The 69,784-nt window shown below is 39.5% G+C and overlaps 2 protein-coding genes across 2 annotated transcripts; one reads left to right on the top strand and one right to left on the bottom strand.

Moving 5' to 3' along the window:
- The first annotated feature begins 14,284 nt into the window (after positions 1–14,284).
- Positions 14,285–22,584, top strand: LOC135473914 (protein rolling stone-like). The gene is made up of 4 exons (XM_064753846.1): positions 14,285–14,612; positions 20,408–20,621; positions 21,711–21,839; positions 22,156–22,584. The coding sequence occupies exons 1-4, from the start codon at positions 14,514–14,516 to the stop codon at positions 22,560–22,562; spliced, it is 849 nt and encodes a 282-aa protein (XP_064609916.1). The 5' UTR covers positions 14,285–14,513; the 3' UTR covers positions 22,563–22,584.
- Positions 22,585–44,694: 22,110 nt separating this feature from the next.
- On the bottom strand, positions 44,695–63,703 carry LOC135473424 (photoreceptor-specific nuclear receptor-like). The gene is given in 9 exon segments (XM_064753273.1): positions 44,695–44,827; positions 46,241–46,346; positions 46,834–47,077; positions 47,551–47,759; positions 51,720–51,866; positions 51,869–51,919; positions 53,143–53,246; positions 53,712–54,018; positions 63,670–63,703. Coding segments are annotated over 9 exon segments (1,335 nt in total).
- Positions 63,704–69,784: the final 6,081 nt, after the last annotated feature.

Genomic DNA, 69,784 nt, shown 5'->3' with positions numbered 1-69,784 from the left:
TTACAAATATACAAATTTCACGAAATGATTAAATAAGATTAAACTGCCTTGAGCTTTGAAACAAAGTATAAATTAATCTGTTATTTTGGGGAGCAAACCATCCACACTGGTACTCAAGCTTATTTTGTTTTATGGTAAGATCAACCTTCAGCACCGACATGTTTGTGGTTTTCTGTTGTTTTGTGGGGTTTTTTATGAAGACTTACCGGAATTCTAGAGTAAGAAGACAGCCATACCCAGTCGTCAGTTCCTGAATCGTCTCTACTGCTTGTCTGTCTTTTGATCCGACGCCGCACACTTTCAAATTCATCGTCAGAATTTGATAATACTGTCCTATTGACTACGTCAGTATTAAGCACCGTGTCTCCGTACGCCGCCGCGTAGCTGTTGTTGTCCATTTTAAAGTCCACATACTCATGACGCACAAGCTTTCTCTCGATTTCAGCGCGAAGCCTTTGAATTTCCTCGTAACTCCAAAAAAACCCTGCCGCAAAAGCGACCAAAAGTAAAACGATTAGAGAGTATAACAGCTTGATGTGTAGCACATCTTTCGCCTTGTTCACACTTGCCGCCATTTTGACATTGCGCGATCTTGTAGTCAAACAGTATGATTAAACTTTTGGCCAATCGTTTTCATCTACGGGACAGTTGCCCGTTAAACTAACGACATCATCCCCCAGGCCACCCCGGCGAGATCTGATGGATGCATTCGTCAAGGGTCCTGGCCTTCTGGCAAAGACGGCAGCTAAAGCGACAGTGGATGCTCCTTGGTCAGAAGATGCTCGCTTCTCGGGAACTTCTCTGGTTACTTCTCCACCGGTATGCCCGGGCCTCCCGTCGCTCCGCTCTTCGCCGTTACTCAATAGCCCCCTCTCGTGCCCACACCAAATTGCATGAGCACAAGCCTCAATCAATACTTCATTCTTGTTCAGTTCGTGAGAAGCCGAGGGTTTTTGGTTAGGTGTATCAATTTTTTACACGCGGTCTACACGTTCTCATTGCAGAGGAAGTATCTGTGAAGCAAAGAATCTGCTGGGTCCCGTGATTGATAAGGACGTATAAACAGAGACTAAGTACTTTTTAACAGTATTAATAATTGAATTTTATCTTTTCATAGAGCAAATTAGCCCGTGAGCCGCAGCTAGCGTTAGCCCATAATGCCTTCTCGAATCCATCTGATCGGTAAATGGCATTTATCCGTCCGCATGTGGTGATCGTAGGCTTTCAGAAAAACGCCTATAGCAGAATTTTAATACACAGATGGACTATATATATATATATATATATATATATATATATATATATATATATATATGAAACCACAAAGACCAACTCACAGAAACAACTATGGCAGATTCCCTAAATGTCTCTGAGTTAACAAACCATCGTTCTGCAATAGGATATAAACAAAGTACTCATATGCATACCAGAGTTCACTTTACCTCAAAATTAACCCAAGATGGAGATTACCACAAATTATACCATTTAGTAACAAAAGAGACGCGAAATAAATCCATTTGAGGAAGTACTGGTATACAACATTCCGCATTTTATAAAGCACTCTGTACTATAGGTTGACAAAATAACTTGTTCACAGTCTTTTAATCTATTTTACTAAATTCTTTACGCTTAATAAAAGAAACGGGTTTGGTTGGGAATGTATAAACTCCCCCGGTAGTTTAAAATGCTGTACTCTACATACTAAAAGTCAACAGATTTAGGCGCATGAGAATTTACAAACTAAACCATTGACAGACGCCACAGAGAAGACCCATGCGGTAGTTTATTTACAAACTAAACCATTTACAGACGCCACAGAGTAGACCCATGCGGTAGTTTATTTACAAACTAAACTATTTACAGACGACACAGAGCAGACCCATGTGGTAATTTATTTACAAACTAAACCATTTACAGGGGCCACAGAGTAGACCCACGCGGTAGTTTATTTACAAACTAAACCATTTACAGATGCCACAGAGTAGAGCCATGCGGTAGTTTATATACAAACTAAACCATTTACAAGGGCCACAGAGTAGACCCATGTGGTAGTTTATTTACAAACTAAACCATTTACAGCGGCCACAGAGTAGACCCATGTGGTAGTTTATTTACAAACTAAACCATTTACAGCGGCCACAGAGTAGACCCATGTGGTAGTTTATTTACAAACTAAACCATTTACAGCGGCCACAGAGTAGACCCACGCGGTAGTTTATTTACAAACTAAACCATTTACAGCGGCCACAGAGTAGACCCATGTGGTAGTTTATTTACAAACTAAACCACTTACAGGAGCCACAGAGTAGAGCCATGCGGTATTTTGTAATTAGGTAATCTGTATCCAACTGGTCAAAACATTTAGCCACGTGTAAGCTTAAAAACTATGCACTATGTACGCGGTTTCCAACGGTTTTAACCAACGTGTTAAGACAGCAGATAACAAATGTTAAAACAGACACGGAGAATGGCAATTACATCATCTGTTCTGAAACCATGAGCTCTGTACACAGAGACCAAGATCTTAAAATCTTAAAGGGCTTATATCAGCTACTCAGACTAGATGCCGCTCTAGACACTGAGGTGTCGTTAAGAAACACTCTATACATTGAGATCAGTAAAAACGCTGTATACAGTGAGGTCAGAATAGAAACCGCTCTATACTATGATTTTATTTATTTATTTATTTGATTGGTGTTTTATGCCATACTCAAGAATATTTCACTTATACGACGGCGGCCAGCATTATGGCGGGAGGAAAACGGGCAGAGCCTGGGGTAAACCCACAACCATCCGCAGGTTGGCAGACCTATACTATGAGGTCAGATTATATACCACTGTGTTCACTGAGGTAAGAATAAAACTTTCCACAGATTGCACTGAGGTGATGATAGAACATTCTGCAGACTGTAAACCACTCTGTTCTGTGATGAGAGGATAGAACATGCTGGAGATTGTATACCACTCTGTACAGTGAGATGAGGATAGAATATTCCGGAGATTGTATACCACTCTGTACAGTGAGATGAGAACGGAACATTCCGGAGATTATAAACCATTATATACACTGAGGTGAGAATAAAACATTCCGGAGGTTGTATACCACTCTGTACACTAAGATAAGAACAGAACATTCCGGAGATTAAAATCCACTCTGTACACTGAGTTGAGAACAGAACATTCCAGAGATTCTATACCATCTGTACACTGAGACGGGAATAGAACATATCGGAGATTAAAATCCACTCTTTACACCGAGATGAGAATAAAACATTCCGGAGAATATGAACCACACTGTACACTGAGATGAGAATAAAACATTCCGGAAATTATAAACAACTCCGTCCACTTCTGGGAGGATAGATCATTCCGAAGATTGTAATCCACTCTTTATACTGAGATGAGAATAAAACATTCCGGAGATTGTAAACCACAATGTGCACTAAGGTGAGAACAGAACATTCCGAAGATTGTAAACCACACTGTACACTGAGGTGAGAATAAAGCATTCCGGAGATTGTAAACCACACTGTATACTAAGGTGAGAACAGAACATTCCGGAGATTGTAAACCACACTGTACTCTGAGGTGAGAATAAAACATTCCGGAGATTGTAAACCACACTGTATACTAAGGTGAGAACAGAACATTCAGGAGATTGTAAACCACTCTGTACTCTGAGGTGAGAATAAAACATTCCGGAGATTGTAAACCACACTGTACACTAAGGTGAGAACAGAACATTCAGGAGATTGTAAACCACTCTGTACACTGAGGTGAGAATAAAACATTCCGGAGACTGTAAACCACACTGTATACTAAGGTGAGAACAGAACATTCAGGAGATTGTAAACCACTCTGTACACTGAGGTGAGAATAAAACATTCCGGAGACTGTAAACCACACTGTATACTAAGGTGAGAACAGAACATTCCGGAGATTGTAAACCACTCTGTACACTGAGGTGAGAATAAAATATTCCGGAGAATACAAACTATATACACCCTAAGGTCAAATTTATCCACGCTGGATATTACAAATCTATCAATAAGCTATATGCACTGAGTGAGGTTACAGTGAGGTCAAATTGAGCCGTTCTGTAGATCACAAATCTATCAATAAGGTCAGGTTAATTCGTACCGGAGACAAGCAACTGCATACACAAACACAGGACAAACCTTTTCCGAGGTTTGAAAACGGTTTTAGCGGTACACAGATATAAAATATCGTACACATACTTGTACCGTGAGTGGAGGAAATGTTAGTTTGATGTAAACAACCGGTAAGTAGCTGACGTGTAAAGTTAGACTAGCCTGAAAAGTGTATGCAGTATGCAATGCCAGGGTGGTGTAGGTCAGGTGATATCCAAAGAACATCATGTAAGACGACTTGAATGGCTCTAAGAGCATTGTCAACCACTGATCACCACCAAGGCAAGATGATCCCTCAGGTTCCATGAAAGTCCTTCCACGAAATTTGGACAGAATCATGCAAAGATGATACTTTAAAGACACAAGGAATTTTCTAGGCGAGAGGGTGAAATCAATATGTAAATCGTGCACCGGGATAGTATGTATGTTGCCGATAATGAAAAATGTATTTTAGTTTCGCTTTGATTGCATTTGAGCATGTATCCAACATCCAATATCTAGCTCAACACGCTGAATATACAGCCATATAAAGACATAATTTTTAGCAATGGGGCACATTTTGGACACGCCTTGGACAGGAAATTTGCAGACCCCTTCCCCTTCTGACGTGGCCGTTTGGACAAACAAGCGTTCATTCAAGATCACTCGTCTGCCACCCATATGATGGGCAAATCTGTTCGTTATACGAGGGAAAGTTAGTAACTTTTCAAAGATCGGTGGTTTACCCTAGGCACTTCGATTCCTTCACCCATAAAACTGACCGCCAGTGTAAAAGGGTAACATTCTTGAACATTGTATTAAATAAGGATCAGGTGAAAAAAAAAGACTAATTTACCAGATTTACAGAAAGCAATAAAGTCTTTTGGTCAATACCACTTTCTGATTGCGCATGTATACCATGGAAGTGCAGAAAAAAAGTTCACTGCGTGCTATGACGATGATATGCGATGCAGATATGCATTATGCTTTATTGAATTTATATTTGTAATGAAAGGTTTTGTTGCCATATTTATTAATAAAGAGTAATTGTAAAATGTGTTGTCAGTAAACGATAGATCCAGATAGAGGACCTTTCGCTGCCATGTTACCTCGCTACTTAGCCTTGTTTTACCAAGACAGAGAGGTAGCAAGACAGTGATGTAGCAAGCGAGGAGGTAGCGAGATAGCGAGATGACTCACCTCGCTACCTGTTCAGATCTTTTTGCAAAGAAAAGAATCACTAATATTTTTAATCATTTAAGAGTCCACGTTGAAAATTTATAACATAGGATGAATGTAAAATACACTGCTATATATTATGAAAGCCGACCTTTGCCTCATAATGCATTACAAAGGTCGAGGTAGCGAGGCTGCGAGGTAACAAAACAGCGAGGTTGCTGGTTAGTGAGGTAGCAAGACTTATTTTGCTACATCTTCTTTGCTTCCTCGCTACCTCGTTTTACATTAGAAAGGTCGAGCTAGCGAAACATCCTCCCGTCGACTTCCATAGTAAATTCCATTCTATGAATAAAACCTTTGGTGGATTGGCTGATAATTTTATTTCAATGTGTTTGTTGAACGTTCTATTTTGTTTCAGCTGAAATGTTAGTTGAAATTGGTACTTATGACTGACTTATGACTGACTGACTGACGCTCGGAACATACACAAGCTCCTTTTTCCACAGTAAGGTTATGTCAGAATTTGTCATATCCTCGTTCCACTGTCTCTCGAGTTTCCGGCTGGACAATAATCGCTGCTATCCCGTTCCACATGAATTCCCCATTTCCCAGATGGAATGACTTCGCGCTCAATTCCAAATAACCACCAGCTCATTTCATTTCAGCCAACCGCAATATGTTCTTCTCAAATTTAATTATCTTTGAAAATCTGTTTTCTTCTAAGGGAATCCGCGGCAAAACCGTGTCCAAATGAAAAAAATGCGACTACAATTTTAGCCGTTACTAAACCACTTATTGGGTGAGAAAATGAATGGGCCTGAGGCCGTGTTTGCCCGTAAACTATCAACGAGACAGCGTTTTCAGTCGACTGCTCGAGGAGCTGTCGATAGGGAAGAGCTATGCCAGAGGGAGGCTGAAGGCCATTTGCTTCAACTTGAACAACTATTACGGAAGATGGCACCAGCCACTTTATAACCCTTCAATTTGGTGATGATGGAGGCTAGCTCCGCCTGACCCACCAAAGCCGTCATTCACCGTGCTCTTCTGCCCGGAGACGATTTGCAAACAGATTGATTAGTCGATAAAGAGGCGATTTTCTTTCAAAAAGAAAAGGGGCGGAAAAAAACAACAAACGGATGTGTGTGTAATAAAGCCACTGGCGGTCTGAAGAAAAGAAGAATTAAAATTAACAAAGACTCTGCAATAAAAAGCGTTCCTTGTGATAAATTTAGCGAAAATACTTACTTTATTACATTCTTAGGGTTTGCAAAAAATCTATTTAGCAAATGTTAAAACGAGTAAATCCTGAAAGGAAAAGAAAACAGATCTCAATATAGTAGGTTAAATCTATGTGAAACATCTGACGAAAACTAAACCGAAGCTGAGACATTATATTAGACAGATGCTAATAAAGTTCTTAACAATTTATCACGATCATGGACTACAAATCCTGGATCACAGTCTATAAACCATACGCCAGGTCATGCAGGCGAGATCAGAGCCTATTGATAACAGCCGTCTAGTGGATTCCCTCTTTCTAGTCCACGGTTAATCCCGTAAAGGGATGACTACTTTGAGCTTTGGGGAAACCTATTTGACATTATAACGGAATTTTGTTGGCACGAATCATCCGATCATTTTGTTCGTGATGATTTCGTGACTAACTTCTGCCTCCATTTTTGATGACCACCTTGTTTTTGTTTTGAACACGGTTTTTGGTCTTGGGAGTTTTCCAGCGTTTGAAAATGAACATTTACCAACGAACAAAATAAGATTAACACACGCATTGTAGACATAACATCGAACTCAACATGACAAATCTTGGCACGTGGTTCCTTTGTTTCAAATTGCATTGAGTGATCCTTATAATATGCTCACCTTCCACACAAAGGAAATGTGCAAAAAGGTTCGACACGTGCATTTCATGCATACAACTGCAACATAGTGGATAAAAAAGCAATAGTAAAAAGGGAACGTATATATGTTTGTATTGTTATACCATATACTTTACAATCTTCCAGTCATATGGTCGCGAGGAGCCATTAGGTGTGTGTAGATATGTTTTGTCTTCTTGTGATAAAGGAAGTCCATGCAGTCAAAGTGATATTGCAACTGAAGAATCAAGATACTAGGGCCCAAGATCACGGAGCAATCTTACAGTTAAGTCAAATTTCAACCATTAAATTTGGTATGTTATTTTGTGTTATATTGGCTCACACTTTTTGTGCAATAATTGATTCTGAATCTACGTTGCCAAGCAATATTTTGAGATTGTTACATAAGAAATAACAATTGTATAAGGGTTTGAAATTTTGACTTAAGATCTCTTCGTGATCCCGGAGCCAGACATGACACCCCACCCAATCACATTGTACTGACACCGAGCCGACCAGTCCTGTTTCCTTGCTCTAGCTTCTCAGTGCTGATCACACAACATTGTGAGAGCGACATTCTCACATGTTTTACAAAAAGGAACCATAAATAACTCAGCTGTAACTTCGACTGGTTATGGTGGCCGAGGTGGTTAGCATGCCAGGTCAGCGCAGTGACTTTCACCAACGCAGTCGCTGTGAGTTCAAGTCCAGCTCACCCTTTCTTCCTCTCCGAACGTACGTGGGAAGCAACCTGCTGATGGTCCTGGGTTCCCCCTGACTCTAGCTCTGTACAAGTGAAATATTCTTGAGTAAGACGTAAAACACCAATCAAATAAATAAAAAAATAAATCAACCGTTTGCGAACTGTTTCATACTGCGATTCATTTTCTACTTACTTATATGTAGCACAAAGTGTATAAAACGACTTCCGTAACCTTCCTGTCTTGGTCAGGGTATTTGTAGTTTCAACCCATCCAGTGTTCTTAAGAAACTTGGCGTGTTGGATCTTATGTTTGAAAGGCCGAAAGTAAGAAAACTTGAGTGGCTGCATCCCTCATCCATACAGACACGATCGTTCGCCTGCACACTTTTTACCTACTACTCAACATACTTAATATACCCAAACTTCATCTTCAAGTACACAATTCTTTCACCCAACTCCTTTTGTTGCGTGTGCTGAATATGCATGTATTACCTACTCTTAATCTTTCCCTCTTACTCTTAGGAAAGAGCTGCAAAGAGCTTAGCAATTTTTCAGTCATATGACGACGAAGGAATCCATAGAGTGCATGGAATGTGCCTCCTTGTCGCAGAACGGATTTCCACCCCTCTGTTATCTGTGCTACTTCACTGAGACGCTTTGCTGAAAGCAAGTAAGCCGGCCCGCCCGAGCCATTATACTGATGCTGATCAACCAGTCGTTGCACCATCCCCTTCATGCTGAACGCCTAGCGAGGAAGTTACAACTTCCTCTTTTAAGGTCTTAGATGTGGCTGCAGGATTGACCCTGGATCTACCGCTCCCTAAGCGGCACAAGGAATGTATAATGACCTGCTATTTTTCTTTTCGATAACGACAAATAATGGTATTGATCGATATAAGTTATTTATTTATTGATATCGCTAATTCATTTATCCATATCGCTAATTAATTCATCGAAATCGATAATTCAGTTATCGATATCGTCATATTCCACTATTTATCGATATTAATCAATTATTTATTGATAGCGATAAAGCATTTATTGATATCGATAAAACATTTATTGTTATCGATATATGATAATTCTCAATTAATTGTAATTTGGCCCCTCATAAAATAACTACATTGGCCATGTATGTGAGTTATTTTGGGTCTATATGCAGAAGAAGGCCCTTTATATTCCACCTCGTTGCACAAACTTACTGACTAGTGGACAATATAAAACGTGTATTACCTTTGTATAAGAGAGTGGACATAAAAAGGATTATTGAGAGGAACATAGTACACACCTCATGCTGGTAAAGCGACGAATATTTTCTATCATCGCCATGCACGTGCATCCTGTGCAGTCTCATATGCATCACAATAAAAGGAAACAAGAACAACTAAGTGCTAATGTCTGATTGAGAACTGTTTCACACGCGAACTGTTTCACACGCGAACTGTTTCACACGCGAACTGTTACACACGCGAACTTTTTCACACGCGAACTTTTTCGTGAGTGAGTGAGTGAGTGCTTGGGGTTTAACGTCGTACTCAACAATTTTTCAGTCATATGACGACGAAGGAATCCTTAGGGTATATGTAATGTGCCTCCTTGTCACAGGACGGATTTCCACCGCTCTTTTATCTAGTGCTGCTTCACTGAGACGACTTACCGAAGGCAAGTAAGCCGCCCCGCCTGAGCCATTATACTGATACGGGTCAACCAGTCATTGCACTATCCCCTCCATGCTGAACTTTTTCGTACGTGACTTAGTGACATCAAAGAGTCGACGGTGATCGTGGAGCCGTTTATCTGTAACCACGATAACGTTCGATGAAGATGAGTTCTCTCCTGGCCTCAATTATGGCCTGCAAGTTTGTACATCACAAGGGAAAACGATAGCCAGTAGCTTGCCAAGGTCCATGGCAAGTAAAAAATATTAAGCATAGAGTTACATTACAATCAAATGGATAAATCAAATAAATAAATAAATAGAAAGTATAAAGAGTCTTCTGAGATTTTATAAAAAAAATATTGATTGTATATAAGATATATAAACAGTCCCAGATGAAACCGCAACAGGCTTGTATTCATGGAATTATAAACATATATGTTCGGTCCTTTCGGACTTTATCTGTCAGCAGACATAATTTAATGTTTATAAAATATATGGCAGGAAAAATATATTAACGAATGCACAAAAATTCAACTTTTTATTTATTAATAAATAATAGGCCAATAAATTGTTTAAGTCGGTGTTTTTCTAACATGGAGTGTTGCTCGAAAAAACTTTAAAAACTGTTACTGACAGCAAGATTGAAAAGAATAACTGACAAGCTTTGTATATTTGATTCTTACGTATAAGAAGCATAACAACATAAAATTTCGATTTTTTTATCAACAAAATAGGGTTGATCAAAATTATTGAGTGAAGGCTGGCATCATGTCGTTAAGGCTGGCATCATGTCCTGAAGGCTGGCATCATGTCGTGAAGGCTGGCATCATGTCGTGAAGGCTGGCATCATGTCGCCATGCCGTCATAATTCGCATATGTAAGTGCTCAACAAAATGCTCAATGCTATGTGCAAAGTTTTCAAACTAAGTAAAATTAAGACATTTTTCAACATTATGGACCGAAAGAAAAACAAACAATTCTTTGTAAGAGATCTTAGGTGTAAAGGTCTAATATAATCTTTATGATGAATTAGTGGAATATATATGTTACATTTAACACAACAATCATAACAGAAAACATTCTAGCATCACTCAGACAACGCATTTTCTGTTATATTTAACCGATTATTTTGTGAGAGAACAAATAAGAGAATATGCAATCACTATAAACATTGCGGACTCGCCGCGTTGGTCTATTTTGGGGTATCTAATGGTTTCTTACTCCTCGTACGTTTACAATGAACTGCCGCTGGGCATGGCCTGATACCTGCACTTGTGAAACTTTATGAAGACTTCAAGGAAGCTAGGAAGCTTATACTTATGAACTTACCCGTCATTATCACTGCTACACAATTATTTACGTATATTTCTCAGTGAGCACTGTGGAGCTCTGTTTGGTGCACACCATCGAGAGGTTTGAACAAGGAAACAGGAGTGGTTGACCCAGTGTCAGTATAATGTGACTGGTTGCGGTGTCATGTCTGGTGTCTTCCACATGATAAAATTGTTCAGTACGACTTGAAACCCCAAGCATACATACATACAAAGATACACCGTATCACGTCACATCCGGAGAGAGCTACAGACATGGACAGAATAATTTGATTATTCTGGTTGAACAAAATTATCTGTACGGACATATGACCTGTCAAAACGTAGCCCCAAGTCTGGCAGCTTGCTTTATAGAACTTTAAAGGAGAAGAAAACTTAAAAACATGACACTATAGGCTGAAAAAAAGCACATTTTTTTTCTATCTGGTGGTGCCTGCTGCATAATTTTGCAATTTTTCCTCGCCACACACGTAAAGCCTGAAAACGGCAAAGCTGGCAAAAATTGCTGAGTCCATCGCGTCCTCCATTTTTAACACCCTGTAATTTATGCTGGGTGCGTGTTGCCTCTCAGCCAGTGAGAGTCGTTAAAACTGCCAGCTTGCTGGTGTAAACTCTGAACCTACGTCCAGCATTCCGGTTCCCCGATCGCCAAGCGGAAAACGAACTGTACTGTTCGCTACCTTCTGGAAAGAAGAGTTCTACCGGAAATGTACGAACTGCACTTCGACTGTTTCCGACGGCAATTCTCCTCCTAACACAGAAGACTTCAGGACTAGCTTTTAGGCAAAATGGAGTCACCCACAGCGGATGTTGGCGCTGACTTTATTTATAATTTATCAACTTGAGGTACACATTAGAATTTTTATGGCATGCACCTGCGAGGAAATACATACCCTTTTCAATGGTATTTTATTTATATTTACTTCTCCTTTGAGAATGTCAAACATTACCTGCTGGTTATTATGAAATTCCGAAACCTTGGTCTTCCATATTATGCAAGTTCGGGCTATCAACCCTAAGCATTTTTTCTTGAACTCAAGGAAGCAGGAAGTAATAGGATAAATGTTATCTTAAAATATTCGGTGAGTTTTTCTGTGTAAGTTGAAACCATTTGTTGTTGTGATTAAGTGTGACTGTGTCAACTCGTCTGGAAACCCAGCGCAGTCGTTTACTCCGCACATGTTTGAATTCCGCACGCCACAATAAATGTCTGTTGTCAGCACGACCCCCATAATCCTAACCCTAGGAACTCCAGCCCGTGACAGATAACTGTGACTCGACAAGAACGATTCACTCCCCCCACCACCACCACCAAGTCCTATATCCGCCCCACATGTTTATGACAACGGGATTATGCGTACGTTTATAGGTGTGTATATGTTATTCTAAACAATCAGGGATGGAATGTTAACAATATAAGTATAGGAGGCCCTTATTAACACATTAGCCTGGTATAACCTCTGTACACGGTGGATATGTGTGTCATTGTGCTGTACCTGACATCCCGGGGACAAATTTTAGTTTATTTCAAATATTTATAATCCCATTCAAAATTCAGTTACCACCACACATGGAATAATCTCAGTTTTCAATGTGAAACTATGTTTAACGTTAACTATGTAAAATAGTCCACGAGCATCAAAGCTGTGCACGTCCAGGATCCTATTAGAGTATTTAAGTACATTTACTAATTAATCCGTCATTTCCATCAATTTGTATTAACGAATTTCGAAATCCTTCCGCCCTTATTGTTTGTTGTTAAAGGTGTGTCATGGAAACTCTGCTTTTCTTTCTCCATGAAAATGGTCGCCATCTTCAAGTTATGAACGAAACTTCGTTGAGCATGGTTTTTAAAACAACAATTCAATAAATAGAAAAATAAAGAAAGCAAAAAAAGAAACATTATTAAGTAAATACCGTTTCCAACGGCACACTGAGTATATATCCATCTGTACACCTAGTACTGGTCCACCTGTACACCTAATACAGGTCGAAGTGTAAACCTAATACAGCTTCACCTGTACACCTTGTACAAATTAATCTGTGCGGCTGGTACAGGTCCACCTTTGCACATACAAAAAAACCCATCTGTACAGCTAGTACAGGTCCACCTGTACACCTAATACAGGTCCATCTGTACATCTAGAACAGGTCAGTCTGTAACCTAGTATAGGTGTCTCACTGCACATCTAGCATAGGTCCACCTGTAGACTTGGCATAGGTCCATCTGTACACTTAGTATAGGCCCATCTGTACACATAGGTTAAAAAAGGAAACAAGCATTTACTTTTCGTAAAGATGCGTTTCCCTATAGTATACATTACATTAAATATACATAGGACGAAAATACCTGTGGCATAACGGAAAGCTGAATACGGCGTTTAGTTCGAGAGTAATTAGGACAATATGTAATTAGGAGATAAATATGTAATTGTAGAGTCAAAGAGCTGCAGATATTTAACATTTAGCAATTAGCGATATATAAGACAGCGAGATATGGTATTATGACATATATTTATATTTATATATTTATTTGATTGGTGTTTTACGCAGTGCTCAAGACTATTTCACTGATACGACAGTGGCCAGCATTATGGCGGGAGGAAACCAGGCAGAGCCCGGGGAAACCCATGACCATCCGCAGATTGCTGGCAGACTTTCTCACGTACGGCCAGAGAGGAAGCCATTGTATTATGATTTATTTATTTTTTTATTTGATTGGTGTTTTACGCCGTACTCAAGAATATTTCACTTATACGACGGCAGCCAGCATTATGGTGGTCGGAAACCGGGCACAGCCCGGGGGGGGGGGAAACCCTCGACCATCCGCAGGTTCCTTCCAGACCTTCCCACGTACGGCCGGAGAGGAAGCCATTGCATTATGATTTTTTTTTTTTTTTTTTGATTGGTGTTTTACGCCGTACTCAAGAATATTTCACTTATACGACGGCGGCCAGCATTATGGTGGGTGGAAACCGGGCAGAGCCCGGGGGAAACCCACGACCATCCGCAGGTTGCTGCCAGACCTTCTCACGTACGGCCGGAGAGGAAGCCAGCATGAGCTGGACTTGAACTCACAGCGACCGCATTGGTGAGAGACTCCTGGGTCATTACGCTGCGCTAGCGCTTTAACCGACTGAGCCACGGAGGCCCCCCATTGCATTATGATGTTCATAACATAATATTATGTTGCCTTATCATAATGCACTTCAATATTGCTAAATGTAACAGAGCAGCTTTTAGAGTGTAATAAATACTGCGGCTACATTGCGGAAGTAATAGCACATTAACGGAAGATGAGATGAGGAAGTGAGATGTTCATTTCTACATCAGTGGGATTGGTTGGCTAGTGCTAATGCGGGCTGCTAGGTTCTGATGTATAACAGGACTTTTCAGAAGTCAAAACTTTCAGTATTCATAAGCAAACCGCCGGGTCCTCAAGACTCAGTTTCAAACTGATGAAAAGACACCACTGCACGGGACTTCTGTCAGGCCTTTGAAACTTTGCGTCAAATTGTGGGCTGAGTGGCTGAGTGGCTGACCTAGATGACGAAGATCTGACTGACTAGCACTAACACCGTGATCCGAACCCTCAAAAACACTGATCGATCGTACACGGCCTGCCGTATATCAGACATGGCCGACTCTCTGCGATACATTCGGAACTGTGATGAACTGAACCGTAGAAACTTTGGACTCAAGTACAGTCAACCTGATCTATTCTACAAGTCACAGGTAGGCCTTACGGTGATATTTTAACTTTTGACTTTAAAACAGAAATAGGGTTTTGATAATTTAAATTTAAAATTTGTGGTGTTTTTAAGCCTTATATTTAAGTATTTATATTTTAAATTTTTGGTATTTGCTCTCAAGATAAATTCAGGCATCTACCAACTCTCAGGTTTATAGTTGGAGAAAATCTGACCCATTTATACAGGGTAATCATATACCTACATGCATATGGGATCTTAAGTGGGTTTTCCCCGGGCTCTGTCTGGTTTCTTTCAAACATAATGCTGGCGGCCATGAAGTATTCTTGGATACGCCGTAAAACACCAACGAAATAAATAAATAAATATCACTGTACTGCTTGATGTTGATAAAAGCATACAACATAACACTGATAGATAGATCGGAAGATTTTCTTGTGACATTAAAATTCTAGCCATTCTGAACCAGGATGTGTCAAAATGGCAGCCGTATAGACTGACCGCTTCTGTGAACGTCCAGATCTGCGTGACGTGACCTCCAGTGACATCGCGATCATACCAGCGGTGCATGTGTCAACGTTATCTTACTATTGATATCGTGAAGTGGTGTTAATACTGGGTTAGAATGTAGAACAAGTCCTTTCATAAATATTGGACAAGATTGACAGGGTGTCGTTAGTATGTTTGATCCTAAGAATAATTGAACGGCGACGATTTTCCACTGAAATCTACAACCGAACTAAAAAAAAAACCAAAGCAGCTGTGCCTTGCTGACAACGAAGCTGCTATTTGGAAGGCAGAGTAGGCTCCCTTGAAACTGTTGAATGGCGTTGGAAGCTTATGGAAATCCATTTAATATCAATTTTACCGCTACCTTTCTCCAATGCATTTTTGGCTCTACAATGAAACCTCAGCTCCTGCAATATGATGGTCTCTTAATCTCACGTTAATATATGAAGCCTGTAGAACGATATTGTGTAATCTTGTGTATGGCATAGTGGTATTAGACAGACGTCGCGGGTAGCACAGGCTTATTGGCTGTCTACCCTGACAGCACCCGGTACCGTACATGAATTACATTTAAAATACTGCCAGACAAGCACACAGGTAGGACACAGTTGGTCGTTTACCGTGCTCTTCGCGGGAAACTGGCGGTTACTGGCACTCACTGACAGCCTGTAGAGAAGACAGGAAACTACATATGTTCATTTTGTTGACACATGCACATGTGATTTGGCCAAGAGCCAATATTGTATTACCTGTTGTTTTATAATGTTCTCAAGAAAATGTTTGGCGATACTTAATCGTCAATTGTGTAAACCAGATTTCATATGGAAAATCTCGATTCTGTCGTTCTCCTAAATCACATTACAGGTTCTGTCAGTTTTCGAAAAATCGTGCAAAATTTTCAACAGAATAACTATCGATTACCTTTCTTGACCTCTGTGTAGCCTAGCAGGTAATAAAATCGGGTGTATATAAGCATAGTTACATACGAAACATTTGAATGTAAGCTCACGTTGGCTCAGGGTTATATGTGTGCCTATATATATTTAATTTATTGTACATGTGTTCTAAAAATGACAGCGCAAGAATGTCCAACATGTGCGTCACCGATATTTTGAAGTAGGGTCTACCTTATAAATCAGTTGTGTTTTGCACTAAAAGCATGCTATTCACCGCTTGCTTCCTCTCCGCTTCCTGATAAGGTCTACCAGCATCCTGTAGATTGTCATGGGTGTCCACGGGTCTCTGCCCGGTTTACTCCCGCCACAATACCGCCACAGTATTAACTGAAACATTCGACGTAAAACACCAAAACACCAATCGAATAAATTATCAAATGAAAGCATGATATTGTCATAACTATAGGCTACCATATAACTGCGTTTCGTATTCGTTCGTTTTCATTAACACCCCTGCCCGTGTAACGTGAAATCAGGACGTTCGCGGTAGTTAAGTCTGCCAAATCAGGCTGTTTTGACGAAATTTTTCACGGGGCGTACAGATATGCACACCATACTGGCGACAAATGATCTTCCACGAACGTTAAACTGTGCAAACGGCCATCAAGGCCCCGCGAACGGTGAGAGAGAGGAAGTCTGCAATCCGCTTGCCCAAGATCGGGTTTGAACCCATAACTCGCACTTAACTCATAACTACTCGGTCGCGGCTAGCTCCTGTTTAATTTTAAGCAATTACAAATGAACATTGCAGTTCCGTTAAAGTGGTGTCAAATGAAATTCAGAAATATACGGAAAAATTATTCATTTCAGAATAGTAACTCCCATGCAGTCTCCTAAAATAGGAATTACCCTATGTCGCCTTCGTTGAGAGGGTGACACTTTCATTTTACATTGTCGTCTAGTTACGGTGAAGTGTCTGGCCACGGCCATATGTTCATACTTTCAAATGTGAATCAAATTGTTGAGCACGACGTTAAACCCCAAGCACTCAGTCAGATGTGAATCTCATTATCGTGCAATTGCTGGCAGTTTATCTAATTAATAGGACCGCATCGGTGGCTTAATGGCTAGACCGTCGGACTCGAAATTGAGAGACCCAGGATCAAAACCGTGTAGGGTCATACCAAAGACTTAAAAAATGGTACTTGTTTCCGCCTCGCTAGGCTCTTAGAGGTTAGAGCAAGAAAACAGGACTGGTTGGCCCGGTGTCAGTATAATGTGATTGGGTGTGTGTCATGTCTGGTGTCTTTGGCATGATTCTTCAGAGGTGGCAGCACTTTGGCGACATGGACTCGCCCTGCCGCAAGAAGACACAGTAGGCCTATACCTAATAACTCCTCATAGTCATATGACTGAAATATTGTTAACTGCATTCATTCATTCATTCTAATCAGTAGAGCGGAGTATTTGTTCCTATCGCATGCTTTTCTTTTATCATCATGCATCATGCTATAGCTAAGGTTCTTTTTCCTGAATCTATGCGCAGGAGTCCTACGAATCAATTTACATGTACTTCAGTGAGTTTAGGTCTTAAGCTCGAAAATTCTTTTCTCTAAAAATGTTAGGGTGATGTAGATGTCCACGAAAACAAACACAAGCCTCGACAAGGTTCCGGAAGTTAGTATCAGTGGTATGACATATATGGTTAACTACTAAGTCCATTACCTAGAAGTATGCAACTTCCCTATAGCTAGTCTCTATGTCACCTTACACTTTTCTTCGAAAATTATTTATGAATTATTTATCTCTTTATTGCGCAGCAAACGTTTAAAAAAACATCTGATGCATGGTTGGGAAAATGTTCCAGACGCCGTTGTGTTAAAATTATGACAACGGAGAGTTTTGTAAAAGGACTACAATGCCTTTGATAGCAATTGCTTTAGAGGTGCTTGGAAATATGAAATGGGCTCTTAACTGCATTGCAACAATGATTAGCCAAATCATAGTTTTTAAATACGGAGTTTCGGTTTCAAGGTGTGGCCAATTCTTGTAGAAGCCGATTACATTAGATTTCTCATAATTCAGTTCACAACTTCCAGCCAAGAAGTTGACATATTTCTCTACCAGGTGGGGCGGGCTTCTACAGATGACGTAATATATTTGCTGTGCCGTGAACACTAGCTGTAGGGAAGTCGTATACTTCAAGGTATCGGACTTCTTGTGACACACAACGCCCACAGTAATAATCTCATATACTTAATTGCTAATTAAAGTTTAACTCCTAATGGTTATTTTGCGGTTTTTATCGCAGAAGATTGTCAGATAATGGTGAAAGTGAAGTTTTTTTTAAAAAAATCTCTCTAAAGTGCATAAACAAGAGTACATTAGTTCCTTCCTTATTTTTAAATTAAGAGAGAGGGTACGAGGAATTTTTGTTCAAACAGCATATCTGTCACTTCAAGGGCAGACATTCATTAGCTGTTTGTATTGTGCCTGATAAAAAAAACATAACTAGACATTCTATTCTACTCAGTTCGACGGAGTGACATCATACCTAAAACGAGATGGGTGTTACGACGTGGTGCAGTCGGGCATCAATTGCAGCACGTGGGCATACCCACGGGATCCGTTTGTACCTCGTTCATCCCGGTCGCTGACAGACCCAACTCGTCTCGGCTCGTTGACTTGATGTGCTGATGTGCATCGTATTTTAGACATCATTTGGCCAAAGTTAAAGGTTCTGCGCCGTCCACAATCCGCTGTACGATTTTTTTAGGACGTTTTGAGAACTACTTTGGTGTGACAATAGCATAAGGCAAAGTTTTCTTCCAGGAAAGTGTGATTTTGAAATAAAAAAAAATTTTATGCTACTGCCATTAAAAGTTTGCAAGAGGGAGGGAATGTTGCAAAACAGTAACACCAGACTCAAGAACTATGAGATGCTGAGAATTCACGCTCAAATCCTAAAATTCTTTATATCATTAATCTAACCCTCAAATCCGACAATCACGTACGCTTCATCAATTACAAACAAGAACAGTCAAAACTGGGCAAAACAGCACTATTTCTGACACAACCGATGATGCCTCTACACAAACCGATTATATTTTATTATTTCCTGCGTGATCCCTATGTTTCATAGAATCGATTACAGAAAGATTACCTGTTTGTATCTAGTTACATAGTGTGTGACAAATACGCACGTGTTAGTGGTTTAGTGCATATGCCTTATAGTTCCATTCTAAATCACATATGTACTTACTATAACTACGTTGAGATTACGGGAACTGTCGTATGTCTAGATAAGCTCGTGATCTCGACAGGCCTCAGTTCATGAAGTTCTCACACTTCAGACGTCTGAAGGTTATACAAATATATCAGTAACCTCTGATCGAGAGCGAGTTATAACACTATAGCCCAGATAAAACAAAAAGCGATTTGTCAGACTGAACGTGGGATACGAGGTCGCTACTGGTACACTCCTGGGATAACTTTTGACCTATATCAGCAGTCCTGTGTAGCTGATACGTAACTACATGTACATTGATGTGGCTGTCATATATACGAAATGTTATCATATCGTACCCATTCAATGAAATGCTTTCATAACGCCAGAGTCCTTCTGGTATATACACTCACATTTTCGCTAATCATTGTTTCAGGCTAAAATGTGTGGGAATAAATGTGCTCATGAGTTCACATGAACTCGATTATCAAACTATACAAAATGTATGTATGTTTAACGTGAACACTATGTTATTTCACTAGATCTGTTGGCTGAAACTAGTTAGTGTATATCTGACACATTTAGCAAATAACGCAAACGGTTTTCGTGCTACGAAGTCCAGAAAAACAAGAATGACAAATTGTAAAACTTAGCATCGAATGTCGCTGGTGATTCTATCGTGGTTCAGATGGTTATATACATCGGTACAAGGAAGAGTCATACTTTGTCTCAAAATTGCTGGTATTCTTGATCCCACGTCTTAAGTGTTTTCATACAGTTCATCTGATCATTTTTATTATAATAAAAGGTAATCATTTCTATCTGAATATAACGTTAGAAAAGTGCAGAGGTAGTTCAGCAAAATATACTTCTTTTATATGGATCTCCTAAGAACAGTGGACTCTGATCCTTTAATTGTACGGAAGCCAACAAGTCAATCAAAAGTTACCTTCATCTTTGTTTTGGACTGTTGGTGTCTTGCTGGTGTATTTGAAGTTTTTTTTTTTTTTTTGACAGTTTTGCTACCAGACTGTCCGCTGTGCTCTAAGTAACGCGAGACATTCCACCGTCAAACTAGTCGGAAATATTTTCTTACATTGTTGTCGCAAATTCACCACATCACTTTTCTCCAAACATATTCCCAAATAAAACAATAATACCATTTACAACTGTTTTTTTCTGTTCCAGTGGCCAATACCTCCTGTCGTGTATCTGTTGTTCAGGTGGGCGACAGCCTCGTACCTTGCTGGAGTGAAAATCTACACAGCCACGTTCTGGCACTATGGCCTTCATTTCATCTTTCTCACAAACTGGACCTACTTGGTGCTGAGTGTCAGCTTTGTTTTCAGGGCAGTTACCTCGACAGTTTTCTACGTGCGGAGTAAAAAACTGGATCATACAGGTAGCCTATATCTGTGTCCACATAGAAAATGTGTTGAATTTTATGACGGGGGCCTGATTGCCAGCAAGCTGGCGCAGTGTAATGACCCGGAGACCGCTTCGGTCGACCACCCGTTAGAGCGTCCGCCTCGAAGTCTGGAGACCTGGGATCAAACCCGGGTCGGTTCATATCAAAGACTTTAAAAATGGTACTTGTTGCTGGCTCGTTTGACGCTCAACACTGAGGGGCAAGAGCAGGGAAACAGGACTGGTTGATCCGGTGCGACGTGAAAACGTGAAATCCCAAGCACACATACATAGGCCCTACGTATATAATGACCCAAGGGCTTCTCGCTCTGAGTTCAAGTCCAGTTCATGCTGGTTTCCTCGCCGGCCGCACGTGGGAAGGTCAGCAGAAAACTGCAGATGGTCGTCGGCTTCCAGTCCGGTTTCCTCTCACCATAATGCTTAACGCTGACCTACAAGTGAATATCCTTGAGTACGGCGTAAAACGCCGATCAAATAAATAAAGTTATGACGGGTATTGCGTCATCAATGTGTATGCCACTGCTGTCTCGAATACTGGATTATTTAGACAGTAAATATCGAAATAGGCTACAAGCAGTGACCAGTCTTTGATCCTTCGGTCGACAAATTGTTGTCTTGTTCAGGGTAATCAGAGAGTAAGGTTGGTACGTTATTCATGAAAACGTTCACGTTACTATGCAAGAAATAATCTTTTTACTGAACCCGCTTCGTGGGTGGAGAACGGTGTAGAATTTAGGGGATTCCCCACAGTTCGTCAGGTACACTTGCCAGGCCGTTATTTTTTTTTTTCAACTTGTATTGTACATCTGTTTAACAGACAACACTGTTGACTAGTGGCATGCATGTTAATCTCATTTTTCAGGCACTTGATTTAAAACATTGTACAGATCAGACCCAGGCCCCGGCAAAACCAATGGGTTACGGTTAACCATTGTTAAAATATTAAGAACCCCTGTATTTTTTCACGATTGGAAGTTTCTGTTGAAATAAGCTTTACAGTATATCCTGGTTTTCGTCCTGAAATATACGGGATTCAAACGGCTTACGTTTGTCTCTGTTTCAGGGGAGATAACTCAAGCGTCACATCACATTTTCTCCTGGCGCACTTCCTATGCTCAGTGGATTCTGTATAACGTATCGACGACGGCATCTTTACTCGTTACGATAGCTTTTTGGATCGCCATATACCACGGTAAGTACAAACCTGTGTCTTTAGAGCCTTCTGCATTTTATTATATTCTTAAGTTTCAACTGTAAACGGCACCTGCTATATGTTAAAACTTCTACAGTATGGCGTTTAAAAAAACATTCAAGCAAGTGAATGAATATGCCACAAAAGGATGTCAAACTTCTGATCTGGCAAACCTCGTATTGTAAATGAGATAAGAAAGCTATATGAAAATGTCATCAATATAATGAGAATGTATTTTTACCTAGATATTTGCTTGCCAAACATCTCTTCATTTTAAACACAAGTCTTCGATTTGCTTATTTTACTTCCATTTCAGGAGAACCCATACAGTTTGTAAATTTTAACGTTCACGCGATAAACTCCGTGATCGTGCTCTTGGACCTCGCTATTACAGCTCACCCGGTACGGCTGTATCACGTGTACCAGCCTGTCCTGTACGTCCTTGTGTACGGCCTGTTTTATATCATATACTGGGCTGCCGGCGGGGTCGATCCTCACGGAAACCACTATATATACAAAGTTCTTGACTGGGGTAGAAATCCCGGATCGGCGGCTGGCTTGTCATTCGGTCTGGTTTGTCTCGCTGTCCCTCTCATCCACCTGTTTGTGTTTGGCCTGTACAAGTTGCGCTTGTACATCCACCAAAGAGTTTACCGGCCATCAACACATACTATACTACCCTCAAAATCATCTGAAGTTCAGCTAGAGGTTCATGATGTATAAATTATGAATATGGTGTTCGCCTGTGGACATTTCTTCATGTTGTTATCATTAATAAAGCATGTTTCTCACATTGCCAATGCTTTTTTTCCTGGATAATGTCGACTGTCTTAGCTGGTAAGCAAATATCACTGATTATGATTTGAAGAATTTAAATTAGCGAACTTACAGAATGAAATAGTCTAATTCCATATTCCTAGGGGATATAAATTTCTTACATTTATTTATTTCATTGCTGCTTAACGCTATGTACTGACCGTACACAAGCGTCACCGACCGCTTATTAGCATCTATGCCTCAGAAGCAGTAAGAGCACTGGATCTATGCTGTATTGGATACGAAAAGGACATTCGTATACATATAACAGACATCACCAGTTTTGTAAAACAATGTCGATATAATGATATTAAACTACAGTACCAAGAAAATGAAGCCATGTGAACTGACAACACCACAGATCATCTACCGTGTGACAGTTGGGCGTTCCCGAGTTCGAAGCGACGAGAGAAAAGCAAGCGGACCCAATGCTGATTCCTGTGCCTCAGTTCAGGAAACGCGCCTTTCTGGATTCCAATCATGTCCCCAACCAAAGAAAAATCTGAACGGGGCAAAATTAAACGCAATGTCGCAATGTCTAGTGTCTTGTTGGAAGGCGGTAGGACACAGACACCAATTCCTCGACGAAAGGATTACTGGCTGACGGCATAATTTCACCCGGCCGATTCAATTTGTGTTTCAACTTTCGGGCTACTGTTTTTTTCTGACCACCCAATTTGATACGATCATGTCACAATAGGTCACGCCTGCCCTCCATGCGGTTATCAATGGTATTTCGTCTTGATGGGCTTGGCTTTACAAATTGGGTTACATGTTCGGCTTCGCATGACTTCAATCGAAACCCTCCCCGAATTCAAGCTACCCGCTAATTTTATTCCTTGGCTGTCGCGTAAGGTGCCACCATTAAGCGGTCGAAGGCTACTATGTAATCAAATCATGAAGCGAGACATAAAATACCTTGTCAGAGAGAGTATCATCGTGACTTGATTGATGAGAGAAGGACGCCACCGATCACTCCCGAAAAACAGGGAGAGAGGGGATGGGGATCACACGGATTATTCCCCGTGTCTGGGGCCCACCTATAAAAAAGCCCTGTTTTTATCGGGAGGTTATAAGTTGGAGGAAGGTATGTGACTAGAGGTGCAGTTGAACTCATTGATTACAGTTAGCTTTATCCCTTTGTAATTAGAACGTCTCGGAAACGGTCTGACCAGAATCCCGTATTCCGACTGAACGCCCTAGCCAGCTTACTTTCTTCGTGTTTCCCCCAAAATGTCTCCTGCTTTTTTTCTCCTGGATTTTCAACAACTCGGGCAGAGTTTCCTTTCCCTCCTATAACAAAAAATGTTATAGGAAGTTTTAATATAGTAGCTACGGGGTTTTTACAACGACCGCTTTGATTGTACCGAGAAGATATACAGCTATAATGTGTTTTCTAACAGAATAATTTCAAGAGTTATGTCCCCTGCGAGCAAAGTTGGGAATGGCGCAATCAAGGGAGATGGCTTAAAGAGACAAGAGATCGATTTAACTGGTACTTAATCAATTCACTCAATAATTAGCAAAAGCTAAACAATGAATTTTATGTATTCGATTTTCTAATTCATCTCGACAAAACAATTGCCAAAGACAACACAATAAATTTAAACTTAGTTAATCAATTTCGTTGAACCTATTAACATGCACACAGTACATGGGGCATAGTATTTAAGCGGTGTAGCCTGCACCTCAAAGGACCTTGTCAGTCAGTGATCACATACACTAGCCTCATACATACTGATATCGTGTTCTCTAAAGATATCTTGTTGTTGTTACATTCGTAGTATCAGAACTGATCTTAGCTGACCAGACAAAAACAGTTCAGATTGTTAAATGGTTTCATGAAAACATCTAGGTAATGTGACCTACCCTGTAAACAAATCAACATAATCTATATATGGAGCAGCTGCATCAGTTTTACTACTGAAAGCAGGTGTCACAAGAGGACACCCGGCACCATGTACAGCCCATATTTGTATCCCAGTTATTATGATTTAAAAGCCTCTTACTTGGCCGTATCATATATTTTCCAAAATATTTTAACCGAAAACGTTGAAATGAAGACATGGCAATAATTTTTGTAAGCTCTAAATTCAAGTCTAATCCCATGATTGCCTTTTCTGAACATACAAAGATGTTTGTGTTGTTACCTTAATAATGTTCACAATCATTTACAGGTAAAGCCAACTTTTGTATTCACTTTCATTTTCTGTTTCAAAAAGCCATGTCATTAAATTGCAGAAATAAGAACAGAAATGGCGTAGTTTATTGTGTACATGCCTCTTTCAAGTTAAAGAGCGGCGCATACGATCGGTCAGCGAGAGCCAGATTTGGGGAATCAATTACATTTTAAATGGTACGAAATAAACAGTTGTAATCAGGCAATCTCTTCTGGCAGACGGAGGGGATTATCTTCCCACTTAATCGCTCTGTACCCAGGCAAACGGCTACACAGCAAATCATCCAGAATCCCAGGCAAAGGAACATTTCGCCAACTCATCAGAACTCGAAGCTCCTTGAAGGGCACATTTATATGAATTATGCAGAATGAGCTCTCGATTGCTGTCCTCTTAACAGAAGTCTCTAGCACGCAATGGCTTAATTGTTAACTTGTAACTACACGTCAATACCGCTTATCAGGCCGCGGATCAGCTCCACCACACCGGGGCTGGCAATCACGGCCTTTCCTGTTTTATTGTCCCAGAGTATGTGGTTTTAAGACGATCATCCCACTTAAAATGAAACACGCAAGACTCACAGTCCGTGTGTTTTGTGAGCACGCCAATGCTTGTAGTGTGTCTCGTGTATTGGCAGAGAATCCAAAATTGAAACGCCCTTTGCCCTTTGCTCATCACCAAAAAGAGAGCATTCGATGGATTTATGAGACGTGCTTTTTAGCTACTTAAGTCTTTCAAAGAACAAGATTGCTCTCAGTTATTTGCCCAGAAAAAGTAAACAATTAAACTCGCGGAAATTAAACTTTTTCCTGTTGGATGTGCGTCAACATATCTGCGCAAGTGGGGAATGTGTCTGTACATGCAATGTCTGTCTTTATTACGTCTGTAAATTGTCAAGGATCTTAGTCAGTTTAGGCTATAGATAGAAATCCTTAGTTATACTAAGAGAAAGCAGCATAAATTTGCATGATGGTTTAATGAACGGTTTATTTAACCTGAGAAAAAAGTCGAAAACTTTCAAAAGTTATAAGAGTATCAGATCCTTTTCGCCGATGGAAAAAATTTGAACCTTTAAAGCAATCGATCACTTCATGAATAAAGCAATGAATTTAAAGTATGTATAAAAATTAATGCAAATTTTCGTGACAGGACCAAGTAAGCGATCGGAGCAGGAGGGTCAGTCTGTCAGGTATTTTATGATGTAGGCATGCAATATTGACTAGAATACATACATGTATAAACCGTATTGTGTTGTATACTTTGAGGGGAATGCTGGTAGGTCCAAGATTTCATTTAACTTTCTGGTCAGACTGTTCCAGGTTATTACTTACTCGACGCCGTCTCTCCTTTGCGAGAAACAAGAAATCCACAATGACTTTGAAATTACCAGAGATCCTCTTGTAATGGAGACAAGACGTGATGGGCTGACGGCTGCGGTATGGACCCAGGGTCCCATGTATCAAAAACACATCCTTCTTATCGTCCTCACTATTGGTGAGAGTGGGGAATCGGAGGGCTGATCCTGCCAGAAACATTGGACTTTCTCCACCAAGGAGAAGTTCATTAGCCGTTTGATCCGGAGCTGATTGAAACTTCGGCAATAAATGATTTTTATGGGATGGTATTAAAGCCGCTGCCAGAACCTTCTGTTGTCATATTTTCCCCGCGCCCTTCGCCTTTGAAACCATCCTTAATCCCGCTGTCACAATTTAGCCACCATTTCATCAGGTTGGAGTTATCAATCGGCTACATATAAAAACGATTAATTCTTGGTCGATTGGGAAGGCGCCACACAGTGCCGTTTCGTGAAAAATCACAGCGCTCCTGTGTGGGACATAAAAAGAGAAGCAGGCTGTCAAACGCACAACAGCCATCTGAGGGCTTCATTCAACATGTTGACCACCGGATAATTATTCTCTCTTGGCGCTTCACGACCAGAAATAAGATTTTTACCGAGCTACAAGTGAATCCCCAAAATAGATCGATCGCCGAACGCTTGAAAAAGGAAGCGCTGCAAAACACTGAACTACCACAGAACTTGTAAACCTAGTTTACATACAAAGAGGTCAGCAAAGCAATTAAAGTGTAGGGTGCAAGTTGTCAGCTACTTTTTTTTTAATCTCGTCACTTGTGAAAACAAAGCCATTATGTGAAAGAATATCACTGATTTGATTGATACTAGGTGTCATATTTTAGAAATCACTGCATTTCGCCATGTACAATTGAGAACAAGCGCAAATTCATCGACATCTCGCAAATGAGAGAGAGAGAGAAAGAGAGAGAGAGAGAGAGAGATGCATGTCGCAAAGACGTAAAGAAGCCCTAGTGGATTTGAACAAGTTGCTGCATTGATACGATCAAGGCCTTACTAAAATTAGAGAGTACTATTTGAGTAATTAATTGTCGTGTGCGACATTCGTACGCCACTCGTAAACAAAGGGGCGTTCAAAGAGCATTTTGACTAGTCTCAATGCAAAACATCATTGCATTTATATTAACTTTAAGAAAAGCTTATAAGATATGAGTGCAAAGAACTCTCTTAGAATTACCTTCAGCGATTTACTTATTTCTGTTACCACAAAATCATGCTCCATGGTTTTAGCATCAAGCTGAGTGCCTGAATGCGGCATGTTAACAAATTAAAATGTACGAGGCATACACTATACTTTAACTCTATAGCTAATTCTGCTTCTAGCTCTGAGTGTATAAGTTTTGTCCTACCGAAATTATTGAACAATAATAGACAGCTTTTTCTGTTACTCGTACATTCGTATGTTGCTCTTGCAATTGGTTTCTCATGCAGTTCTTGAGAAATTCGATATAGAAGAAGGCCTGACAACATACTTTAAATTAACAAGTATATGTCTGCGTGAAATTTAAAACGTATTCGTTTAGTTTTCGTTAATGTACCATTCCTTTATTTTCCATCAGATGAAACTTTTAGAAAAGCAAATACACAATCACCTTCTTACAGTTTTTGGCCTTTTTTGCACCTCTTAAGTTTGCATCGTCCTCATTTACAGCAAACATCTTAACTTCTTCTCTATAAACATTAAAAGCTATATATGTATTTGTTAAAGAAAGTCTCCTCAGTTATTAATCAATTTCGAACTGGTTATATCCTTTGCAACTATATCATACATTTTGTTTGTCCTGATTCTCTATATGACAATGAATGTGTGACCTAATGTATCTTTTTTCTACTTTTTAAGACAAAGTTGTTTAAGCGCCTTTGAAGTAATTTTGACGTTTCTGTAAATGAATTGATAAATGGGTCATTTTTATGTTACTAATGTGTTTTTTTTGTGGTAAATCCGGACTGGCGTTTGGACAGGTAAGTTGTTGTTTTAGTAGAAATACGCCACCGGGAGAACGAATTAAACATAGGTTAAATAAAGCGGTCTGTAAAGCGATGCCGTGTGTTAAAGAGGATCATTTAGGGATGTAACTACGAGCCTATAAGGCGTTTCGCACTCAATTCTATTAACCCTACCTTTGCACAAGCCTGCCACTGTATGCCAGTGCTTTAAAAACGGTCATATTTTACAGACCACATCTTTTGAAGTGGCAAATTGAGAGAACAGTTGCCAGGAAATAAAGCAATTGATCATTTTGATGATTTTCTACCACACCTATAATGAGGATTACCTCGTCGTAGTGACCAAGGAAGCTCGCCCGGTGGGGAGCATCAAAACCCATTACCACTTAGAGGGAAGCTTCTTTCCACCATTTTCTCAATCGACAGTCCCATAAAACCGTGATTTATCGCCAACACACTCAGAGGACAGTAACTATCAGTGATGAACATGCTCGTCTTCAATATAAACACATATGTCATCGAGGACATCCGAAACAATTGACAACTGCGTCTCGGATTTCCGTCTGTCACTGCATGACTGCTCAGCAATTCGCCGTCTTCCCCACCTTTCAGTTAATTGTTACATTAACACATAATAAGTGTGAGTTACTCACAGGCACCGGGTTGTTAGACCTTGTTCCTGTTATACGATAGCCATACGATATTGTGCTTCCAAAGTGATACCTGACTAATGTATACAGCGCGGACGAATGTTTAGGAGAAAGCGCATCAAAACGACACATGGTAATCGGGATCAAAAGACCTATTCAAGAAGCTGAGTCAGTAAAATAGAAGGCTTACAGCATGGAGAGTAAAACCAGAACAGTGTGTTAATTGGAAAATAGTCACACCTTTAATCTGCGAAATACAACCTTTTGTCATTTTACCTCAGTTAGGGTTTTATTTTAGCTGTCCGTGTAAATGCTTAAATAGTAGCAAATTACACGCCCCCACCACCATCCCCCACCACCCCCAAGCACGCGGGCTTAAGTAGAATCAGATACGAAAATTGTAGCGATGTTAATCGCAATTTATTTATACCTCACTAATCAAGCCTTATGGCGAAGTGTGGTCTTAACTTTTGCAAAAGTTCATTGAAATGATCGTATTAGTGGGGAATTTTGTAATAATACATTTTCTTATTACTAATAATCCGTACATGATAAAGGACACATCAGTCTGCACTGTATTTGAAGGAAACTACCAAGCAACTGTTCAGATGACATACCTTACATAAGCTTTAATCTGCACAAAGCTACCGACTGTCTCCTGTCACGCTTGCGCATTTATACAACAAGATGGATAGTTTCAGTTTTGCCATCCCGTATTGCATAACTTGTAGATTCTGTGTGTAGTGTGAGGATTCCAATCAACGTCACAAGTTATGACTACAAAAAACTAGTGTGTCAATGATTTACCACTTCGCTGTAATTTTGTTAGACTTTTCATGTGAATAAATATGGACGGAGTGCCCTTAGTCTAAGCATAGCGGTCTGCCTCATAGTTGTGTGAAATCCGGCTTCGTCTGGGATGAGGGCCTGTGTATTTATAGGGTTGGGAAAAAAAATCTCCAACTTGGATATATACACAATTGCACGCTGTGTTACATATTGTGGTGTGCGACAACGTACATACAGGTATGGTAGACGTTTAGGATCCTACTTAAATTTACGCCCCCAAGAATCTTGCTGTCATCTTTCCAGCATCATTTTAAAACTTTACTTCCTTGGTGGTTTGTGCTGAAAGGTTATGTTGGAAATTGGTTTTGCGATTATTGCCCTAGACCTTCAGATATGATAGACGGTATCATACAAATAGCTTCTATGACACACAGATATAAAGCAGCCTGCAACTGAAACAGCGACAGTTGGATTCGATGTCATAACGTTAATGGCCATGGGCCTACAGGCCATGGCGACAACACTGATTATCAGAATTAGCATGCAAGGCGAGGGACCTGTATTATAATACACTGTATACTATTTAGTGAGTGTCAATGTTAGGCCAAATGTTATTTAAAAAAGACTTGTGACAAGTTTGTGACAAGCTTGTGCAAAGTTATGGTTCTTCCTCTCATGTTTACCTTAATCTGGATATATTTTTTCAAACCTGTTTTTAAGTAACATATAAGAAATATAATGAAAGACAGATAGATTTACTGCTTATCGGGCAACAATATCAGAGCAGCGTGAGAACGGTCCTTCATGGTGTGCAAGTTGTATAAAAATGTTGAACTTGACGCTCATATGCCATTTGTGACTGACGAAGGGTACTATATTATATAGCTTTATGAACTTTTATAATCACATTAAATATCTCTGAAAAGATAACATTCAATTGACACTGAATAAGAAAGCGCATGTTATCAAACATGTAGATTAATATAAAATGTTATTCTTTTTATCCCTTTGTCTTTGCATTCAGCAAATTAGCCGATCATATATTTTAAAGGAACACAATTAAAGGCGAAGTTTCAAATTGAAAAAAAATAAACAGCGATTAACTGGAACAAAAATGTGCACAGTGAAATTCCTCCAAAAACATTTCATTAACACAGCGAATAGGAAGTAAAAAGGTTCAAATATTACTTCTACCTTAAAGAAGACGTGCGCAATGACGCAGGAGCCTCTCGCCAATGGGATCGCTTTAAGTGCGGCTGGCCGTGAGTTTTCCCGTTGCTCTGCCCGCTTTCTCCTGCCATATCGCCGTCGTATAAGTGAAATATTCTTCAATACTACGTAAAACACTAATCCAATAAATAACAGAGACATTTGTTCAACTTTTTAATCATTGGCTGTTGAAGGTATTTATGTGACTTTATGTAAATATCGATGTATGTTAGTGCGGTAGAAACTGCTGTGTCAGTGTAACTGAAAAAGAAGAGATGTTTGTGAGAGAACACTGTGTTAAAAAAAACATAAGCTTTAATCACAAACAAATAGCCTATATGTAACGTGACAAAAATCAGCATTATAGTATTTTGAAATTCTTTTTTTTTTCAACCTGATCTATAAATCGCTTGATGCTCCACTTGGGAATGATATAACGTGGACATCATCAGTCCCACCTGTCTATAGCCATTGATTTACACCCCTCTCTCCCTACCCTCCCCCCGCCTCACCCCCAACCTCACACAGTTTGTTAGTGGGTGCTTTCAAACGCCTGATCGCATGCTACATGTCTATCATCTTTCCTCAACAGGGTCAATTTGTGCACACTATCAAACAATTCGGTCAGATCTCCTTTCCTGTGCCTCGGTGTGATGCACGATGGTCTGGCGCTGCCACGCCTGACCTGCGCGCAGAGGGGCAGGTGCTCGTGCCGACCCTGGCCGCTAGGATTGCTCGCTACTGCCAACTTTTAATTACAGAGCCAGGATCTCATAGACGCCACCTGCAGGGATTCGTCCCTGTATTGATCTTAGCCGGAACTGATATCGTTTCAATTTTGAAATGTGTTGTTTCAAAATGTTATTTTTCTTGCTGGCATGACAGTTTTAGCTTATATGTCACGCAACCCTATAAATTCTATCGACTAAATCAAATATTATATTTTGTCTATATCTCGTAGATAAAGATCGCGGGGTATGAAATCTCAGAGGAAGACGGCTTAATGAGATGTCGATATTAACATATAAAAATACGCATCGATTTTGAGTATTCAACACTTAAGCGGGAATTGATATATAATGTATGTTGAAATATACTACAACAACAGGTGTTAAATTCAACACGGAATCATCATTACAAGCACACCTGTGGGGAATTCACTTTACAGTTTAAACAGCATCAAGTCCGGAAATAAGCTCATTTGATAGAAAACGTCACAGAAACATTTATAGTCTGTTGATTTATGTATCCGCTTTATTTTTCAATTCATTTAGTCTGGAGGAGATGTAAAAATCAGTCATCAATAAAAAAAAAAAGTGTTCTAGATTTCTAGTCAACGAAATCCCCGATTGGTCAGTATGTTCACGTCCCAACGCGGCTTCCCAGTCCTCGTGTTCCGCCATACATCAGGTTGATATGTGAGGTGTATTGATGTCTCACGATTGGAGGCCAGGAAGAAATAGGGAAGAAAGTTTCTGGTCTATCAATTACCCTAGATGTCGTATATACATGGCTTAAGGACCGCACTTTTCCCCCGCAAGCATCCATCGACCGGGCTCGTTTTTCTCAATTTAAAAGAAATTGATTGGTATTAAGAAATAAGAGACGCGAAGTCCTCTCTCTTTCTACAAATTAATCAAATCTCGGAGAAACAGAACAGCTAAGCATCTTTAGTCCCTGATTTGCTGGAATTTCTTTCAGAGGTGATTATCGACTAGGTAAGGCGAGGCGGAGTTTGCCGGGCTTAACCCGATGTATCAAAGTCATCATTACGACTGATCAGTTAGAGAAGGCCCGTGTGAATTGCGCCGTGAAATATCCCCTCTAACCCGGGTTTTCATTCTTCACTCGTGTGTTTCGCGGCCCGTCGTGGGGATCCCCTTTTCGGCCAGAAACACCCTGTATACCGTATCACCACAACCCCCGTTACGCAGCCCTCCAGTCATTTTCAATGCAAACATTTCATTAAGGGCCTTCAGTCAGGGATTACTGTAAAGCCTCCACCTTTACCATTTTAAAGAACTAATTTGCGCCCGGAGCATGCTATTTAACAGTTCCTTCAGCGGGCTCTGATTTCTTTCCACGACAATCGCTTATAGACCAATTAGCGTGGTTTCCGCAAGCTCTATTATCCTGTTTTCTGTTCCTAAAACCTGTCATTACAATCGATAGAGAGCGAGTCGGATTGAATATAGCGATCAGTTCAACACAATCGACATCGTCGGGATATTTGTATAGAAGGAATATAACGGTTAAGCTCGCGCGCTGTCCTCAATCCGCTTCATGGTTTAATTAAATCATGGATTTATTTTGATATTTAGGATAAGGAAGGAGGAATTAAGTAATAACTTAATTATATAAATCATTTCATGAACTGCATGTGCTTGTTCGCTATAAGATTTTGACCATGCATTTCAGGGTATGTACACGACTAGTGGGGTATTTTGTCATGTACGGCTCATGTTGCGGCGCATGTTTCATCCATGACCATTTGCTGTGACAAATAAAAAAACTCAAAAATTGAAAACAAACACACTCTCCCCTCTATTTTACTCTCTTTTTCATTGGTGGTTTACCCATAGATATCTATACACATAAATGGCGTAAACGAGTAAGAGCCATGTCCTGAAACACGTCACACAAGCTAGTTTGGTGAAGGACGTCATGGATGGGTATAGACGACTGCAGACACAGGCAGGCACTGTGCTGAAAACTGGCTGTCCAGCGACTTATTGCTGTGGCTACTCCCTGAATTCAGGCATCCATGCATCCATCGCTTTCAAATTTGATGTCATGGTTTCATATTCTAACTAATAATGTTTAAGAAAATTTAACCCCTTGACAATTTTTACACCCGCCCATTCCATTACCTGATGAAGCCTTTCTGAATGCAACAATTAAAAGTTTATTTATTTATTTATTTATTTATTTATTTATTTATTTATTTATTTATTTATTTATTTATTTATTTGTTTGATTAGTGTCTTACGCCGTACTCAAGCATAGTTCACTTATACGAAGGCGGCCAGCATTATGGTGGGAGGAAACCGGAGGGAAACCCCCGACCATCAGCCAATTGCTGGAAGAGAGGAAGCCAATATGAGGTGGGTCTGAACTCAAACCGACCGCATTGGTGAGATGCTCCTGGGTAATTGCGCCGTGCTAGCCTCGGAGGCCAAACATAAAATTGTAACGTTCTTGGTTTCTCTGTCAATTTGTCCCTGGTTCTGTCCAACTCTTTTACTACATGGGGTGGTATAGATATTACTGCAAAGTTTCCCCCAGACACTCTAAGTCTCATCTTTGTACTTGATCTCACTTATTTGAACCTTTAATATCGTCTGTTTAATCTTTCTCACAGTTTTAAACATCTCTCTTGAATAAGGTTCCCTTGAATACTTTAAATAAATTAAAAAACAACATTTGCTTGTTTGAGACACGAGAAGACTTCACCTTTTATATTTGAACGATGTCATTATGTTCCTATGGGTCGATGCTAGTTCATTCGTTTTAAACTTTGGTTCTTCTTTTCCCAACCGATCGCATGCTTAACTCAAACTCTCAATATAGTTTGGCGAGACTTAGAGTCAGAAGGTTGGTCATGCAAGTACCTATCGAATAACAGTTTTGAACCCCGGGGGCACTGATTTCCCTCAAAACTAAACCTGACGGCCGTGGTCTTCAATATATGGCGTAAAAAGCGAATTAGTTAAATAGATTAGTTTAAATATTTCTGTTGGCCTATCAAATATTACTAGTCATCAAACTGTTCCATAAGACGGGCATCTTTCGGTCTTGATTATAATTTCAGCTTTTTAAGTGCACGTTTTCCGGGTTGAGGTCAGTTATCCAACAGCTAATATAACGGTAAATGTAACTGCTTATGGATGGATCGATTTGTCAAATCAAGAAGTATTCTGGAGTCTAAGATGGAAGACATCCAGCTTAATTTGATTGCGCGTTTATTGTTGGCCATTTCAGCTTGCCTCGTGACCTGAAGTGCTTCCGGTAAATCAGGCACCATTGCCGCTGCGATCACTGAGGCCGAGGATCTAATGCAATCCTAATCGTGTTATACTCTGCTTTAATCCGCGCTTGACGATGTCAGTTAGATTAGCGGGGCTTAACAGTCAGTAATGAATTGCTGAGGCGTTTGACAAAACCCCGCCGGTAAGCAGATTAGTAATGATCGAGAAAGACCCTCTTCCTCCTCCAAAACGTTGATGTGCCAAAAGTAGTCTGCAGCTATGAATCAAACTGTGTTAGCCAGGCGCTTTTATCATTGACGACACTATCGCGTCAGCTATCCTTTACATTCCAGCCACTCTAATTCTTCCAAGTCGATCAAATAACCCCCATTTGCAGTTCTCTAATTCGGCGCTATATCATCTCGGTAATCTTATTTTATCCACGTAATCTGATTGGAAAATCATTAATCAAAGCTGGCCGCGTCTGTACAGTGAGGGCAGTGTTTGATAAGTGATGAAATGATCGTATTGACGAGTTAACGCCGCCGCTTCACAATGTCCACGCTCTCTCCTCGCGTACTATGAGATCCCGCCGAGGGGAAAGGTCGCGATGCTGGCGGCTAGAGCAAGAATATGGCACTGTTATGGCTCATATTCCCATATCGCCTTGTTGGGGATATCTCGGGCAATTTCGACTGACGTGATCTGATCAAATCAACGGACAATGCGAATCTTGGGCTCTGTCTATACCCAACCTCTTCCACCAACCGATTGCATCATTAGGAATACCCGTAGGATGAAAACCCCGAAAACAGAATTTGAGAAATCGGGTCAGAAAGTGGTTGTTCTTAGAAAGCTGACTGACATCCGCTGACAATTTTATCGAACAGACTAGAAAACTTTTCTGTCAATGTACGATACGTTTTGCTCCAGCTTTTAATGTAAAATTTCAAAATAACCTTGACACCAAAGCTGCGATGATTTGTAGCAACCAGCTTTCGAAGCATATATCGTGCATCGCGTATATTGTAATCTGTGCGAATGTATACGCCTGAACGTTGGCTTTTAATGACACTGAAACCTGTTTCTTTCTTTTAGGTAGACCTCGGCATTATACTGACTATAGTATGTAAAAATGAAAGATATTTGGTACCAGTAAAGTCACTTATTAAAGACAGTATTGAAAAACAATATATCGACTGAATTCGTTTTTTCTGTTGTTGTCGTTGTTTGTTTGCTTGTGGAATAGTGTCAGTTTCAGCAGTATGCTGATAATTTCACGACGGTGTGTTCGTTAGCGGCCTTGTCCTAGTGCAACATATTTATAGCATTGCCTCACTGGAACGATATACTAAACCCAAAAAGCATGACACGCCCCCCCCCCCCCCCCACCACCACCACCACCAACTCTTAGGCCATGGTGCTAGGGGGTGCTTAAGTTGCCTGTGACATTTCTTTACGCTATTCATGATATTTTTTAAATGCTATTACAATGGAAAGGGGATTATATTCATGGCAGGTACATCTTGATTGATGTTTTGATGAAGGCACATTTAAATTTCTTAAATCAAACACATCTAACACCGCAGACAGTCAGCGATTTTCACCATTCCATTCTCCACAGACAAAAAATGACCTGCAGTGTTAATACCTTTATGGCAACAGCATAAATCCATTCAATGCTTAATTCGGAACACTTAAGAGACGTGATTTAATTTCATAACTTTGAAAATCAAATTAAGAGAATAAGACATGTACTCGTTACGTGTTTGCTTCCTTTTAATATATAACATATCTAGTCTTATATGTATAAGTATATACACGTGATTAGATGTGAGCGGCGGAGAGGAAGGGGGATAGTGTTCAGGACTGGTGTCTATGCAGTGAGAAACCACTATATATCTAGTGTTTTTCTACATGACTATGTCTAATTCCACTTAACTCAGGGCTAGAAGGTGTATATCCATCGTGTTGAATTAGATCGTCACTTTGGATATATGAATAGTTGCCATCAAAGCGCAAATGAGATACATATTTTTTATCAACAACTTATATTCTAGCATGGTACATGATTTGAATACTGATTTCACTTGCGTCTTCCCAACATCATTGAAAACTGTTGACTGCTTGTCTTTCCATGATTCCGTCCTATTTTCATCCTTTCTCAGTTTCGAAGCATAGATTCGCAGCCAATTTTATAACTTCTTCCTTATGGAATATTAACGATACTAATTTTGTCATAGTTAAATAAAAACCAATCCAATTACAACAGTTACGGAAAATTTGCTTTTATGTTAATCGATGAAGATAAAAATACCGTTTTAAAAGTTGTTTCTTTGCAACATCGTTCATGAAGTTAGGGCCATTCAAAAGTGTTAACTTTTTCTAATGATTTACTGTGGTTCAATTTTGTGTAAAATGTTTTTATTTTTACGTTGATTTCCTTTTGTATATACTTCAAATTCTTTGTTCATAATGATAAGTTTCATTAGAAAGTCCTCTGAATTATTGTAAATCATCAGAAAATGGTTAAAATCTTCAATGGCACTAACGGGCCACCGCAATACGGTGAGGTGTAAATAAGCCACAAACCTGGCGAGCTGATACTTTTATATCAACTTTAACATTAAAGGATTTATGCAGCTTTGACGTTAGACAATTATCAAGAATGTTCAGTTTAAGGTAAATAAATTAAAACAGGTGCTTTTCATTTTTGGATCATATTTACTATCTTGTAAATACGATGCCTTTCCAAGCATATTTTCCGTCAGTGCTCGGGAATTTTCGACTTCTGTGAATGTCTGCCTAGTAAGCGGGAGTTTCAATTTAGTTTTCTAGCCGTCTTACACGCATAATACTATGGCACTGTTTGTATTTCATGACTTGGTGCTAAGCATATAATGGCCAGACCAAGTTATAGTCGACACTTATCAGTGCACTCTTGCTGTGTGTGTGCGAGTCTAGGGGTGTACAGATTGGTCCTTCAGTGAGGCGGCACTATGCATAGGTTGTGCTATGACCACATGGTGACTGGAATGGATGACCAAGCTTAGAAGTGAAATACTACATTTTGACCCAATCAAAAGAAAAGAATGGCTCGTGCAGAGGACATATGAATAAGGCATGGAAACTCTGAAAGTTATTAGAGGAGGTGCTGTTTGGGGAACAGTATTGTTAATTATTTGCTACATATGGAAACCGATTTCCAAGGTTACCTCAAACTTTATAAATTGTAGTTTCCGGTATAAGCTGTGTCCCGGATGTGCGAGTACCGAGTGACGTGTTGATTCGATAGTTATTTCAGTCTAACGCGGTTATTTTCAGAAGCCGATCTTATGGAATAGCAGCGTGCTACCGAACAGATAGAGCTGTGTCCCAATAAGCATGTTAACCTCTTACTTCCTGGACCGCGCAATTCGATTTGCAGTCACTGGCGCGAATACACAAAAGTATCTTTCATGTGACAGTATAAAGTTCACGACAGGCTGTTTAATGGGGAAGACGCGAGAGCATCACCTTTGTTGTTCCTTCCTTTGTGACGAAATCTCCCGCAGACAAAGCTCGAGTCAGGCTAAACGAAGTTAATTTCCAGCTTTCTCCAGGGTTCGGCGACTTGCTCGCAGCAGCGACAACTACATGGGACTCACCGAAGCACACTGCGAATCAGCAAACGCATACCACATTTGACTCGTTGGACATCGCATGAAGAAATCTTAACTTTAAGATTACTAATGAGGGGTTTGTTTTATCGGCAAATTGATAAAGAACCTGCTGAGAAGAACAGTACAGAATGACCCTGTTAGACGCCGAATCATTACATTGTTTTTCTTCCGCAAAGACAGGCGTTAAAGATGTTTTGTATTAGTTAGAATACGAAGGACGCCTCGAACAATCGTTTTAGTGTAACTTGATGACTGTATCCGTGGCCAATACAGTACGGTATCTCCATAATAAGAGGAATTTAAGAAGTTGAAACGATGCATGTTGGAATTAAAGTCTCTTGCGCTAAGGCTGACGTTAAAGATAGTCCCTTGTATAGTACAAAGGGTGTTTAGTATGACTGTTTTCGTTTGATTCCCTGGCTTCATCCTTTGCAATGTAATAATTTATTTTAATTTTTCAAATGCATTTATTAATTTGTTTGATTGGTGTTTTACGCCGTACTCAAGAATATTTCCCTTATAGGACGGCGGCTAGCATTATGGAGGGAGGAAACCAACGACCATCCGCAGGTTGCTGCAAGACGTTCCCACGTACGGCCGGAGAGGAAGCCAACATGACCTGGACTTGAACTCACAGCGACCGCATTGGTGAGAGGCTCCTGGGTAATTACGCTGCGCTAGTGCGCTCAAATGCATTTAAGAAGTTCAGTTAATGTATGTTAGAGATTAAACTCTAAAATGTTGATGATTGTTTCCGTTAGCTATAGTACGAAGTATGACTTGAACCATCTTAATATTATTGCATAATGACTTATCCTTAATCAATAGACATAATTTATTCATTTCAGGAGTTCACCACGTTAGTGGTCTTGAGGTGATGAGTGATTATGGCTTAACGTTAAGCCAGTAATATTACAAAAGCATATCGTGGCGAAACCACTCTGTAAAAACTATAATAAAATTCTACACACACGATGTCGTATTTCACTGATTAGATGTAAGCCTGTGCCAACTATCACACTGTCATCACCCTTCTGCCTTATCTCTATGATGTAAGTCTTTTACACACTCTACGAGGTAAAACTCTTTGCGGATTAAAAACACCAAGACAAACTTAGAGGTAAATCCTACAAAACAGCCCTCCTGTTCAATTTGTGTGAAACATCGCATAATAATTCGTCCACGGAAGATGTATGGGTATTGGGCTACCTGGGTGCATTGAATGATAATGTGGCCCCACAATACATGGTTTGCCTTTGGCTTTAAGTCAGGAGATCTGTTCGGTATCTGGTAATGTTCCATGGTTTCCTTCGGGATATATCCAGTTTCCTCAACGCCTTATAAGGGCATAGCAGTCTGTCAGGTGACAAATCATTTTTCTGAAAGTAAGTTTGTGTGTAGATCTTGAATTAATCTGAGTTTGTTTGCACAATTCTTGTTCTAAAATTAGTATTTTGCATTACTTTGCTGAAAATATACCCAGACTAATGATGCACTGTTTCTTTTAAAGACATTCTTGTGTATTTTAGTCAATGTTTTTTCTAATACTTTCAGTTACAAGATATACCATAACTTTATTGTATTCGTACACACACATGTATCACCACACATGTGTCTGGTTAAAAAGAATACAGAAGCTACATAATACCAACCATCTGGAAGAGAGTTGTCCAGGAAAGGTATATTATTTTGAGTATATTTTGAGTCCCATAATTAAAATCTATATAAACCCGAATAAAACCTTTATTGCTTGGTATAAAGGTAACGATGAACATCTACGGTGTTGGAAGAATGGCTATGATGCTTTCCTGTATAAATGGCCAGGTCACGTCGGTTCAGTCCCATTTCCACACTTTTTCTACTACTATTGTTATTGATATATGTTCTCGGCAGGTAGTGGCCCACGGTTTGTAGGGGCCCTCTTGCCCTCCCCGGATGTGATATATGCCAGAAACCATCCAATAAGTAAAACTGGAATTTCAAAGCTGTCATTGAAAACTCCAATCAACTTTGAGCGAGGGAATATTTAAGCACAAAGCTGATAATTTAGAGGTCACATGAAGTTAATGGTCAGAGGACGCCCATGCCAGAAATATCCATAGATAGTGTCGCGGAAATTAATCCGTTAGGTGATAATATAATGCCTCCGTAATATCAGACTGTATACCTTGAAACATGATCATACATAACATCAAATGCCAAAGTCAATCGAGTTGAGTCGTAAGTATAATACGTTTGTAGATATCTTGTATATAATGAAATCTATGCTTTGAAACAAACATTCGTATACAAACTGCCAAGCAGCAAGGCCAATTCCCAAAACAACGCCTAACACAAATCACCAAAGAGCTAAGAAAGTATATTAAGTGCGAAACTTGGAAGGAATTATGCAAACAGAAGCAGTCAACAGTTTTCAATGATGTTGGAAAAGCGCAAGATATGTTTTGGGGAAATTAATGAAATCAGTATTCAAATCGTGCACCATGGTAGCATATAAGTTGTCAGTAATGTACCGAGTGTCTATGTTGTGCTTTGATGGCAACTATTCATATATCCAAAGTGAGGAGCTAATTCAGCACGATGATTTCACATCCCCTAGCCCCGGAATAAGCCGAGTTAGACAGAAATCCTCGAGGCTCTGTCTACATTTACTTACAAGGCAATTATACCCATGGTAAAGCTTAACGTTGAACGAGCGCATTGATTTTCCTTGCTATTTATTTTCAACCTCAATAATATGTATGCCCTCACTTTGGCGTGGTACAATGCCATACCACCACATACATCTTGCACTTTTCTCTACAATATATATAAAAAAAAATCAATTGCAATATAGTATACCCGTCATATTTTTAGCTGTGGTTGCTGGAAGGAAAGGAGCATTTTGTTACATTGAAAACACCCAGGGGTGGGGGGGAGGAAGTAACACTGGCAAAAAAGCTTTCAACTCAATTCAAAACAGGCACAATTCTGATATATTTTAACTAGGTGCAAACTAACAGTGCAGAAATTTATATAGTGCATTAACAAGCTCAAATGTCTGTGTGGCAGTATTGTCCAATCAGTGCTCCTTCACTCTTCAGTTCGGAGGCAAATCTTTCACTCAACTGCAAGAATTGCGCATGTGTAACCTTAAAGAAACTTCGAGTGAAGGCGTTTGATGGAATGACCTTGACAAACTAGTTTTAGCAATAATAATTTGTGACACTGATTGAAATACAACACATGCGACAAAGCGAGATAAAGCAGAACCCTTCGGTATATACTGCTGTCCAGTAAGGAGAATTTAAAATGTCAAATAAAAAGAAACTACGGACCGCCAATGCACAGTTGTAGAGCGTCCGCTCAATCCTGAGTCCGGTCACAACTCAGACCTTTGAAGGGAGGAAGTTGTAACTTCTTCCCTTGGCGTTGAGCATTAAGGGGATAGTGCAACGATTGGTTGGCGCGTATCAGAATAATGGCTAGGGTGGGCGGTAAGCCGTCTCAGTGAATCAGAACTAGATAAAAGAGAGGTGGAAATCCGCCCTTCAACACGGAGGTACATTACATACACTTCAAGGACTCCGTCATCATATGACTGAAAAATTGTTAAGTACAACATTAAGCCCGGAGCACACCCTCACTCAAAATTGAAACTATCCCTCTTGTAGCAAAATCTGCGAGAGATGAAACCCTTTAGCCTTTGTACAAATGTACGTGCAGATAAAATGTTCCATCTGGAGAGGGTGTGTGTTTTTTTTTTTTTCAATGCAGCGAAGGTGGATATATCTCATCCACATGCAGCCTTTGCATTTACGGATTACTTAAAGCTAACAGATCATCAATATTTCGTCTAGTATCTGAAAATAATGATCTTTTGTGAATTACTGCATTCATAAGAGAACAGGTAAAAATCTGAAACAGGCCACATTTTGTGCTAATCGGAACACCTGTACATAACTGATAAATGGTTTACGGGGCCCTCCATGGCTCAGTTGGTTAGCGCGCCAGAGCAGCGTAATGACCCAGGAGCCTCTCACCAATGCGGTCGCCGTGAGTCCAGCTCATGTTGGCTGCCTCTCCAGCCGTAAGTGGGAAGGTCTGTTAACAGCCTGCGGATGGTCGTGGGTTTCCATCGGACTCTGTCGGGTCCCACCACCACCATAATGCTGGCCGCCGTCGTATAAGTGAAATATTCTTGGGTACGGCGTAAAACACCAATCAAATAAATAGATAAATAAATAAATGGTTTACGAGAACTTCTCATGGATGTTCCTAATGAGAAATTCATACAACTCAGTGAGCAACAAATTAACCTATGAATAGTAACACCTGTATATATTCTTACATTGTATACTTTCTTTGCTCCGTAGTGGTTTGTGTTGAACGTAGTTTTGAGAGTTGGTCTTGCGATTATTGACCTAGAACGTCCAGTTCGTTTGAGGGCTGGTATACGAATGTCTATTTTTAAACCTATCTAGGCCTCTAGGACATAGCACGAGACTAAAGTGTTTGAACCATTTCAATTAAGGCTCCCTTTTGATATTACCCCCTAGCATGGACAGTCCATTATCAGAAGTAAAGCTTCCCCTTGGATCATAAGCATGTGGCGTTGTAAGTCTGGGAAATGCCTTGATTCCTCCTCGTAAATCATGGTGTAAATCCTTCACTATATACTTCATTTATGTAACAATTTTAGTCCCTGCAGATCATGTATTAAGCGTTATATCTCACTGTTTGTGGGCCGTTGGTAACAATAAGTGGTCAACTGAGCTCGTGTGGCCGTTTCCGCGATCTATGCCGTTCGTTGACCGCTTGTCTTATATTTAAAATGGTGTGCACGTCTGTGCGTCACAAATCAGAAAGTTTGCCAGTAATTTCGGCCAAGGGTTTACCCAGGCCACTCTGGTTTCCCCGTCCATGAAACTGGCAGCCATCGCACGTTTTGAGTGCGGCGTTACACAATAATCTAACAAACAAATAAAGGCTGTATAGAAGCTGATGGGCAAGTGTCGACGTATACTTTAGGCTGTGTTAATTTTGTGTCAAACATAAATATCCATTAATTCTTACGGAAAGCGTCTATGTGTTCCTTTCCATTTAAAAAAGAGAAAGAAAATGTTCACTTTACATATTAATATTTTATTAACAGATTTATTATTATATATATATATATATATATATATAGACACACTTCACGACCAATTACACGTGAACATATGTATATGATATACAGCTAATACATAACATTTTTTATGTATAAGTTATATGTGTTCCATAGGTACAGCAACGTGTTGTCATGGTAATGTATATGCACAAGTTGAAGACTGGATGTGTCTTTTTGTCCAGTCCACTGGAACATATTTACATGATTACGACTCTCTGCCTGAATTTTTGACAAACACGAGATTTCACAAATTAATGGAAGGTTAATTTGTATGCCAATAAGATAATCTTAAACGTTTCTCAATAGAAAAATTAATTTCTGCCTATACACGTTTGTATCTTACAATTCATCATCACTGATGAACATGACTTATTTTCTGTAATACCGGTGATAACGCGCATTAAATCAAAAGTTGACATGTGACCAAGTCATATATTGACCCAATAGGTTTAGAAGGGTCTTAAAGATAGAACTATATATGAACAACATGCAAAAATATGTCAGGCATCCAACAGATTTTGAATGGTATTAGAGATAGAACTATATATGAAGAATGTGCAAAATATGTCAGGCATGTCCACAACCTTTACATGGTGAACATAGAACATATGTGAATCTTGTCTACTTGCAAGAGATACATAGCATACATACATAACCTCAAAAACACCCCTTGGCACGTCTTGAACATTTTCTTTGAATTTGTGGGAAACAAGACATGATTCCCAGATAAGCGATGTAATGACAATACATATTTTCTAGCCATTGTCTGTTTTTAATATTAATTTATACAATACGTTTTTTCTTTATCTCGTGAAAATCAGGTTACAGCTAACTTCAAAGTAAGTCAGGCATATTTGTCCAAGTGATGTGAAGCGTCTCCATGAAATCCTCCTTCGCAGTTTTTAAAATTGCTTATGACAACGAAGCGTTTGCCAGTTCAGAGAAGAAATATGTTACACAAGCGACTTTAAGCATGGTCCGATTTTGAAGACTATCTCCAGCAGTACATCTTCACTCCCAACATATGTTTATGCATATAGTTTATGTAACGCAAGATCCCGTTTCTCGACGTGAATTTTCATCAATATGATGCTGAATTTCACTGCTTGTTTAAACTCAGTTTTGGAACATGTCACAGAGTAATTTCTCCATGGGCGTGTTCCCGATTGTTCTGCTGAAGAACAAGGCCTCTAATCTCGCTGAGGGTACGTACTTCAGTGTTGGCAACAGTAGCAACAGTCTGCCGAATCTGTAATGTAATAAAAACCAAACGGACTTGTTAAAGTACGAAATATAGTATCCATCAAAGTTCTGTTTGACACGTCTTCCCTTTTCTTCCTGGAAAGTCGGTGCAAATTAGACTAACATTACCTATGGCAACAGTGTTAATAGCTGAATGTAACCAGAAAGAAGACACTCACTTCATGCCACTAAGAACCATCTGCATGAACATGTATTACATATGCTTACAATTAGAAAGAAGAGGCACTAACTTGGTTTGCTGTCTTAGGCCATAGGCCCGTATACGATGAACAAACATCACTTGAGTGTACAGGTTTTACAGGTAACACTAGAGATAATGGCACTCACCTGTTTGGCTGTCTTGGGTGCTGAGCACGAGTGTGCTGGCCTAATATAACCTGAGTAAACAGGTATTACCGAATAATACCACTAGTGATAAATGGCACTCACCTGGTCGGCCCTGTCAGGTAATGGTGTGTTGGCCCAAAATCACCTGAGTAAACAGACTTTACAGGATGGTACCATTAGTGATAAATGGTCGGCTATGCCAGGTGCTGAGTACAGGTGTGTTGGCCTAACATCACCTGAGTAGACAGGTTTTGCAGGATGGCAACTCTAGAGATAAATGACACTCATCTGACCGACTGTCTCGGGTGCTGAGCGAGAGTGTGATGGCAAAACCACCTTGGTATACAGGGTTTACAGGATGGTAACACTAGAGATAAATGGCACTCACCTGGCCGGCTGTCTAGGATGCGAGCGAGAGTGTCTTGGCCTGAGTAAACAGATTTTACAGCATGGCAACATTAGAGATAAATGACACTCACCTGGCCGGCTGTCTCGGGTGCTGAGCGAGAGTGTGATGGCAAAACATCACCTGGTAAACAGGTTTTACAGGATGGCAACATTAGAGATAAATGACACTCACCTGACTGGCTGTTTCGGATGCTGAACACTGTTGTGCTGTCCTAACATCACCTGGGTAAACACAATAGATTAATGGCACTCACCTGGCTGGTTGTGTTGGATGTTGAGCACGGGTGTGTTGGCCTAACATCACCTGGGTAAACACAATAGATAAACGGCACTCACCTGGCTGGTTGTGTTGGATGTTGAGCACGGGTGTGTTGGCCTAACATCACCTGGGTAAACACAATAGATAAATGGCACTCACCTGGCTGGTTGTGTTGGATGCTGAGCAAGGGTGTGTTGGCCTAACATCACCTGGGTAAACACAATAGATAAATGGCACTCACCTGGCTGGTTGTGTTGGATGCTGAGCACGGGTGTGTTGGCCTAACATCACCTGGGTAAACACAATAGATAAATGGCACTAACCTGGCTGGTTGTGTTGGATGCTGAGCAAGGGTGTGTTGGCCTAACATCACCTGGGTAAACACAGTAGATGAATGACACTCACCTGGCTGGTTGTGTTGGATGCTGAGCACGGGTGTGTTGGCCTAACATCACCTGGGCCTGGTCTTGGAGATTCTCCACCTGATGAGCATCTTTCAGTCCGCGCGTCTCTGAAAGGGATCAGCCATAATATGGTGAGACCCAAAGCGGATGAATGGTACAGGGATCATTGTTATGTAACCGTTCTGATATAGGGATACTACTCAGCTAAATTCACCTAAGAATGTGTTTTTTTATCAGGAGAAAACACTGGATGGCGGAAAATATAATACGAATAAACAATCGAATATAGAGCTTGGATGTCAATTTAAAGAACATTTTAATCAGTTCTAAACCCAAAGGTAAGCATCACGTGTCCCACCAAACTTGTAACTTCTCCGTAACCAAACTACAAAAAACACTACAAACTACATTTTTCCTGTGAGTGTCTTATATGCCTATCTCAGATTTTCTTTACACAAAAATCTTGACAGCACATGACAGTTCGGGTATAACATTAAGCATGGAGACTGGACTCACGATGAATACCAGATGAAAGCATAATGAAAGTGTCACACAACGGGCATTGGCATGGTTAAAAAGAAAAGAACAACTTACCTGGTTTAAATAAAACTACAGCCTTCAAACAGGCAAACTCAGCCGGATCAACTTGATTGATTCGAAAGCGAGAGAAGACATCTTGCAAGACGTGAATATCGGCATGCGCAAGACTAGACTTTCCATTGACAGGACCGTGCACGTGCTCTGACGCCATGAGTAATGGGGATGTGTCCATGGGCATGGACCACTGGATGGCGCACAACAAAAACAGCTCACTCCAAGCCTCCTCTAAAAGTATAACCTGTCAACACACAATACAATCTACATCAGAAACTGATTACATTAAGTCTAGTGATTGATTCAGTTGTGCGACTAACAGCTGCTTAACGTTGCACCTGAGATAACTTGACTTAGTGCATATCAGCACATAGTTATCATGTATCTGATAAATTACACGAAGCAAAGCCTTAAGGAAAAAATGAGTGTGTTGTCCATGCTCACCTATGTCTACATTCCAAATAAAGCTACTTACGATGATATGAGATCTTCTGGGCTCTTTAATATTCTGTCTGTAGCAATTACATTTAATATGATTAACAATTAATTGTTACTTGTTAATTGTTAGAGAACAACCAAAATAGCCTTTCTATAATAATAATAATATTAATAATTATAATGATAATAATACTGTATCAAATAGTGATGGTGAAAGTTGGTTTGTTTGTTCCTTCGTTACGTAAAGACTCTTTTGTTATATTATGCGGTTGTCATTACCTGGTCTCTGAAGGGAAGATTGGCGAAGGAGGGCAAACTTTTCGTCCATTTCACCGCCAAAAATAGAAGTCTCGCCGAGCACTCGTACACGGTCTCGTCCCCGCGAGAGTAAAGTGCTGCCTCAGTGTAAGATGGCACGTGAGTCTGGTGCACGTGCTGAAGACTACGCTCGGCTTCCACAGTTGTCACATCAATGGTTTCCTCTCTGTCTGTGGACGAATGAAAACATAATTAGTACAGAAAACGCCACATGGCTAGAAATGGGAACTGTTATAACATTTTTTTATCTCAAGCCGTCTTACTGACGTTTAATTGTTAATACCCTGGTTTCTTGATTTATCAAATGGGTAAAATAAAAAAGTGTCACCCCTAATAATGATCAAACCAACGGGCTCTCTAAGACAGCGGGGGCCTCCATGGCTCAGTCGGTTAGCGCGCTAGCGCAGCGTAGTGACCCAGAAGCCTCTCACCAATGCGGTCGCTGTGAGTTCAAGACCAGCTTATGCTGGCTTCCTCTCCGGCCGAAGTCTGAAGGTCTGTCAGCAACCTGCGGATGGTCGCGGTCTGTCAGCAACCTGCGGATGGTCGCGGGGTTTCCCCCCGGGCTGTGCCCGGTTTCCACCCACCATAATGCTGGCCGCCGTCGTATAAGTGAAATATTCTTGAGTACGGCGTAAAACACCAATCAAAACTAGAATGGATCTGCGAATAGCAGATCCTAGGCCGGGATCCCGGATCGGATCGATGACATTTCCCCCCTTCATGTTCTGTGTTCGAAGGACACATATTCCATATACACGGCTTTCAAAGTTTCCATGCGACCTTACACCGTTTGTCACTGATGCAGTCGGCCGGTCATTTGCATTCCCTCGAATAGATCGGCGACCTTAATGATGCTACGCTATGCCCAGTGAAAAACGGTCGTTCCTTGGCAGATTTAGCCCGCTAATTGGAAGAAATTAGGCAAAAACACGACCAGTGTAACAGCCTGTTTGTACATTTACATCTCAATCCACGACATGCCATGCACAGGACTCACTGCTCCACTGATAGCTCGGCCATCGTTGGAAAGTCAGCACTTGGACCAGTTCACATGTCCATATCTGTTAATCACCCTGGACTGTTTAACGTATAGTAAAGAGGGCGAGGTCTGCGCAAAACAAAGTTAACTTTTACAGGTCCATGTCATTTGCTGTTGTAGTTAGATCTCTACGCCTTCTAATAGAGTACTGGAGATAGATGGGAACTGGAATCAATGTCATCCTACAACTGTTTCGGGGAGATCACGGACAGTGTGGCCGAAAGCATCAGGTCAAATACTATAAACCCAGTCCAGTCCCCATCTAACTCCATGTTAAAGCAATAGGATTCCCAACTTTTTCTAAACAAAATACGGTGTTGTGATTTAAACGCTTGTAGCGAAAAAAACTATTGATCGGAGCTGAAATTCGTTGACGAATGCTCGAAAGAGCATGTCTTGGGCTATAATTTCGTGCAGGTTGCACATTTCTAGCTGTCCTAGTTCTCGAGTTACAGGTCATTGAAGTTACGTAACTTTATTGATTTTTTGGCTGATATCTCAAAAAGTTACACAGATATTGAAAAAATACAAGCAGATTCGGAATCAGCAGCTCAAGATACATCAGAATACGTTCAGAACATATGAACTTTCAGAACTTTTTGTGACGTCACAAATTCGACCAATGGCGAGCTTCCAGAGTTTTGACCGGAAGTGAACCATTTCGCAAACTTTGAAGAACTCCTGACCTACTAGTTGCATGTCAAATTTGAGAACGATCTGTTCAGTGGTTCTGGAGAAGAAGATTTTTAAAAGATTTTACTCAAAATCCAATATGGCGAGGCCGAACCACGTGAAATAGCAAAAAAAAAAAAATATACCTCTAGAAATTTCCTCTAGATTGTGTGTGCAAAATTTTGAACTTCTATGTTTAACGGTGTTGAAGTTCTGCTGCTAACAAAATCGAAAAAAAAAAAATAATAATAATAATAATAACTAGAATGGATCTGCGAATAGCAGATCCTAGGCCGGGATCCCGGATCGGATCGATGACGTTTTCCCTTCATGTTCTGTGTTTGAAGGACACATGTTCCACATACACGGCTTTCAAAGTTTCCATGCGACCTTACACCGTTTGTCACTGAGGCAGTCGGCCGGTCATTTGCATTCCCGTGAATAGATCGGCGAACTTTATGAAGTTAGGCTATGCCTAGTGAAAAACGGTCGTTCCTTGGCAGACTTAGCCCGCTATTTGTAAGAAATAACGCAAAAACACGACCAGTGTAACAGCAAGTTTGTACATTCACATCTCAATCCACGACACGCCATGCACAGACTCACGGCTCTCATGATAGCTCGGCCATCAATAGAAAGCCCGCACTTGGGCCACGGCACATGTCCATATCTGTCAATTACCCTGGCCTGTTTAACGTGTAGTAAAGAGGACGAGGTCTACGCAAAACAAAGCTAACTTTCACAGTTGCATGCCGTTTACTGTTGTAGTTAGATCTCTACGCCATCTAATATAGTACTGTATAGCTGAATGTCATCCTACAACGGTTTCGGGAGATCACGGACAGCGTAGCCGAAAGCATCAGGTCAAATACTGCAAATCCAGTCCATTCCCCATCTAACTCCATGTTAAAGCAATAGGATTCCCATCTTTTTCTAAACAAAAACGGTGTTGTTTTTTAAACGCTTCTAGCGAGAAAACTTTTAATCGGAGCTCAAATCCGTTGACGAATGATCGAAAGAGCGTGTCTTGAACTACATTTTCATGCAATTTGCACATTTCTAGCGGCCATAGTTCTCGATTAAAACGCCATTGAAATTACGTAATTTTTTTAGTTTTTTGCTCATATCTCAAAAAGTTACACAGATATGCAAAAAATACAACCAGATTCAGAATCAGCAGCTCAAGATACATCAGAATTCGTTCAGAACAAATGAACTTTGAGAACTTTTTGTGACGTCATAAATTCGACCAATGGCGAGCTTCCAGAGTTTTGATCGGAAGTGAACCATTTTCGCAAACTTTAAAGAACTCATGACCTACTAGTTGCATGTTAAATTTGACATAGATCGGATCAGTGGTTCTGGAGAAGAAGATTTTTAAAGATTATACACAAAATCCAATATGGCGGCCGAACCACGTGACATAGCCAAAAAAAAAAAAAATATACCCCTAGAAAATTTCCGCTAGATTATGTGTGCAAAATTTTGAACTTCTCTGTTGAACGGTGTTGGAGTTCTGCTGCTAACAAAATCGAAAAAAAAAAATAATAATAATAATAATAATAATAAGAAAAAACAGAACAATAACAATAGGGATCCCGTTCCGGAAGAACGGGATCCCTAATAATAATAATAATAATAATAAGAAAAAACAGAACAATAACAATAGGGATCCCGTTCGGGAAGAACGGGATCCCTAAAAAAAAAAAAATCTAAGACAGCGACCACTTTTACCCAATGAGTTCGCCTATTCGAATTCCGATCTTGTTGGCTGGGCTTCGGTGGTACGTCAGGGGGTTTGCATGGTACGTAGAAAGGTGTGATGTTTTACTTCGGCACTATCTGTTTTTCTTTTCCCTTAAACCTGACTGCTGAAGTGATGTATTCTTGAGTACAGTGTGAAACATAAACACAATACGAGATTTGTATTAATCCCAGCAGTCTGTATATATAAATTTAGAAATGGCCGTTTCTAAAAGAAGAATCAACAATTTTTGTCAACTATACCATACGTTCAGGATGGCACCCTCACTCTCTTCCCTGAGCACGATTTTACCCAACCCTTCCACAAAGACACCTATGATTTACCCATTGTGCCCTCATATGCCTGTCCTAATGTCACTTTACCCCAATTACCCCATGTTCCATGTGTTTATAACACAAATTCAGATCACACCATTTGGTTATTTTAACAAATTCGACATCAATCAATGTTAAACGTTTATTACTATTATCAGCCAATCAATCAATATATCAACCTATAGCGTATATAAAAATACACATATTATTTTCAAAATTCTCCGATCTGTTTCACGTTTCTGTTTGTTTGGTTTTTTTATGAATAACCCTCTGCTGACATTTTCCTAAATTGTGCTAAACTGTGTTTGATAATGGCGACTTCAGAGCTCAAACTTACCATTATCTTCTTGTTCTAGCTTGGCGCTGGTTTCCGCAGTCATGAGGCTGGCCATAAAGCGATTGTTTGCCCCTGGGCTGAAGGCCGGGTGGGTGGCGGATACGGTCACAGAGTTGCCTCCTATTGAATGATCCAGCTCGTTCTCGATTGGTCCTGTCTCACCTGGGCAGTGTTCCTAGGTTGGCGTTCGTTTTGAACAGCTACAGCAGACAGGCAACATCTTCGTTTCAAAAGTTTTAAAAAGTTGGCGTTAAAACAGTTCAGAGTTATTGGTAAGAATTCCAAATCAATGATTATGACTTTACCAATTTATTTTATTTCTGTTCTTCCTGTAACTCTTGTAAGTTTTCATACAGAACCGTGGCAAATATACAAACTTTAAACTTTAAAATTTTCTCTGTTAGCTATGAAATATTTATACGATTGAATAATTCAATCCCTCTCAACTTTTCAAAAAGACAATCTTTTGTTCTTTTGTTCTTTTGTTCAATCGGGTTATCAAGTTGATGGAATCGATATTTAACATTGATTGATTGACTGATTAAGTATTTTATGAATCGCATTTGTTTTTTATAATAACAAATGGCAATGGACTAAGAGCAAGACAGATTGACATTTAACTTCACTATATCGTCCTCGTTGAACTTTCGGTGTAAAGTTAGCTCCGATTTAACTGAAATGTCTATACGAGCGATGACTCGGCGCATGTTTAGACCCTTCATTACTGTTCTTTTTGAAGTCAAACCTAATGTATCAGGAAGTGGAGAGCAATGCGTTTAAGTCAACGAAAGAGAAAAGAATAAGGACTAGGCGAGATTCACTACCATCCTCGATTTACTCGACCGCCCCGTGAGAGACATGTAGATATTTGGCAGAGTTAATCTCTAGTTTATACGTCAAAAAAAGGAAAGTTGGGTTTCCCGCTGTACCTCTAATTCATTTTAACATAGAAGAGAAAAGTCCCGAGTTGTCGACGCCCAAGGTATGGCTAAGCGCTCGTTTGTAACGTTTTACCGGTGTTTTTTAACAGTTAAACTAAAAGCAAATCTCGAAAGTCCCACTTGACGAAGGCAAGGGACAAATCGCACTGCTTAAGACTCGACCAAATAAAGGCGAAGTTGTCGCTATGTACTATTTCACTCTTCACCCCCATAACACACCTCTCATTTTGTTAAATTACTTTTTAAAACTATCAACAGTCCAGTCGTCATTCAAAAGCAGCTGGTTTAACTCCTATTTGAGAATAAGGCTTTAGCTAGCACACAGGAGGAAACAAACATAGACCAGGGAGGTCCCCGTACTATCACACCTCCAAACAATGAAGAGCTCTTATGAATAATTCAGAGCGCCGTCTCGCGGATTTAGATGGGATAACCTGTTAAATCGACCCTACTAAAGATCAAAGGCTGAAATCTTCACTCACCATCTTTGTTCATTCCCATCTGTAAACACTTCTTTAAACGACACGCCTGACACTGATTCCTATGAGCCTTGTCGACCAAACACATGCCAGTCCCGGCTTGACATCTACCCCAAAAACATAGACACCATACACATGAGTAAAGCAAATTAGAGAAAAAATAAAAAGGAGAGAAGTGAAAAATTCACCTTATTTCACATTTGACACAAAGACTTCAAAAAGAGGCCCCCACCTGTGTCTATAAAAGGGACTCTCAGTAATTTAAAAGGAGTTTCTCAATCGAGAAAATGGAGGTATTAACCATGATTGTGAAGTGTGCTCGGTAAATATAGACTTAACAGAAGGGTCACCTCCGAGAATTTCATTAAAATATATACAACTGATTTAATATATGGTCAATTTTAATACGCCATTCCAATATTGAATCTCAGTGTCTATGAATAGAAAAACTATCAAAACTGTTAGATTGTCTTAGATCGTTAGATTGTAAACAGGTCAAAACTAATTCTTGACGATTTTTTTTACCTGGCAAACTTCAACATAACGGTATATTTGGGAATATTAAATAATACCTGTATATCAGCTTTCTGCGAACGCTTCTTTTGAAGAAGCCGCTACAGCCATTACAGGCGAGAATTCCGTAATGTTTCCCGCTGGAAGTGTCACCACAAACGACGCATGTCAGTCCAGGAGAACAGCGCTTGCCCAGACTCATCTCAACGCAATGGATTGGACTCCCAGACTCACGACTATGCGAAGGAGAGCACATGGTTCTCGGCTGGAAGCTGGAGTCCGCGGAGACAGTGATGGGGGATGGAGAGGGACTCTTACAGCCGGACGAAGCCAACGGAGGCGACGCCCGCAACCCGGACGAACAGTCTGCAATATCAAGAACAACTGTGCCTTAGAAAAAAAATAAAAATCAAAACAATTGATAAAAAAAACGTGGCTTAAGCAATTATTTATTTCATTGGTGTTTAAATTTGCTCTGTTTTACTTATATGAATGTGGCTTGCTTTATAAGTGGAGGAAACCGAAGTGCCCGTTTTAAACTTCCTGAGTAAGACCCTAACTAGACTCGAACGCGCGCTCATGGGCCTAGGGACTGAGAGTCGTAACGAACAAAAGAGCTTTTAACACGTGGGCCAGCCAAAGTTATCTGGTGAAGTATGTAACAAAACTGTTAGCAAAACAATATGTCTGGCTCATTATAAAGATTTAATTGCATACGTGGGTTTCATTTCCACAGCTAAATAATAATACGTTTTCAATAAGTTTGACAGAGATCCACTTAATCACTTAATGACAACAGAAGTAGATTGAAAACCATGAAGTGCAATAACGTTCGTAAAAGCGTCACCCAGAAATATTTCAAAATAATTTTAAGATAATTACCGGAGGTTGAAATGAAAGTCATGAAATGTTAGCATCGTTGTTCATGGCAATGAAAATGTATCAATCAATGATTATTGGTTTACCTCAATGGTATGGAATTTATAATAAAACTTAAAAACACAATTCAGCTGTACTTTTCAAATAATCACACCAAAAAGTGAACAATTAAGACTCAATCCCATATAAACATATAATTATAGGTTTAATCGTAACGGATTCCATTATGTTATGAATGCTTTTGGCAGCACATAGTACAATTTCTTTCAAAGGAAAATTCCTTTAATCTTGCATAAATATTCTTCATATAAAATTGTTCATAATTTCACATAAGATCACCGTCATTCTCGCATATTACCTATTCATTTTTCCATGCAGTATAAATGATTGATTATGGCTTAAAGCCACATCGGCAATTTTGCAGCCGTATCGTGGCGACCATCCAGTATAAAGTTATTTATTGGGTCTGAATTACATGTATTGGGTTGTAACCAAATACCACATTGTCGTCGCTGCTTTGGTTTTACTCTCTGTGCTGTAAGTCTTTTATTACACTGAACAAGGTTTCAACGAACATTATGTGCTCCAATTGTTTAATATATATACTGTCGTTTTTATACCAAAGCCTATTGCGAGACGATGTCCGTTGGGAAAAAAGAGAAGCTTTATCTAGCACGACGATATAAATTGAGGTTAAAGATGATTGTCGTTCACATCTGATAGAGCATCAGAGCAATCATTCGACAACAGTTTTAAGGCATGGCTTCTAATCTTCATTGTCAGTGCTGGATTGCTAGATTGCATCTAGTGTTTACTGTTCCGTTAAGGCTCAGCGTTAATGCAATTACAACCGCCTTGTACGCACAGCGGAGTCCCAGAAGCAATTAGTCATGCCCTTATTTTTCCATGATTAGTGGCACCGATTTTCGCGTTTACAAAAGATCCGTTAAAAAGGTCTGGAAGTTGGCAAATGCGAAAAGTTGCCAATGCACGTTGTATGTGTTTATTAACTACAACAAAATTCAGATGATATAACCAAATTAGCAGGCGCCGGGGCAAACATCGCCACTCCCGGGTCTTCGTCGTTTCTGTGATAACCCGATATAATAGAGACCCTTGCTGGAACACGTTGGCACTCCTTGAGTTTAATTATCCTGTCAAGTGTTGTGCGGCTTTATTATCAGAGGAAGTGAGCTGTAAACTTGAGTAACCATTTCAGCCATGACGGCCTCGGAGCAGATGTCATGCTACAGATCATGCGCCTTATAATACAGCTGTCAAATTCTTTAATAAGATTGGGACGTCATAGCCTCTTCTAGCATCATTTCAATGCCATAACATAGTAATTTTACTGCATAGCTTTCAGGGTTGTGATGGGTATTTATTTATTTATTTATTAATTTATTTATTTATTTATTTACTTACTTACTTACTTACTTACTTACTTACTTACTTACTTACTTACTTACTTACTTACTTACTTACTTACTTACTTACTTACTTACTAAGTTGGTGGAAGAAAGAAATTTGAAATGGATGGAGTTTGAAGAAAACACTCATCCTTTTCACCAGACATCAGTAAACCGCACACCCAACCCCGCGACGTTAAGCCGTAAAGCCACTGAGGAGGCCGACTTTAGCGACGTTAATTCACTGTGACACCTCCAATTAAAGCCCTAAGGCACTATAGTTTCTATCAAATGAATTTATTTATTAATTTGTTTGACTGGTATTTTAGGCCGTACTCAAGAATATTTCACTTATATGACGGCGGTCAGCATTATGGTGGGAGTGAAACGGGCAGAGCCCGGGAGAAGCCCACGGCCAGCTTGCTGGAAGACCTTCCCATGTACGACTGGAGAGGAAGCCAGCATGAGCTGGACTTGAACTCACAGCAACCACATTTGGTGGGAGGCTCTTGGGTCATTGTGCCGGGCTGACGTGTTACCGTCAACGGCCACGAAGACTCCCCCTCAGCCCCCCCCCCCCCCCCTCCAACCACCCCATTCAAATAACATAACATGCCATAACATTGTCTTAGCTGAACTAAGGCCTTTCTAATATAGATTTAGGTCGATCAGATCGGAGGTGGGCTCTGTCAAGCTAAACTCGGCTCGACATGTATTAGGATTATTTATTGATAATATGTCAGTTCTCAACAAAACTGAGAAATAATTATTATGAAGGGGTTTTGTTAGCCCATTAAGTATCGTTGCATTCCTTAAATGTTAATCTTTGCAGTGGCGTTATAATTTTGTTCATATACAGCCATTTCATGTTTATATTGTTCAGAAATGCAATTGTACAAATATAAATGAATAAGGAATACAGGTATGTTGTTCACGACGTGTTAAGCTAATTTAAAAAAAACACATCAATACTGCGTCCACATGAGTCTGGTGGGTGTGCATTTCAGAATTCAAACTTTCATTTTTCAGACATTTGACGACCAAAACTTGTCCGTATATCGTTACCTTCATTAGATGTGACAGTGTTTAATAACTCATTACTGGTATAATTAAACATACTGAACATCCATAGATCTGGTCCATGTATACACAGAATACCTCTATATCTCCGACTTTTTTAAGAAGTATACCATAGTTTTCGTAAATCGTAAGTCCAAAGAATGAAACTTGCGGGTAAGGTAAACTGGTTAATTTTTCCCATAATTCCTAGAGAAAAAGATAGACTTTACTTACACATTTATATAGAATTACACCATATACCCATACCTTTCCGAAAGTATACCTTGGAATTCGTAAAACGTTGAGGCGAATGCCCAAAGCATGAAACTGTGGTCTAGGCGAGTAAGGTTAAATAATATTGTTTTTTATTTTTTCGATAATTTCTAGGGAAAAGGACATAATTTACTTATTCAAGCATAAGTGTATTTCCCCGTGCTTTGTTGAAAGTATATCTTACAGCGTTCATATATCATGAGGTCTACCAGCAAAATGAGGATGTTCGCGGGTTTCCCCCGGGATATGTTGGGTTTCCTCTCACCATAATGCTGGCCGCCGTCGTAGTGAAATATTCTTGAGTACGACGTAAAACACCAGTCAGATAAATATATCTTGGAAAACCATGCCCAAAGCATGAAACTATATGCTCCCGGCGAATAAGATTAATTAAACTGGTTAATCATCACGAATATTGTTTTATACAGAAAAAGACAAATTTTCTCCTGTCTGTGGAGGGCCTTTATGAGTATAATATCTAAGCACGGGGTTATCATCTCTGGCTCACAGTCGAGGATTGCCTGCCCCGGGGATAAAGAGAATACTATCGACTGTGAAGCCCCCAAAAGATTGGCGCTAATCTCTTGTGTATCCACGAAACAGGACACGTTCAGTTTAAGGGAATGGTAGTATTATGCTTGTCGTGTTAGAGAATGCAATCCACCAGTCAGGGTCGGCCGAATAGGTCAACAGAACCAGGACAATGGGCATAATACGCCAAGAAAACTGTTTCATTTTATAGCAGAGCGAGGACGCCTGATTTCCCATCTTCTGTAGCTTAATGTTGTTTGTCCAAGTCAACAATAGTCATAATGCCTCTCAAGATGTTCCTCTGTCAAATGTCAAGCCTGATAGCCCGGGTGGTATAAACGGACGGAGACAGCTCATGTAAACACAGCCGTCTGTGACATGAGAGGAGACTGTATGAACGGCTGGGGTTTATATACCCTGGGGCATTATACCTCGGCCTTTCTCAGTCCGTCTGGGCACACCGACTAACTAATTCTTCCCTCCACACTCTGCTTCCCAACACTCCCGTCTTACCTATTGATTACAATAAGTCCCAAGTCTTATTTACTAATGAAATTTATCTCCGATCCCTATAGAAAGGATTCGGGGTTCGTTCTGCATTTGATGGGGGGGAGGGGGGGGGGGGGCATGGGTGACAGGGTGGGAGGTGGGTGCGATTTCATGCGATGGAAATAGGGATGTGTCATCTCACAGATGGGTATCCACCCGGGGCGGCCCTTGGGCTTCTTCAGCAGACACAATTCATCTGATCACCATCAATGAATTAAACATCTCCAGCTGTTAACGTTTGCCATGAAGCTACAATGTGGATATTCCTCGTCGTTCCCTCAAATCAAATGAATCCCCTATAAGCCGATCAATAAATCAAGAGCTAACACTTAATTTTAATCACTCGATAAACGACCAGTTAAGTTAATAGACTGTCCATAAATGAATCAAATGCCGTGCTCATTCACTTTATACGGGACCGAAAAGGACAAAACGTTAGCAGCCTCGGCTCATGTCTTAGATGTGAGAATGAATGTGGAAGACAATATCCTAGGATCTTTGTAATTGTCATTTGTCACTGATAATATTAATTTATTGATTATTCTTACATGGCTAGTGCATAGTTCATTGGTTTTAATTTCATACCTTCTTTCTAAAAACGACTGCGTACAAATTTGCACATCCACAATGGCATGTGTGTCTGGGGTACACAGTGTGTGTGCATTTGTAACATTGAAAATTTTCACAGTTAGTGTACCTCAAGGCCGCATGGCCGGTATATACAATTATATGGATGTACATTTTTGCGAATATAATATTTACCATCGCATGGATTTTTAGAGAGTTGCCTTTATGAAAAGTTTAAAATGCTGCGAGTTTACTTCATTTCTCATGGGTTGTACATACATACACATGAACTGGATCAATATACGGAATTAAAAATGATAAAAATAAAGGAGGATTGACAAAATTTTATTATGGGAAATTTTAGTGAAAAACTAACGCAAGTAATAATCAGTTTAAATCCATACAGGCATCATATAAAAAAGATATAGGAGCCAGTTAACCGGTGAGTAAAAGCTTCCATAATCGACTACAGCTATATATACTTAATTCTATTAATTATTATTTAATTATTTTTAATATACATGTACAGTATAGTTTAGAGTTAGCTTGCCATTTGCAAATGTTATTTCATTTTTTATTATGTAGGTAAGGAAAAATTAAGAAAGTAAATGTAAAGAATAAAGATGTATAACAATGCGAGTGTCAACAGTGCTGCGAATTTCAAATTAGAACTAAATGTCCTGCCTGAAATATCGAATGCCTTCCTTTCATCATTGAAAATCGATGACTTCTCTCTTATAAATACATGTCACCAGCTTTATTTACTATTCACAAACTTTTTCTTAATTATTTCTTTGGAAACTGGTGTTTAGATTGTTTTTGAAATGGATCTTGGTCTACTGGTGATTAAAGTCCGAATAACGGACTTTGCACATCGATTCAGTTTTTGGTAATTCATTTTTCCCACTTACTTCAGTTGCGTTTTTCATTTGATTGATGGGATATTGTCATAATTTTTAATAAAGCCTTTCCGAAGAATATTTGACCTTTGAAATCTGTTTCTGATTGATGATAAAAATTCTAACTTTTAATACCTCATTCAGCTACTTGTCAAATGGTGTTAGAATGTAGATGAAGTGGTTGAATGGAGGTGGTTCCGTTGCTGCTGTACAAGGGATTTACCGGTATAGCTGTCTTTCTTGGGGATGACGATGATGTCTTAACGGTGGACACACAAGGCCAGACGTCAAGGGAAAAAAGCAGTATGGTAACGAAGATGGAACGTCGTTCTGTTAATTTCTCATCAAGTGAAAGCATTTCTCATTGCTCGAGCAATAAGATCGCCATACGTCCACCTGCCCCCTCTCTCGACTGTTCCTTCAAACCAGTTAATCCGGTGGGGAGATGACAAGCGAGTGACATGTCGGTCAGGGATACCCTTAACGCTTTGTCGATCAGCGCGAACGTCGACTATCGCCGAATCCCCCAGCACATTAACACAGGCTAATGATGACCGCTTCGATCCTCAGTTCCAAGAACAATCGCTACAGTGCGCGATCTACCAAAACCCAACAAGGCAAATGAAAATCCACGGCTGGGATAAAACTGCGGTTTCACTTAATTTAAAACATTTTAACATTTAATTCATCACCATTGAATTCTCGGTTCGGATTAGGAGGAGCTTATCGCACGGATGCTGACCCGGACACGAAGATGGGGTGTAACTGGCTCCTTCACGGGCTACCCCTCATCAACGAGCCACAGTAAGGCAGGGGTTGATTTGATTATCCCACTCGATATCTTAAATCACCTCGGTGGATTAATTAATCGGATGGATCGAAGATTAAGAGGATTGGTGGAGAAAGGGATGGGCTGGAGGGGAGATTAACGCTTGTCTGCCTGAGTCAAACATTTTTCACTTAGACGAAAGTGAGAAGCCAAGAAGACGATGGCAGGGAACTTTCGCTGTGAATCAAAGATAATTAGGTTTCCCTGCAAAGTTTCATGATTAACGGAAAATATAACGGCATATTAGGTTCTCAGTTGTAATTAACGAATTGTCATCAAACAGTCGAAACTGTCAAGCCTAACTTTCACTTTTGCGAAAACAAGTTTTAAGACTAGAGAGCATTAAATATGGGCATTGATATTAAGGACGCTGAAACTATAGACTGTATGGAGGTTTTTTCTTAATCATTTCTGATGAGGTAGGAAATTTTGGATATATATATCTTTAGATATATAGATCATCATTTACCCACACAAGGGGACTGCTATACAAATGCAAATTTTTCGATCCTTGAAGATCATATGAAACTATATATACTGCTTTTGCACAAAGAGGTAGATTGAACAAATTCCGAAAAGAATTCAAACATTAATTACATAGATAATTCAGTCATTATTACTTTAATAATGTCTTACGTATAGGAATCATGGTCAGGACAGGAAACATATGTCACAGCATTTTTAATGGTCATTAACTGTGGCTACGGGTTGCTGACATACACTAGTATATATAGCTCTAATATTATGCCTCACCATTTTAAGATATATAGAGCATGTGGATGCTCATAAACTCATTTCTTTTTACCTGCTTTACTTTAATTGTTATTCCAGCATTCCAAAGTTGTTCCGAGTTCAGAAAAAATGGTAATGTCCCGTATAGTGTCCACTGTGCAAAATATAATATAGGTTTGTGTGAACGCGTGGAATGCGAAAAAAAGTCAAGGTTCCTAGGGGAAGGTTTAACTGTTACAACTGACATATATATATATATATATATATATATATATATATATATATATATATATATATATATATATATATATATATATATATATATATATATATATATATATATATATATATATATACCGAACATCTTAATTCATTGATGAGTTTGGTATTATTATATGCAAGGCTGTTATTTATTCTGCACATATATGACAGAAAGAATTAAATCGAATTAGCCTGGACACCTTTATTAATATATATGCCCAACATTAAACCCAACATAATATCAAACCCAACATTATGATCCATGCAATCAAAGTTGGTTTATTTACATTTAAAGTGTTAAAATTTGTGCATTAAAACGAATCTTCACAACACTCAGGAACGGTCTACATCGATGACAGCATGTTTATAACAGGCTGTTGTCTTTTACATTCTATATATAAAGGAAGTATAAATGAATGAGTTAACCCGGTCGATATCTATTTCAGTCCTTGAGTTATACCGATAATTAACACCATGTAACATAACACAACTTAATAAGTATGAATTTGAAATGTAATAAATGCGCACATTTAGAACAAGAAGTTGTGATGAGATAAACTATTATTTCATAAATAATACATAATCAAGAGCGAAGCGGTCGAAAACCATGGACCCTGTGAGTGTCATGTTACAACAGATATATGCGTACATGTTTGATTCATATTGACCGTCGTGCTATAACCTTTCATAAAACTGTTCATTTTTATGTTCAGTATAAATACGGCGTAGATTAATCCATTTTAAGTGTCTCTCACTTTATGTTAAGAAATAGAAGATATCAAATTCCAAGGAAAATATGGAATATGAAACTGAATTTTAAAACATTTCTGTTCAGAAGTGATTCCAAATATGCTATTACCATACACATGTTGCTAAACGCTACAATCACATATATAATACCACTTATTTCCAATTCAAATAAAAACTGAAATTTAATACCACACTATAAACTAATCGTCACTAATCAATGTGAAGATGCAGAGCCATTGGCGCTATACGATGCATCTGGGAAACATTTGCTGTGGTGTATTTGCCAAACCTTATATTCCTCATAAATTGTCATATATAAATAGATATGAGCTAAATATGTATATAAGGAACTACGTTGCATGCAGGTAAAGGCTTCAAAATCTTCCTTTGTGCACTGATGACAAAAAATAATTTCTTGATTAACGTACGTTCTGTCACATTCCGTACCTTTAATAAACTCATTTTTGCTGTCCATCTCAAATGTTCATCTAGAGTTTATATTTGGCGAATCTAAAATATTATAGACGACAATGATATATCTCTCCTCCATGGATGTCAGTCGAATAAATAAAGTCATTATTTCTGTTCTGCACATAAGCTTTTAAAAATATGTAAGGCAAATTTGATAAACATTTCTGGAGACCCTTGAATGTAAACTGCCATAAAGCAAATTAACTGTGAGTGGTACCACATACCAAATAACATGTATACGTATATTTGGTTTAGATTGTTTCTGACTTTGTGCTTTTCAACCCAAAATTTGTCAAATAACAGCGTTTTCATTTTAATGCCATTGACACTGTGGTGATAGATGAAACGTTATGTTTTATACAAAGGTTCACCTTAAAGTTAAAATCAAAGCAGATTATAGTAAATTTCATACGACAAACTGGTACAGGTCTATCTACATTTAACACAAACAACACACTAGCTCATAATTTTGTCAGCTGTGAAACGCTCACAAATTTAAAACGAAATATTTGTAGAAGTAAAATCTGATAGAAAATCATCCTTTCACCCAACCGATGCTATGATATCATTTTATTTTGATGCCGTACTCGGCTTTGTTGTCACATCTTTCCCCATTTTCATAAAGCTGTGACTGCCTTGTAGATAATAATCCAATATAGTGCACACAAAACAGCGCTTCATTTCTGTCCTTCGATTTTACATTTTTGCTTTACAGAAAACTATTAAACCTTTTCAGAAAAAAAATCATGTTTTGCACGTTTTTTGGACTACTTTATGGTCAAACTAAAACAAAAGACAAAGAACTTACCTAGTGGCAGCCCCGTTGTGTTGGTCTGCCCCATAGTTCCAAGGCTCAGCATGGTTCTGTAGTCGTTATATCTCGTGACTGGGCCCACACCTGAAGTTTCTGTCAGACACGTACAGGTCAACTCGGCCGTACCGGCAACCAGGCAGCATACAGCTGTTCAGCAAAGACTACCCTGGTGTTCTGACGACACTGCCTCAACTCTAACAGTCTTTATTGACCCTGCCCCCTTCGAATCACAACACCAACGGATTTGATCGAGAAGAAATATGAAATATTAATTATGTTACGATTCATCTGGATGCTGTCGTGCGCTTGCAGAATACCCTCACGTCCGCCTCTTTGGGCACAGTTCATTATCCAGTGAGGGGGTGTTGTTAGCCGACAGCGAGGTGACATCCCTGATGATTCTAAAGGGGTTGTAAATACTTCACTTCGAACGTGGATCACACTTTCTTTTGAATCCAGAAAAGAGAAAAACATTTTGTTCCCTCAATTCCCATGAATATCGTACTTTGGTATGTGAAAAATTTATGGCTACAACTGTAGAACCTTGCCCTGATAGTAAAAACAACGCTGCAGTACATTGCTGTGTGGACTAAAAAAAACATTACTAAAATATCATTACTTGATCCATTTCTCATAGTTAACGTTAAAATTCCGTGGTAGCATGTAAATATACAGGCACTAACGAAATACTGAAATGTACAACTACTTAATAAACGTCTACAGGATATGAAGTAAAATGATCAAAAGCAGCGACGGCGATGTGATAGTTGGTATATGGTCCACGTTTAACCGGTGAAATAGAACCTCTCGTCAATGTACCGCGGTTAGGGTTTTATTCCAACTGTGTAGATACATCCTTAAAAACTAGCAACCTATACGCCCTCTAGCACCGACCTCAGTGATATGTTAGGGTTTTATTTTAACTGTTCATGTGAACGCTTCAAGCGTATAGCAATGTACACGCGTCTTTTAACACCATGGTACGTGGGATGGTCAGCCAGCAACCTGCCGATTTTCGTGGGGTTCCCCCGGGCTCTGTCCGGTTTCGTTCCACCATAATGCTGGGCGCCGTCGAATAAGTGAAATATTCTTGAGTACGACGTAAAACACTAATCAAATAAATAAATAAATCTAACACCATGACTTAAGCAGAATTATTTTGAAATAATGTATTGATTTTAATTACAATTTGTTAGATGTCACTGGTCAAGAATTGCTTACAGTTCTCTGTTCTCATTACAATTGTTAAACAATCACATAATCTGGCCCGTAAACTTGACCAAAATCACAAAGGCCTTGAGAACTGCATTCAAGTAAATAAATATACGTGTAAAATGTATGTATACATATTTGGTCACCGGTGTTCACAGTGCACTAGGAAATGGTTTCCACGGAAATAAGCATGTCCGAATAATCCGTTAAGATTTTCTGTTATCTTAAGGTTGCATATGTACTTCGTCTATATATATAGCTTCAGCCGAGTGAAGAACATATCAGCAGTTATGAACAGAATGACACTCGAGCCATTTATACAGACTCAGTAGAATGTACTGTAATACTTTCCAAACACGCCATGCGTAAAACAAGATATTATTATTTTCTTAGTATCAAGCTTATCTCCCTAGCAAGTTCAATTTGTCAGGAAACAATGGAAAAATCACGCACGCATATTGGAGATAGGAGCGAAACACTGGGATCTGAAACAGAGAAAATAAGGCATTAATACTGGGATTCGTACATAACGGTCTTACAAGACGTATAATGAACCCACCTGTTAATAAATGCTGAGAAGTTGCATGCACCAAACGACGGTATGGTACATAACTATATGTATTTATTTATTTATTCATTCCTTCAGTTGCCTATCTATATATTAGTGTTTAATGTTTTACCCAAACTTTTCTTTTTCTATACAAAGATTTTGTGGTGTATGGATGGAGAATAAACAAGAGTGCTCGGAGTGAACCACCAGCCTTGGCGGGTACGTGACAGACCGTCTGATTTAAGCCCAAAATAGCTGAAGATGGATTTGAACCTTCAGCGTCATTGCTCAGCCAGCCTTGAGTCGATACCAACTTATTAGTAGAGCGAGCAAATCGTGCCCGGCCTATCTCACGTCACTGAATGAAAATCTAATGGATGTTTTTTGTATTTTTTTTATGAAACTTACATCCTCTGGGAGAGATTAGGCTAGGATTACAATAGCTCACTTGTAAAGTTGTAAAAAATATTTCCTGATAGTTGCTCTCAGTGTATATATATATTCACAGTAAACACAATCAGCCTTGCATAAATTCAGTTTAATGAAGGTGGATCTTCACATCCAAATGTTCTCTCGCACTGTGTATGGTATCTCTGCGAATAACTCAGACGTTTCTAATTTAAGTGGAACATCTTAAAGGCAACCAAAGCTCTGCGACTACATACACTGAAGATAAACAATGAAACAATACGTTTGCTCAATACAATAAACGCCAATAAATATTTTAGTATTTTCTTAAAAAAATACAATCATAATCACTTTATAGATATTTTATGTGTATATATATGAGCTTGGTTCAAAATTGACAACCAAAACACCTGATACCACCTGAACCTTCCACTTGGTAGCAATGGACTCTGCCAAGCCTAGGGTAGTGGTTTGTCATTGGTGGCGATAGAAAGTCAAGCGCCGGATCAATCAGCGTCGCTCGCTCACATCTCTCTCGCTATTGGTGGATCACATCTTTTCCGCAAACAAGTCAAGTGGTAAGTCATCGCAACTATAGTCAACATATACAGGGTTCCGGGCGCTCAATCTTAAACAGCCTCATTCCGGGGAGGCGTTCGATTTCAGCAAAGACTCTCTGCCCTAAATACACGATGTCAGTGCATCCTGTTTCTTGCTTCAGTAAGCGAAAGAATTACTAAATTACAAATCAGCTTTTTCGTAAATCATCCTAACATTTAAATATGTAGAGATCTGGAACCGAAGAATAAAAAATTTACAGTTCAACCTCAATTGTTCATGCTGTTTGAGTAACAACGGCATCGGTGACATGCACTGGAATCACACGGGGTAGAATGGAGTCTTTCTCATGATTATAGTGATCCTGCAGTTTGTAATTTGCTTTACCTCTGCCGGCTTGTTTTGTAAACCTTTCCTCGATGAGGGGTTGTTCCGGATGGACGATTTGAACCAGTGTTCCGGGCGGACAATTCGTGCCCAGTGGCGCGTGCGTGTGTCCCGTTATAGGCACGTGCTCACAATAGCCCGTCGTCGCGTGCTCCGAATGGCCAGCTTGGAAGCCAGGGAGCTCCTAGCCTTCCGTTTGACCGTAATCGGAACCAGGAACGGTACACGCTGCAAATTTAGCGGCGTGAGGTGAATTGTCAGCTGAGACCCTTGTTTCACAATAAAACAATAAATTTGAATCTATTCACCTTGTCGCCTAGGAAATAAGCAAGGGCAGCGAGACGTTAAATAACGGATAATATTCGGAATTTGACACCAATTAATGGGTGTTTCGTTTAATTGTGAGGTCACTTTGTGGTATGGATAAAAGAAAAAAAAGGTAAGGTGCACACATTACCCGTTAGTGCCGCAAGGTTGAATTTGAATTTAGCCGTCTGGTTGAATGAGAACTATTTAACAGCCACGATCTGGTCGCACATGAGAAACGCCGGAAATGAGTCGCTTGTAGGATAATAATTTTCCGCTTACATTAGAATATCACGAACCAAGACCAGGTAGTTTTAAAAAAAAAAACAGGATTGTCGATTTACACGCCGAAGAACGTAGAATAATGTCCCTTCTCCATGGGACACAAAAACGGAGATTAATTATAGCATGATTGTGCGTTCAACAAAACCTTATCCGGTCATGCATTCGATTCCGTTAACCATTGTCAGTTTGGTGCTAAAGGACTTTGCAGGAATAATTCGTCCTAACTTAATAATTTAGTTTTGATGTTTTAACAGTAGAAATTTGAACACGCAGAGGAGAGAATTAAATTGCAGTTAGATCTATATAAATATCAGTTTGTCAAAGATATTAGAATGTAGGTGATGTAATAAGAAAAATTTTAACCTCATTGAACATAGTCAAACTGAGGCACCAATGGGAGTTTGATCTAAAGTTGTATCAGATAGTCAAAACTTGAAGTCACAGCCTTGGTGCCTTAATAAGAAAAGTCTTTAAAACTCAGTGAGGAATGGTATTTATTTATCTGCTTGGTGTTTACACCATACTTAAGAATGTTTTACTTATATGACGGCGGATTACGTCCATCTGCAGGTTTCTGCCAGATCTTCCCACTTACGACCGGAGAAGAAGCCAACATGAGCTGCGACCACATTGGTGAGATTCTCGGATCATTGCGCCGCACGTGCATGCAATTTTCTCAAAGTCTTTCAGCTCGTTATAACTTGATATTAGTACAGATGCGTTAATGATAAAAACACGTAAACAGTGCGTGAAGAGAGTTATAATACAGCATTTTGAGCAATTGGAAAAACCAGTTACGTTTAATATATTGCAACTAACATCACCGCGTTTGTTATTTACCTAATTTTGCGTAAACCTTTGTGTTCTGGTGTTAGGGTGGTAGGCAATTTGTTACTTTTTAAGCATTGTCACGAACAGTTCCAATGAAACCATATACCTGAGGTAAATTGCCAATATAGTCCGTATTTCACCAGATAGGTAGTTTTGACTATTTGCCAACCATTACACTGTCGTCGCTGCTCTGGTTTTACCCTATGCTGTAGTCTTTTATACTAATCTGGTGCCGTAGTGCCAGTTGAATTTATAAAAATGATTTCGCCTGATTATAGAATGACATTATAGAGTCTTGGTATATATTAGAAAAACGTGACGCCTGTGTATGAAAAGTAACGATGACAGTTTGATCCAACCAAGTATATTGTTGCACAGAACGTATGAATGTGGATCGAAGAAAGCTACGGTAAGTTAAAATGATCTAAGCAGTGATAAGAGTTTGGTTTAATCGTTCAGTTTTACTGTAAATTTGATCCAGCAGGAAGTGTGCGACAAATTGTTTTGGTGGTCTTGATTTGTTATTAGTAGTAGTAGTAGTATTTATTTATTTATTTATTTATTTATTTATTTATTTATTTATTTATTTATTTATTTATTTATTCCACCAGAAATGCAGCAGAGCACAACAAAACACATTGCAATAGATGCATATATAAATTAAGAGGACATTGGTAAAGACAGTGTATATGTTATGATGATATGCCGCTCCCTGGCGGGAACAGAAACCCCAGAGGGCTTGTTTTATCCCGTTTAGGACTTGACGTGAGACGGTACAGTATATCAAAATATGAGCTGAGGGTAATATATGGGTATTTGATAAATATCGGACTAGAGAAAATTGTAAACAGGACAATCGGAATTCATGATACAACATGTTAGTAAGACGAGCTTGAAGCAAAAATTGCATGCGTATTGATATGTTTATATAATGAAAGATATGCATCGTTTAACTGAGGATATAGGTAGTAGTAATTAGGATACTGGAGCTAAGAGTGGCAATATTTACAAGGTGAATCTACATTAACATATATACAATTGAATGGAAGTGATTGAAGGACACTGGCTGATGAGATAGGGCTTTAACCTGGATTTAAAAAGAGAAACAGAATCACAGTATTTTAGGTCAGAGGGCAACTTATTCCATTCTATGGGACCTTTTATCTTACAAGTATACAAACTCAGATTGGTTTTATGGAAAGGCCTCTGTAAGTTGAGTGACGAAGATCCTGTGGGGAAATAATGAACCGATGATTGTTTGATAAAATTGATAAATTGTTAGATTCAATCCACAGTAGATTATTTTGCTTAATGAGTAGACCGAAGAGATTACTCTTAGCTCTTTATTTAGTAACTGATTTGTTAACAGCAACAAAAAAATTGAGCGAACACCATTAAGCTGATAGAATAACGTCAGTTACATCCAAGCGTCAGATCCGACATTCATACACCAGCCATGCATATAATGTTAAAAGGTTCAATTTTGCAAAACAAAACACATTTCGCTAGTTCTTCGCATGCAGACAATACTTGATAATTGAGGTTTCATGTACACCTTGTTTGTCCGAGAAG

This window comes from Liolophura sinensis, chromosome 8 (assembly GCF_032854445.1).
Source record: "Liolophura sinensis isolate JHLJ2023 chromosome 8, CUHK_Ljap_v2, whole genome shotgun sequence".
Classification (NCBI taxonomy): domain Eukaryota; kingdom Metazoa; phylum Mollusca; class Polyplacophora; order Chitonida; family Chitonidae; genus Liolophura; species Liolophura sinensis.
The sequence above is the reverse complement of the archived record's forward strand: the minus strand, read 5'-3'. Positions and strand labels throughout refer to the sequence as shown.

What these genes read in the sequence shown, in the direction of transcription:
- LOC135473914 (XM_064753846.1), top strand. Translation starts at nt 14,514, where the DNA reads ATGGCCGACTCTCTGCGATACATTCGGAACTGTGATGAACTGAACCGT. An exon ending in TAAAAAACTGGATCATACAG is followed by an intron (nt 20,622 to 21,710) that starts GTAGCCTATATC and finishes TCTCTGTTTCAG; the next exon opens with GGGAGATAACTCAAGCGTCA. An exon ending in TTGGATCGCCATATACCACG is followed by an intron (nt 21,840 to 22,155) that starts GTAAGTACAAAC and finishes CTTCCATTTCAG; the next exon opens with GAGAACCCATACAGTTTGTA.